This window comes from Hyaena hyaena, unplaced genomic scaffold, assembly GCF_003009895.1.
Source record: "Hyaena hyaena isolate Hyena2069 unplaced genomic scaffold, ASM300989v1 scaffold_375, whole genome shotgun sequence".
NCBI classification, from domain to species: domain Eukaryota; kingdom Metazoa; phylum Chordata; class Mammalia; order Carnivora; family Hyaenidae; genus Hyaena; species Hyaena hyaena.
Window position 1 is genome coordinate 1713202 of NW_024081006.1, and position 72089 is coordinate 1785290.

The window sequence follows — 72089 nt, forward strand, 5'->3', positions numbered from 1 at the left end:
TCCAAAACTCTTATCACCCTTGCGTACTATTCTGTACACAAGATCTCCAATCTAGCCAGACTGGTGAATTCTCTGTTCCTATACTCTACAGTTCCTACCTTCAGATTTTATGCTGGCTTTGCATTCTCAGGTCCTGTCTCTGAGTTCACTAGTTCTTCACCACTAGTGGAAGCCCACCTTCTCCAGCCTTCAGGATGGCTGTACTCCCAAACTCCTCCAGCATCTCTCAGGACTCTTCATGGCCCAATTCTAATCCCGTCTGGATTATTTGTCAGTTTTTGGTGTGCCTAGGCTCTGTTTCCTCAACTAAGACTGTCAAGTCCTAGAGGACAGGGTTATTTGCCTATAGCACAATGCTCTGTAGTTTAATCAGTTACTAGCAGCTTATATGAAGAGTGCTGTTAGTTACAAATAGATTTGATTGAAAGCAACCCCAGAGGTCTCACAGTTGAAAAAAAATTTTTTTTAATGTTTATTTACTTTTGAGACTGGGAGAGAGAGGGAGAGAGAGAGACAGCACAAGCAGGAGAGGGACAGAGAGAGGGAGACACAGAATCTGAGGCAGGCTCCAGGCTCTGAGCTGTCGGCACAGAGCTGAACGTGGGGCTTGAACCCATGAGCCATGAGATCATGACCTGAGCCGAAGTTGGACACTTAACCTACTGAGCCACCCAGGAGCCCCCAACGTTTCTAATAATACCAGCACTATGTATACTGGAAATTAATAAGTTGACATCTCAGTAGACTTTTCTCTCTAGCTGAGTGGTTCTCTACAGTCAGTGTGGTGCAGTGGAAAGATCTCTCCAGGGGGCATGGAGATACTAGAATCTCATCTCATCTCTGCTGCAGATGAGCCATGGTGTCTCTCATGAGTGACCCTGCTCCCCTGGGGCCCAGCTTCGTTAAGCTGTGAATGTCAGAGAATATCATAATCCAGTTTGATTATAAAGAAAGGGCAAGGCCAGGGCAGGGTGGCGCATTTCTGTAAATGTCCAACTTGAAACTTTTGCCTTTGTATTTCTTTGTTTTCTCTTGTTAGGATCACCTTCTCTTTTTCTCTCCCTTTTTTCCCTTTAAGCGTCAGTAAATCTGATAACGATCTCACTTTCCTTTTATTCCTTCCTTTGTTCTAACCACACTTCAGAGTGTTCTTCTAAGATAAACACTTCTCAGGCTTTGAGTGCTGAGTGGGGCACATGCAGGCTCCAGTTAACCTTGTTCCCAGAGTCTCTGTTAAAAAAAAAAAAAGAAACTCTTAGCCCAAGAATACATCTTTCTTGTAATTAAACATTGCATTTCCACTCAAGAGTGCCAAGTCTTTAAAAAGCATGACCTCATTCATCTCTCATCCTGTGTCAGCTCATAGGATGTCTAGAGAAGGGGGTAGAAGGGAAATGACCAATATGCCACCCCACTGTACAGAGTGAGAAATCAAGACCCAGAGTCCTCAGCGATTTGCCCTAGGAGTTCAGTGAGTCCTTGGCTGGTAGGAAAACAGAACACAAGGTTCCTGGTTTTGAGACACATCTACAGCCATAGGCATGGGGCAAGTTTGGGCAGAATCTTAAAGAGATTATGGTGAGCCAAGCAGGGGGGACGAGTGAGTGCAGTGATGTGCTCTGACTGGAGACTGGTGAAGAAAAAGAGGTTCATTCTCCTAGAGACTTTTCTAGAACAAAGAGAAGGAAAAGCTCTATTGATGCAAGACCAAAGGGAAGACGAAAAACTACAGCAACAAAAAGATCTGGGCCATCTTGGACTTTATTTATTGGTATTCAATCCTAACTACCAAGCTGTATGATATATTATCTGCTTCAAAGTTAGGAGGGAACTTTGCCTTGAGACCTGACCAGAGATGGAAATACCGGAAAACGAAGGAAGCTTAGGTTTTGGGCCTCTCACTGGCACAGACCCCCTTCCAACATTCAGGGAGGGCTGTAGCAATGGGTTCATGTGGCTCTAGCTTTCTGTAAAACCTGCAAAAGTAAGATAGTCTTTTTCTTAATGAGTCCCCCGCACCATACACGCTTTAGGACTCATAAAATCTGAATCTGTCCCTGGACCTGACCTCCGCTGACATAACATCCACAGCTTTTGTGCCCCAAGAGACCACTCCTCTTCCTAAGAGGAGCTGTGCTGTCTTAAACTGCCAAACCCTGTGTGTGCTCCTCAACATGCAATTGCAGTTCTGGGTCCCAAGGAAGGACCGGAGACTTCTTGTGGACCCAGTGCTTTCACAAATGCCACCCAAGTCCAAACTTTCTGCGTCTTACTTTTTCAAAGTGCGGGAACAGGTTCAGGGAGGTCTGGTAATGGGGTGAAGGTCACCTGGCTTAAAAGTGGCTCAGCCCCAGTGGCTCCCTGTGGCATAAGCAGGGATAGGTGGGCGGGGGGGGGGGGGGAAGAGGACTCTGGGATAATGGGAAAGTTCTTTCCTTTTTTGCTTGAGCCTCTTCTTTGTTTTTATTTTTCCTGTTCAATTTCTCTCTCCTTTCTGTGATTGCAATCTATGGGTGTTTATGGCATCTGTGGTCTCTTCAAGGCCTTGGGATACACACTGGAAGATGGGAAAGTCAGTTTCTGGGGTGCCTGGGTGGCTCAGCTGGTTAAGCGTCTGACTCTTGGTTTCAGCTCAAGTCATGATCTCACGGTTTGTGGGTTTGAGTCCTGCATCACGCTCTATCCTATCAGCATAGAGCCTGCTGGGGATTGTCTGTCTCCCTCTCTCTGCTCCTCCCCTTCTCATGTTCTCTCTCTCAAAAATAAATGAATAAACACTAAAAAAGAGTTATGTAAAAGAGGGAGCAAAATACACAAATCATTGGAACACTGGTCTGTTGAGAGATACATAGTCATAATGGGGGCACGCCGCAGGTGATATGAGCTCCAGATAATATTTCAGGAGGACGAAGCAGTTGGGGGAAAATGTAAATGGAGCCTGTGGCCAGAGCACAAAGGAAAGAAGAAAAAATACAAACAAGTAGTATTGTTCTTAAACCTAGGCAAGGGGGCTGGGTGGCACTGCCCTGGGCGCTGTACTTTATCAGAGCAGTGAGCCTCTCACTTTGGCATGCACCAGGAGCGAGGAGGGCTTGTTAAAACTCAGATTCCTGGACTCCCCCTCCTGAGTGTCTGACTCAGTAGTTCTGAGGTGGATACTGAGAGTCTGCATTTTTAAACAATCTCCCACGTGAGACCACTGCTATTGGTAGGGACACACTTGGTTTAGAGGGCCCCTTTTGGGACCCCCCCCCCCCCGGGCCCTGCCTCTTGCTACAGGGTAAAGGGTCTGCAAGGCTCACACCCCATGACCCACCTTCCAGACTACTCTTCATGTATTTGGATTTGGAGGTCTTATATTTTTTAGCCCAAACACACCTGAGCCCATTTCCAGGACCCAGTGGGCCTTTTCCTTAGGGTTCTTTCCCCAAAGATGGCCTGTCTCCCTGATTTGTGCACCCTTAGTCCTGAGGGGTGGCCACGGGCCAGCTATTTGCTTGCGATGTGGACGAAACTTGCACCTGCAGACTCGTGTATCCATACTTGTGCATGCTGGCCAAAGTGGAGATAAGTCCAGGGGTGGGAAGAAATGAGGATGCAGGCTTTGGGTCAGAATCCTGAAACCTGTTTCCTTCCCTCCTCCATGTTCTAACATAGAGCTCTGAGGATTTGGGGGATTCTGAATCCAAGCATAGCCTTCCAGGTCCTTATGAAGATGTATTTGTCAGACAAGAAGGTAAAACACATTTGACCTAATGGTTTGCTCATTTGATTTACAACTTTTAAATATTTGGACATTTGGTACATGGACTTTTATACATGGTACATTTATACTTTTATTCCAAGGTCTTCAAATGTTAGAGGTGGATCTGCAGATAAGATTCAAAAAGATGTGGTTTATCTATATCATGGAATACTACATGACAATGAGAAAGAATGAAATCTGGCCATGTGTAGCAACATGGATGGATCTTGAGGGTGTTATGCTGAGCGAAATAAGTCAGGCAGAGAAGGACAGATACCATATGTTTGCACGTATAGAGGAATTAGGAGGAACTTAATGGAGGACGGTGGGGGAGAAGAAGGGGGAATTCGGGGGGGAGAGGGAGGGAGGCAAATCATGAGAGACTCTTGAATGCTGAGAACAAACTGAGGACTGATGGGTACGGAGGAGAGGGGAAGGGGGGAGATGGGCATGGAGGAGGGCACTTTTGGGGATGAGCACTGAGTGTTGTATGGAAACCAACTTGACAATAAACTGTTAAAAAAAAAGAGTAAGCCGTACTTCATTCTAATTTTTCTAAAAGAGAAAAGGGACTATTAGGGTTTTTTGTTGTTGTTTTGTTGCTGTTGTTTTTGTTTTCTACCTTGTTACAAGCATAGTAATTCTTTCCTGCAGTTGTTGACTCCCAGAAATGGAGAGCTGCTCCCACTTGAAGTGACATAGCCCATGTGCCAATCCGTGAGTAAAATGAGCTACGTGGATTTTTGCCTTTGTCACCTCCCCCTTTTCTCTTGGTGTCCCTCTTCTCTCCCCCTTCCAAAGCCTGAGACTCTACACAAACTATTGATATCGGCTAAGAATGGTCCAATGCCCCTCTCAGGATTACCCCTTGGAGTGGACAAAGCCTTGAGTTCAACATTCTGAGTGCCCCGAGATATGGAATGCTATGGAAGGAAGTATTTGGGGCACACTTCAAACCATATCACAATAGGGGCCCCCAACATGCAGGTTTAAGCCTGTGCAGTGGAAAGGTTTCAAAGAGAAGATGAATTGGTAAACACTGGAAACACCGAGGAGTAACATGGGGCTAGGTGGTGACTGGCAAAAGACTGTTGTCAGGGATTGATTAGTGATTCTAAAATTTCAATGGGCACAAACTCACCTGAAGGCTGGCTACTTATGCAGATTCCTTGGGCCCCGCCATGGAGACCAGACCATAATTCAGCAAAGCTGGAGAAGGGACTAAAAAGTGACAGGTTTAACAACCACCTCAGCTCCTGCTGCAGGTTGCTCTTCCCCCCGCCCCATGGAGAGCTCACTGTCATGGTCAGGGGGAGGCTACTGCCTATATAGCCAAAGAACAGACAACTCTTCTTTGGAGGCAGGAGAGCCTAGTGGTTATGAACGTGAACTCTGGAGCCAGGCTACTCAGGTTCAAATCCCAGCTTCACTACTTGCTAGTTGTGGGAGCTTGGGCAAGTTATCCAGCCTCTCTACACCTAGTTTTCTCATCTGTGAGATGGGGATGGTGCTCAAATCCTCACAGTGTTGTTCTGAAGATCACATGAGTTAACTTAGGACAGTGCCTGGCACTGTTTGCTATTATTATTATTATCTGCTGCTATTATTCTTCTAGTAAGAGGGAATTTGGTAGCCATGGAGTCCTTTCAGGAATACTGATTTTAGTGGGTTTCTGAAGAAAACAGCGCTGAAGGAGTGAGTGAACATAAAATGTAGGAAGCTACTGAGGAAATGAAAGGCAGAGGTAGGGCGGTGTACTTTCTCCAGCTGCTTGTGGGCAAGTTCAGACCAAATCCCGCTGAACCACCAGAACGGTCCTTACCAGACCAGGGTTACCCGCACTAATTAGCCGCACACAATGCTTCCCTTCCGCTTCCAGGCAGAGAGGTCTCGTTAATGCTACAGAGGGAATCTTCTAGAAAATGCCACATTCAACATCGGCACACCTGCTTCATACACCCTGAGCTCCAAATGGAGAAAACAAGCAAAAAAATTGATTTAAATTATGCAGGTGGAGGGTAATTAAATATTGATATAATAATTATTAAATTATGCAGGTGTAAGATAGGTTTATGTGAAACTTCTGGAATCACTGCAGGAGGGGTATAGACAATGAAAAAGCCTGCATGGGGCTCTGAGCTGGAAGACAATGCTGTGAAGTTATGGTTGAACGGGGCAGCTGGTTAACTTCACATTCATCTGTAGGTAGATACCTCTCTGGATGAGTTCTTCCAAACCAAGGGCAAGTCTTCCCCCAAATGGCCTGAGCGCATACAAGAGAAAGCCACTCTGATCAGGCAGCACTAAGAATTAGAAGAAAAACTAGAAAAGGAAAATGACAGAGTCTCCTGAATAATTACATTTTCCTGTAAACCTGTAATCGGAAACAACCACCCCCGACAACCAGCTCTGAAGTTAATGGTGACGCTTTCGAAGCCAGAATGACAGAGCTCTGCAGTGACCAAACAGTTGAGCAAAGAGTGGGAGGCAAGGTTCGAGGGGCCATGAGGTGGAGTCGTCGTGGGTCTGGACCCGAAATGTGCGTGTGGCCGGTGGCTGGGACGGGCACACTTGCCACAGCTAGCTAGTTTGTTGGAGGAAAATTCTAGTTCCAAGGCAGTGAATTTTTATGTCTGACCATTTTGTCACTTGTGTCACTAAAAAAGAATGGGCCAGATGGTGGTCTCTAGTATGTTTTGCACAGTGTGGCGTCTGCAGAGGGGTTTACCCTGGCCGGCCATTACCAATCAGTCTGAACAGCTCAAACGAGAGTCCAATGTTGAAAGGCAAGAAAGCCAAATGCTGAAATGTTCTTTAATTTCAAATCTCGGATGAACTTGAATGTTCAGTTTTAAAAGCCACAGTGACAGTAAGAGCCAATGGATGAGATGACAACTTCAAGTATCTGTTTAAATAAGCTGTTACCCCCTTCTCTCTCTCCATAGCATACAAAAAATTATGCTTAAGCCAAAGAATTCTGATGTGGTGGCATTCAGTGTTTTTGACTTTGGTTTTGTGATTTTTGACATTTCAACATAAGTTTAGAGGTTCTCACACTTAAGCAGGTTTCAGAACCACGTGGGAGACTTGTTAAAACACAGATTGCTGGGCCCCAACACCCAGGATTTCTAATTTAGTAGAAATTTACATTTTGAAGAAATTCTCGGGCAGAAGGTCCCAACTCGACAGCGTGTTCTCTGCTGCTGGTGTGGGGACCACACACGTTGTAATCGCTGTTCTAAAACATCTTCTGGTTCGATTGAGATCCTACATTTTTTTTAAGCCCATAAATTCTTTTGAGAATCTGATGAAAGCCATGGACCCTTCCCTTATAGCTAAACATAGACACTTGTAATTTTAGAGAATTTATCCATGAGTGTCTGTATAAAAGCCCTTGTCCCGTTTAAAGCAGGGGTCGGCAAACTTTTTCTGTAAATGTCTAGATGGTAAATATTTTAGGCTTTATGGACCATGCAGTCTCTCAACTCTGCCGTTGTGGTGGGAAAGAAGCCATTGACAGTATGCAAGTGAATGGCTTGGCTATGCTCCAAAAAAATGAATGTATAGAATGTATAGAATGTATAGAAACAAGTGGTGGTGGGCAGTATTGGCCTCATGGGCTGTGGTTTGCCAGTGTCTGGTCCAGAGCACACATCTTAGAGTCAGAGTAGCTGCGCAACCTTGGGCTCAATTCTTAACCTATTTCAGCTTTGTTTTCCTCATCTGAAAAATAGAGTGTAATGATCCTCACTCTGAAGTCTTGGGTTGAGAATTAACTGAGATGAGCCACCCAAAGTTCTAACCAGTTCCCTTAAATGTTATTAGATTTCTTTTTAACATTAGTAATAATAGTAAGTAAGTAAAGGCTAGCATGAAAGCCCTAGATGAATTGTACAGGCCTCACACAATATTTGTTCTTGGTATCATTATCATTGTCAGGCAGAGAAGGTGCATGGGAATTACCCAAGTACAAAGAACTGGGAATGTGGCGTTTTGTTCTAGAATTGTGAAATAAGAGGGGTGAACGTCTAGTAAAGCCTTAGGTGTCCTTACCATCATCTTTCTCCCCACACTCCCCCTGCCCACAGTACTAAGGACAACCCTGCTTTTCTTCTGGATCCATGGGATCTTCAGATAAGTCCCCTCTTTCCTGGAATGTTCTTTCTCCTCGTTTCCCCATCCTTCAAGCCTCTAAGTGTTACTTCCTCAGAAGGGAGGTCAAACAAGACCTTGTTCTTTCCCTTGAGAATCATTAGACTTTATTCACTCATTTGTTTACTAGATTTTGAAAGTCTTCCTTGTTAGAACTGTGGGCTCCTTGACGTCTGGGCCATGTCTGTTCTGGTCGTCACTGTGTATCTGGAGTTAAGCACCAAGCCTGGTACTTCGGAGATGCTCAAGAAATATTTAATGAATGAGTGAGCTAATTTTATCCAAGATTGTTTTTGGCTCAAAGAAAAAATGAAAGTTTGCCTTTGGGGCCTTCTACCAAAGCTCCTGTCTCTAGGTACCAGTGGGGAAGGTGAGGGGGAAAAGGCCTCGCGCTGCCCTCCGTGGTCTTTCATGATCAAGCTCCCTCTCCATAAATTGAGCTCGTCAGTGTCCTCTCCCAACTTTCACATAAAACCAAACCTCAAACGAGTTCCGCTCAGTGGTGACAGACCTTCGTTTCCAGAAGCAGCTGGTTTTAACAGAGACCTCTGGAGACGCAAAGCCTTAAAGCCAGAGCAGAGCTCTTTTTTTTCTTTTAAAAAATTTTATGTTTACTTTTAAGAGAGAAAGAGAGAAAGATAGAGCAGAGCAGGGGAAGAGTAGAGAGAGGGGGAGACACAGAATCTGAAGCAGGCTCCAGCTGCCAGCTGTCAGCACAGAGCCTGTCGTGGGGCTCAAACTCAGAAACCATGAGATCATGACCTGAGCTGAAGTCAGATGTGTAACTGACTGAGCCACCGCCCAGGCACCCCTGGAGCAGAGCCCTTTAATGGTTGACCTCTAGGCTGAGGTGGATGGGTGGGTGAGATAAATTCTGGAAGAGGAGCCGTGCCTGGAATCCTTCAAATCACAGCCCAGTGTCAGCTGTCTGCTCTGAGGCAGCATCAGGCAGGGCAAATGCTTGAACATGAGAGAGGCCATTTGTTCTTCCTGCAGGTAAATCCCATTTAATTCCTCAAACATACTGATATAAAACACATTTTGTAGGTGACATTAATTTAGCAACTGCTGCTACTGCTGCGTGTCTTCCTTCCTCCCTCCATCTCTTTCTTCCTTTTCCTCCTTTCTTTCTCTCTCTCTCTAATGACTTAAGCTCTTTTTTTTTTAATGTTTATTTATTTTTGAGAGAGAGAGAGAGTGTGCGGGAGAGGGGCAGAGAGAGAGGGAAACTCAGAATCTGAAAAGGGCTTCAGGTTCCGACGCAGGGCTTCGACTCACAGACTGTGAGACCATAACCTGAGCAGAAGCCAATGCTTAACTGACTGAACCACCAGGCTCCTCTAATGACTTAAGCTCTGAATCTTAAGTATAGTAGAGAAAGATGCAAACAGTAATCATGGCTAACAATGGCCGCAAGTCTATTGATAAACTCTTGAGCTCCTCAAGCTGCCTGTTGATTGAGTAGGGCCAAACTCCTGTACAGAGAAATAAGCTTAACATTTAGTAACCATCAATGAGGGTGGAGGGGTGTAGCAGATCTTGGAGTGCTATGTCCTTTCTCCTAGACTCACCCCTTCTATCAGCAATAGTGTTGACAGATGGTGCTGTGCACTCGGACAGCATCCCCCTTGACAGGTTCCTTCAAAGCTCAGGGAGCCTATTCAGCCAGTAGATAGAAACAGCCCAGACTGAAAGAGGAGTTAACAGCCCAGTGGCAAACCTCCGCCCATGGGACACGGGGAGCTAGTGCCTTAAACCCCTTTGAACAGAGGATCCTGGGAGGCACACTGTGTCCTTCAGAGGCCCTGGGGGGAGTCACGCCCCTCTCCCTGCAGCAGTAACCTCAACAATCCGCCTTTATAGTCTTTCATGTTCTGAGTGTCACCCTTGTATCCCCTGTGTGTGTTTTTTTGGTTTGGTGATGGTGGGTATCTCTCATCACTACCTATTCCCAAGTCTTTTCTTAGGCTTAGCTTTTGGAGGAAACTAAACTAAGACAAGGGGTGATTTAGTAGTGCAGTGAACTTAAAATAGCTTTACATGAGAGGTGGTGACTTGCTGTTTTTTCTTTTTTCTCATTGAAGGAAATGGCTTTGAATGGAAACATATGGGATGAAGAAGGCATGGGCATCCATTTCCTGGAGAGAGGACTGGGAGCCAGCACTGTCCAATATGGGGGCCACTGGCCACATGTAGTTCTTGACTTCAATGTGGCTAGTGTGAGTGAGGAGCTGAATTTTTAACTTAATTTAATTTTAATTAACTGAAATAACTACATGTGCCTAGTGGCTGCTGTACTGGGCTGCACAGCTTGAGACATTATTAGAAAAAAAACCCTTCTGGATGTTTAAAAAAATAAATTATGTGACTTACTCTACTAGTTTCTTACCTAACATCTGTTCTTGCAGAATCCTAATTTTGCGTAGGATGTGGTTTTGCCCAGTTAAAAAGCACAAACAGGGGTGCCTGGGTGGCTCAGTTGGTTAAGCGTTGTGGACTCTTGATTTTGGCTCAGGTCATGATCTCACACTCCGTGGGATCCAACCCTGCACTGATGGCTTGGGGCCTGCTTGAGATTCTCTCTCTCTGCTCTCTTTCTGCCTCCCACCCCCGATCCTGCTTGTGCTTTCTCTTCTCTTTCTGCCTCCCACCCCCCATCCTGCTTGTGCTTTCTCTCCCTCTCTCTCTCATAATAAATAAATATTTAAAAAAACACACATACCTAAAAACAAAAAACCTAACCCACAAACAAAACATGACATCCCAGACTTTCTTGCAGCTGTGCATGGTCACAGGTATCTTCCTTCCCATCTAAAAGATGCCTGGAACAGAGAAGGAACATTGCCCTTCCTCTGTCCCTTTTCTTCCTGCCTGGTCATACATCATGCTTAGAGGTACAGAAGTCATCTTACTAACAGCAGGAAGACAGCTGCCTGTTAAGAATGGTGGAGCCATGAGATGGAAGAAGCCTGAGTCTTCTTCATTTTGCTGCACAGCCTGGCCTCCTTACTTCCATGTTGATTGAGACCAGTAAAACATTGAAACTTGCGGGGCGCCTGGGTGGCTTAGTCAGTCAAGCGTCCGACTTTCGATTAGGTCATGATCTCACGGATTGTGGGTTCGAGCCCCGCGTCGGGCTCTGTGCTGACTGCCAGCTCAGAGCCTGGAGCCTGTTTCGGAGTCTGTGTCTCCCTCTCTCTCGGACCCTCCCCTGCTCACACTGTCTCTCTCTCTCTCTCCTAGAAATAAATAAAAAAATATTAAAAAAAAATTGAAACTTGCAGCAGAATGCATCCTGACTGGCACAGATGACTTTAGCTGATTCTATCTGAAAGTAGGTGAATGCTGCTCTGTCCAGCTTTCATACTGGAGGTTGTGAAGTAGTGGAACAGATTGTAAACCTCTGCAAAGGTGTTGCTTGGAAAACCTGGAAGATGAGTATAGACTACAGCTATAAAGCGGAGAACATGATCCTCTCTGGGAATTTATTTGAACGAAATCAACTATTAGGGTATAGTGGCATGGCAGTGACTTGAAATAATACAGAGCCGTTCTTCCTCAGGCTTTCTTAGATGTGTCTAGATGACGGAAGCATTTAGTCTCAGAGAGTGAAAGATGGATTTGTGCCAGTGTGATTGGGGCCTCGGGGCAGGGCTGACACACTTATACATTATTGACACAGAACAGGGTCTAGGTCAGGAGAGAGCCAGTGCAGCACTTGCACTGAACAGATAACCCCACGCCCCTTTCACCTCCAATTACGATGGACAACGGGGCTGAAACGTGGCATAGCCCCTTTGTCATCCGTTTGCAAATATTTGGTGAATATTCGGGGACCAAGTCTATTTCTTCCTACCATGTTGATCATTAACTAACTACGATACATACACTTCTGCCACAGGAAAAAAGATATTTCATTCTCCCAGGCTTTCACTGAATAAAGAAATTTTTGAACGGAGCTCCTTAAAATATCAATGCTCCATATTACTCCCTAGATACAGATATAAATCTTTATAATGGCACACTTTACAAGCAGCACTCTGGAGTCTTTTCTGATTGGTAATCACAGTGTTTCCTTATTAATACTGTAAGAAATGTAAAAGGCATAAACATTTTGCAATCTATCTGTTCTTTCTGTGCGGGCATACATCAGGGGCTGCTTTAAGCATTCCTAATGGTTCACCCATCACATTTTTTATGAGTTTATATGGGAAGAAAATTGTACCAGAAAACTGAATTCAATGACTGCCATTCTATGAATAAATTCTGTTGTCTTTGATACTCTGGGTATAATAAAAACATACAAAAGTTAAATTTCAGCATCCTTGCAGACTTATGTCAATTGTTTTTAATGTCAATAAGACACTGCTGTTTCAACCCATGTCTTTTCCCTCCAAAAAATACTGCTTGATTTTCAGGTTATGTTTTCATTAAAACAACTTGTTTTTAACAGCGAGATGCTCTGCATGTCTACTAATTTATGTATACTACAAAGTCTGATCAAAATGAAAAGTTTTAATTTTAAGACACGGAGCTCAGTAAAAATCCATCTATACTTTGGATGAAAGATTAAAATAAAAGTCAGGTGTCCATAAAATGTGTTTTATATAAGTTAGATCAGAAAATGTCTGGAAAGAATAACTTTTATCAAGTGGATTCTTACATATATATTTGAATTTACACACATTCCCCTGTGATTAGATGGCACATTTTACATTGTATCCTGTGTAATAGCCTATATGTAAGCCTGTAAGTAAGATTTTGGCCTTTACAGTCATCTGGGAGATTTCTTTCTCCAGAAAATATAATGATCTAAAGACTTTGAAACAAAGAGTAGAGAAGTATTCAATTTCAATATTTGCAAAGTGATTTACTGTGCTCCCTTTACATGATACCAAACTCTAAGCAACTTCTTTATGTTATGGAAGCCTGAAGCTCAAACAGTTTCCTCAAGGTAGGGACCCAAAGGCTCTCACCTATCCAACCTAAGGCCTGTCATTTTCCTTTTGGGGAAGACTTTTGCCTCTAAAAGATTTAACTTATCGACGTGGCCATCTTCTGATTAATGGATTAATTGTCAAGATGTAGGGAAATGGAAATAAAAGTCTCGAAGATACTCAGAACTTTCAAAACCCTGAAAACCCTCTGCTGCTCACGTTCCATCACCTGGAAAATCCTAATGAGTCTGTGCATATAAGCTGCAAAGCAAAAAAGACATTGCAGGCGCTTGCTAAATGTGGACCCATCCCCTGGATTTTTGTGTCCCTCCAGACTTAGGGGCCTCAGGTTCCTACGTCCTCTTAAGCTTTGCCTCAGGGTGGTTTCTGCCTCACTCCCTGGCCTTAGGCTAACTCTTAGCCTTTCAGAAAGTAGGAAAAGGAGAAAAAGATTTGGACAAAAGTACATTTTAAGGTATGTAAAACACACTTTATTAGTAGGTCCAGTTGGTAGGAACAGAATTCCTTTTCTGGAAACAATCAGATAATTGAAATAAAAGTGCCTACTTGGCCTAAATATGTATCCAATGACCTCAATTCTCTATTTGTCTGTGGAAACAGCTTCCTATCTTGGCCACAAGCAGAGATTTCCCAGAAGTATAAGAGTCCCAGAAAGGCTTCAGGAACAAGCACGTTAGGAGGGCTGACGGGGTTTCACTAGAGCCCCTCTAACTTCGTTTAGTGCGTTCACAGGTTTATTTTCATGATTGGGCTAAAGCATCTTTTCCGGAGGTACCTAGCCAGGGGACTCCATCTGAGAAAATGAGTGTTTTGTTTTCTTTTAAAAGTGTACATGAAGATGCTTATTTGTGAAGCAGATTCCAGAGTTGGTATCCTTGGAGGTTAATCCTGATTAATAGGTGCTTGGTGATATAATTTTGGCTCTTACTTGAGGTTGAGATTCTGGCCTCCAGCCACCCTGCAATTATTACCACGTCTCAGGGCACACCTTGCGGGCACCCTGTATGGAAGAGATGGCTCGTTTACATGGCATAAACAACACCTTATAACCAGGAAACACTCATTAAGTATTTCATCTTCCAGAATTTCATGATCATCTCTCTTACTTTCCCATGTCCATTAGCGCCACGAACAGGTCTTTTGTTGTCTTTGCGTGACACTTAACCGAAGTTTTTACTTGCTCTGGGCTGGTTGTCAGCACTTACGAGAAACTGGAATGAGCAGTGCTTGAGTGTTCTCATCCTGGAGAAGCTAAGTTGACATGTCATGGAAGTGATCACACTTAGACCCACATTGGACCAACTGGGACAAGACTGTGGATAGCTAAGTTTTTCAGAGTTGTGTCATTATTACTTTAATGGGATAAACGGGCAACTTTATACATTGTCTCTATCAGCCTATGGAAAACGTCTCTACTGTACTATCTCTCTAGATAGAACAATCTGTGAGAGTTTGAGGTTGAAGTAAAGAACTTCAATGAGGGTGTTCAAGAGGGCAGCCCTGTTACTTCTTTCGAATTTCACTCGAAACCAGTGGTATAGAGATATGCACAGATGGAGGCTTCTTAGGTAGACCACAATTAAATAAATGTCCCAAGCAGTTTAAAGAGTCAGAGACATCTTGAACTTCTGGCTCCCGAGACCCTTCTGCTCTCTCTATGATTCACAAAACCACCTGCAAAGGACTTTGAAAATCTGGCTGCATTTTTTAACAAATCAGAGAAGTTAAGTATTTACCAAGCATTTTGTATGTGTAGAGTACAGAGCTAGATGCTGTGAGGATAAAGGAACTTTAGGATGTAGGTCTTATTGCTAAAGAAATTCATAATCTAGTTGGAGAGTTGGTGTCAGGTCTAACTTAGTGGGTTGACATCCAACATGTGATTGTGATTTGAGAGATGCCAAAAGGATTTCAAATATTTTACCTATACCAAGATTAAAGGCAACGTCAACTCCAACCTCAACCCAACCAAAAAGCAGTCGATCTCTCATGATAAGTACTTTGGACACGCTCCGCATTGTGATATATCCTTCCTATATGTGATGCTATTTAATTCTGAACTGTATTCGGCTTTGATCCTTTTTTATCTTTTTTGCCAGTTCATGTGCAAGTTCTAGGGAACCTCTTGCAGAGCCTTGAGTTGAGATAGACGGCCACTCAAGCCCCTGAACTGCAGCCCTGGCTGCGTAAGTCCACGTTGCTAAAGCCCACCAGAGAGCTTTACTACAAGGCTCCTGCATGCTTTGAATGTTTGATAATGTTGTGACCAGCAAGGAATCTGAAGTGAAATCCTAGGCTATGAGAATGCCCCATTCTCTAGGTCCCTAAAGGCCTCTTATTACCTTGATGAATTTTAAAGAATAAAAATTTCTCTAATAATAGTCTCAACATGTCTCTCGTATGTCTGCGGCTTATGTAGCAGATGGGCTTTAAGATCCCACCATCTTGAAGGTCTTTCGCATTGTAGACTCTGTGTGGTGAGAAAGAGACAGAATTCTCACGAGAGCTGGCTTGGATTTCCACTCACTTCTGGGTTTCTATCAGCACAGCTAGAAGGGCCATCAGAAAATCCCATGTCCCATCTCCGAAACATCAGCACACAGTCAGAGTGTTAACTCTTCAAACACCTTTAAGTCAAGGCCGCCGGCATGTTCATTTAATCTGGATTTTCCCAAACAACAGATTGCTTGAGGAATTGCATTTGTGAAATGTGATCAGAATTATTTTTTCACTGGAGGGTGAGGAGAAGCTACATAAATATGTGCCAGAGGAGATCATATAGCTACTTCTGAAAGTCTTCCTTTTGATTTTATTGTTTCTATTAAAATATAGGGAGTATTCATTGGTGTGACATGGAAAAGGCACCCAAGAAGTTGTACCTTTCAAAGTCGAAATATTGATTGACTGCTATATGCCATTTTTCATACTTTTTTCTTTCTTAAACACCCCAGAAATATCCATTTACATTAGCTGAGGCTCACATGAGTTAAATAACATGTCCAACTTCATATATCAACTCTGTCTTTCCACTAATGCTAAGACTTTGCCTTTTTTAAAGCTTTTTTTTTCCAGCAAATCTTAGGAATGTAAGAACATTACAATTATTTTAATTTTTTTCCAGGTTTATTGAGATATAACTTACATATAACATTGTATGAGTTTAAGGAATACAACTTGTTGATTTGATACACATATATTGCAATATGATTATCACTGTCACCACCGTAGGATCAGATAACATCTCTTTCATGTCACAAAATTACCATTTCTTTTTTGTGGTAAGAACATTTAAGATCTACTCTCTTAGCAACTTTCAAGTATATAACACAGTATTGTTAACTATTAAGATGTTATGCCTCAGATAAACAAAACTTACTCATCTTCTAACTGAAAGTTTGTACTCTTTGACCAACATCTTCCCATCACTACCAACCTCCTGCCCCTCACCGCTGGCCCTGGTAACCAACATTCTAGTCTCAGTTTCTCTTTCACAAATAAGTGAGAAATACAGTATTTGTCTTTCTCTGACTTAACTTAGCAAAATGCCCACAAATTTCATCCATGTTACTGCAAAAGGCAGACAGGATTTCCTTTTTTATGGGTTTATTTTGGATGGACATTTAAGTTGTTTCCATGTTTTGGCTTTATGAACAATGTTGCCAAAAAACATGGGAGTGCAGATATCTTTTTTGATATTCTGTTTTTGTTTTCTTTGGATACATACCCAGAAGTGGGATTGCTGGATCATATGGTAATTCTGTTTTTAATTTTTTTAAATTTTTCTTTTTTAATGTTTTATTTATTTCTGAGAGAGGGAAAGACAGCATGAGCAGGGGAGGGTCAGAGACAGAGGGAGTTACAGAATCTGAAACAGGCTCCAGGCTCTGAGCTAGCTGTCAGCACAGAGCCTGACGCGGGGCTTGCACCCACGAACCGTGAGATCATGACCTGAGCTGAAGTCGGATGCTTAACCGACTGAGCCACCTAGGGGCCCCTGTTTTTGATTTTTGAGGAAACCCTGTACTATTTTCCATAGTGGCTGCACTAATTTACATTCCTATCTAGTGTGCGCAGGGGTTCAAGAGAAAAATTATTATAGCCTTAAAGTAGGTGGCTCTTTTCTTCATTTCCCCTATGGAATCACGAGAGGAATTACATGGTGGAGCTAAGTATCGGTGTCAGAATCAGTCTTATCATTTGCAAAAAGTCAGTGATACATTGCAGCTAATCAGCGGTGTGCTCGTAAAGCTGGGGTGAAAGTAGCGTAGGGGTCCGGGAAGCCTAACTGGTGGCACTTGTCAATTCATCAAGCCTGATTTCAGGACACCGATGGTTTAACAATGGGCTCATGCAATTCCTGCAAATTTAACAATTAGCTTTCAGAAGCTAGTATGGTCTGGCTCCAGTACGTCACTACAGCTCCTCCCTGAGAACTGATAGCCCCTGCCTCTGGCAAGATATCCAACATGCCCTTCTTTCGTGTACCTGCCCAGGGTTTCTCAGGGGGACCTCATGATGGAGGTGATTCTGGTCTCATTTATCACATTTTACTATAAAATGGCTGGTGATTTTTTTTTTATTTTTTAAAATAGCTTTCTAGGTATATAAGTGACATATTTAAAGCTGCATATATTTAATAGCACAATTTGTTTAGTTTGAACATGTGCATAGATTTGTGAAACCACCATCACAGTCAAGGTAATACCATATTTATCACCTCCAAAAGCTTGCTTGCACCTAATTGTTGTTGTTGTGGCTCTAAGAGCAAGGAAAATCCCTTTCAAGGAAATCTCTCAAATAGAACTTTGTGTGAGGAAAATAAGACATTGAAAATGTTTATAAAAATCAAGATGCCAATTTATCAGAGATGGATTTAAAAAAGATAAGAAATAATGTTGAAACTCCTACAACTCAAAACAAAAACCAAATAACCCAATGAAAAGGGACGATAGGACCTGAACAGACATTTCTCCAAAAAAGACATACAAATGGCCAGCATCACTAATCATCATGGGAATACAAATCAAAACCACAGTGAGATATCCCTTAGCACTGGTTAGGATGGCTGGTATCAAAAAGACAAGGAATAATAAATGTTGGCAAGGATAAGGAGAAAAGGGAACCCCCGTGCACCGCGGGTGAGAATGCAAACTGGGACAGCCAATCTGGAAAACACTATGGAGTTTATCCAAGAAATTAAAAGTAGAACTACCCTATGATGCAGCAATTTGACTTTTGGGTATATACTCAAAGGAAATGAAAAGGGGATAGCAAAGAGATACCTGTAATCCCATGTTCACTACGTATTATTCACAATGGCCAACATACGCTAACAATGTAAGTGTCCAGTAATGAATGAATGCATGATAGAGATGTGGAATGTGTATACAATGGAATGTTATACAGCCATGAAAACGAGGGAAATCCCACAATTTGTGACAACATAAGTGAACCTGGAGGGTGTGATGTTAAACGAAGTAAGTCAGGTAAAGAAAGACAACTATTGCGTGGTGCCACTTATATGTGGAATCTAAAAATTTTTTAAAAAGAACGTTAAACTCATAGAAAGAGAGAGTAGATTAGTGGTTGCGAGGGGCTGAGGGATGAAAGGAATAGGGAGAGGTTGTTAAAGGGTACAAACTTTCAGTTATAAGATAAATACGGTCTAAGGATCTAACGTGTAACATGGAGACTGTAGCAGATAACACTGTATTGTGTACCTGAAATTTACTAGGAGTAGGAACTTAAATGTTCTCACCAAAACAAAACGAACAAAGCTTTATGTCAAAAAAAAAAAAAAAAAAAAAGAAAGAAAGAAACGATGTTCAAATAGCTTACAGTTTTAGTTTATTGATTGTACACTGGATGTGGTTAAATGATGTCTTATATCTTAGGATGAAACAATTAGGAGATTCCAAGTTGGGCATATTTCGGTCTGCAAACAGGAAGGTACTGCTGTGGAGGTAAGGGTGTGCTTTAATTCATCTTCAGTGGCCAGCACCCCTAGGACAGGAAAGGCTAGGGTCACATCAAGGTGTGTGTTTAGATATGGCCAGCAGGAGCTTTGGCTGTATTGCTGTGGTTATTTCTCCTTGCCATGGTGCTTTGGGATGCCTGGTTTAGGTACAGTGACTTTGTCTCCTGTGGTTGAGTTCACAGAATCAAAGTATCGTAATAACATTTGGGAAGGCATCTAGGTCAGTACATAAATATCTTTCTCAATTTCCCTGACACGTGATCATTTGCTTGGGCCCTAAGTCTTCCCCTAAAAGGGACACTCAACTTCCTGAGACCCCTGCTTACATCTTCAGGCAATTCTATTTGTTAGAAAATTCTTTAGACAGAATAGGATCTTTATTTCTGCAGCTACTTTTCGTTCTTCTATGGACACATAGGACCTAAGATGGACATGCAGCTTTAAAAGTTGTCAGATGCATTTCAAGTTCAGTTCTACAAACTTTTCCCAGGTGTTTGTCATGGCCACGATTCATAGATGCACTAGCATTCATTTCTGTCCTGGAGAAGCTCAAAGTCTGGCAACCTAGAAAGGTTCACAAAGAGAGAACTTAATTCCCTTCTAGCATTTTGTAACAGGGATTTCCCTTGTGCTAACAATTGTCTTTTCTTCCCTTCTACCACATGATGATGACAGGACCTTCTGTATTTTAACCTAAGCTCAGCATTCTGAGGAACACAATTGGTTGGTCTGGAGAAGGGTCGCTGACCAAACTGCACTCATCACAATGTTCTGCCCTCACTGGTGTTAAAAGAACAAAATTCAATTGAATACATTTTAAAGATCTTATTGACTTTATTCAATGACTCATGAAATGTGCAGCATCGCATCTAGCAGATAGAAAGGAACTTTAAAGAGCTATTCAAGATGCAAGACTTTTATAGGCAAAAGGAGTCAGGACAAGAAAGTTATACTAGCAAGGAGTTGACTATTTGCGGCAAGGTCACCTTCCTTGAACGCATGGCAGGGGTCTATCAGGCATATTACTTTGCTAGAACTGACTGGGTAATCCCAGATTTACTGGTTTGAGATTCCACTCCTGGAGGAAGCCGAAACTGTAATCAAGTTAGATAGTAAGTCTCAGTTTGGTGACATAGGGCTCAGCATAAGGGACTCCATTTTGAGCTTGATGTCTCTTTTTCAAACACCGACCAATGCTGATTAGTCCAGGAGTGAGCTCTTGACTCGAGCTGGCCACTCACAGCTTTTCCTTGGGATTTTAAAATTTGCTATCAGAAAGGATATAAGCCAGTCTCTCTCTAATGACTGCCTCCCTAATGACTGAAAAACCATACACCTGCTGTAGCCATCTTCCCTGCTGTTCTGCAGCAACAAAGAATGAGGCCGATGGGTGGAGAGAAGGAGAAATGAGAAATGGAGAGAAGGTCCTGACAGCATTCCATTCTATGCTTCCAGTGTCCCTTGAGACTCATCTCCACCTTGGCTTGTCACATGGTCAGCTCTTCCTTTGAATCACTGATTCAACACATTCTTCTATTAAGCTGATGTGAGTTTGGTTTCTGGGAAATTTTTGGAAGTCAGGTGGATAAGGATAAATAAAAGGATTAGAGAGCAGTGTTGATGTCCCCAACCCAGCCCCTTTGCTGGGGAAAAAGTTGTCTCAGGCACATACCTGAGAGACAGGCTGAGTATCAAAGAGGGAAAGGCTCATGTTTTCTTGGAAGCTATTTGGTTGGGGGTCAGTGAGAGGTAGAGAATGATAAGGTAGGAATGCTGTTGAGTGGAGACTGTTTTCTTGGTGAGATGTTTCTATTCACCACTGCTTCCTGGGGGCATCTTGTCTGTTTACTCTGGATCTGCTGCTAAAGCAGTCAACTTCTGGGTGGTTCTGTAAGCCTGAATAGGGAAGGAGCCCTGTCTTTGTCTGTTAATAGAGGGCTTACTGCATACCCAACACTTATAGACATTTACAAATAAATACATATTTATATATATTGCAGATGTACTTTCAATTGTATTTACATCTAAATCTCATAATATTATCGTAAAGTTGGGGATTATTACCCACACACGAGAATCAGAGATTGCAAAGTTCACTCTGTTGTCTGAGGCTCACACACTTATAGTGGCCATTGGGATGGGAGTCCAGCTTCTGACCCCAAACTATACCGTATGTCCCTTTCTTTCTAGAGAGAGAATCTGGCCTCTCAGGCTCCGCCTGCTTCGAGGCTTGCTGTGACAATAGTCCTCTAGTAGTGTGGCCCAGAGACTGAGTTCCCTGGGAAGGACTCTGCTCACCCCCACCCTCTCTGAGCCTCAGACTTTGTCCTCTGAGCAAGGGAGGCGTGAATGTTTCAGGGCAGGTCTTTGCTCTGGCAAAATCCCCAGACTCAGCAGGCTGAACGAGAGTCCTGTGGCCAGGTGCGTCCGGCCCGAGTCACTGCGCCGGGCCAGGTGAGGCTGTGAGGTGGCACCTGCCTGAGGTTGGCAAGGCTTCTGAGAGGGCTTCCTAATCCCGAATAATAATAATGACAACAGCAGTGGTGGTAATGGAGGGCTTTATGTGCGCAAAGTGTGCTTCCATCCCAAAAGGTCCAGGAACTCTACAAAAGGTCCTGATAAGTATTATTATCTCTTGGGAGGGCAACAGGTTTACCTTGTGGGCAAATTCTGTGTGGAGAGGCAAAGAGCCCAAGAGATAATGAGAGCAGCAATTAGCAAGTGCTAATGCCTGTACCCAGGAAAAAGGACAGGCATAAAAGCCATATCGGGGGAATCAGGGTTAGTTCAGGGAGAGTTTTCTTCCTTACTTCGCTTTGGACGTGAATTATCAGAAGCAAATGACAGTGCAAGTTCTGGTTCTAAGAAAAAACGATGAGCACACTGTACGGGAGGCCATTTGCTCTGCATGGGTGCCTGAAGGTCGTACACTCAGGGTTCTCGGGGGCTGGCAGGCAAAAGTAGCAAATGAAAAAGGTCAAGTTACACATCCCCAAAAGCAAGGGAATCGAGAGCAAAAATAAACTGTTGGGACCTCATCAAGATTAAAAGCTTCTGCACAGCAAAGGAAACAACCCAGAAAATTAATAGGCAACCAACGGAATGGGAAAAGATAGTTGCAAATGACATATCAGATAAAGGGTTAATATCCAGAATCTATAAGGAACTCACCAAACTCCACGCCCGAAAAACAAACAACCCAGTGAAGAAATGGGCAGAAGACATGAACAGACACTTCTCCAAAGAGGACATCCAGATGGCCAACAGACACATGAAACGATGCTCAGCATCCCTCCTCATCAGGGAAATACAAATCAAAACCACACTGAGATACCACCTCACGCCAGTCAGAGTGGCTAAAATGAGCAAATCAGAGAACTCTAGATGCTGGCGAGGATGTGGAGAAACGGGCACCCTCCTACACTGTTGGTGGGAATGTAAACTGGTACAGCCCCTCTGGAAAACAGTGTGGAGGTTCCTCAGGAAACTAACAATAGAACTCCCTTATGACCCAGCAATAGCACTGCTAGGAATTTACCCAAGGGATACAGAAATGCTGAGGCATAGGAGCACATGTACCCCAATGTTCATAGCAGCACTCTCCACAATAGCTAAAACATGGAAAGAGCCTAAGTGTCCATCAACAGATGAATGGATCAAGAAGATGTGGTTTATCTATACCATGGAATACTACATGGCAATGAGAAACAATGAAATCTGGCCATGTGTAGCAACATGGATGGACCTTGAGGGTGTTATGCTGAGCGAAATAAGTCAGGCAGAGAAGGACAAATACCATATGTTTGCACGTATAGGAGGATTAGGAGGAACTTGACGGAGGACCAAGGGGGAGAAGAAGGGCGGAAATGGTGGGGGAAAGGGAGAGAGGCAAACCATGAGAGACTCTTGAATGCTGACAAAAACTGAGGACTGATGGATGTGGGGGGGAGGGGGGGATGGGCATGAAGGAGGGCACTTTGGGGATGAGCACTGAGTGTTATGTAGAAACTAATTTGACAATAAACTATTTGTAAAAAAAAAAATAAAAAAATAAAAAAATAAAAGAAAAATAAAAATGAATAAAAAACAAAAAACAAACAAAAAAAAAAAAGGTCAAGTTAAAGGCAGATGTATTTCAAGTAAAATGAGATAAAGATAACAAATAACAATCTATGTTTGGCTTTAGTATTGGGGGATGATAAGGAGGGGTGCGGATTGTGGCAAACTAAAAAAAAAAGAACACAGGCCTTGCTGAAGGGGGCAGCTCCACTCAGATCCAACCAAAGCCGACCCCACGGTGTCAGGTCTTCCAGTTTTAGAAAGAAACTGGAAATCTAAATTGTTGTGGAAAACATCTTGCATTTGAATTATTGGTAATGGGGGTACCTGGGTGGCTCAGTTGGTTAAACATTCGGTTTTGAATTTGGCTCAGGTCATTATTTCATGGTCATGAGATGGAGCCCTGCATAGGGCTCTGCACTGGGTGTGGAACCTGCTTGGGTTCCTCACCTGCTCTCCCTCCCCCTCTGTCCCTCCCCTGCTCATGTTCTCTCTCTCTCTCTCTAAAAAAAAGAGAGAAAGGAAGAATGAAAGAAAAAAGGAAGGAAGGAAGGAAGGAAGGAAGGAAGGAAGGAAGGAAGGAAGGAAGAAAGGAAGAAAGGAAGAAAGGAAGAAAGGAAGAAAGGAAGAAAGGAAGAAAGGAAGGAAGGAAGGAAGGAAGGAAGGAAGGAAGAAAGAAAGAAAGAAAGAAAGAAAGAAAGAAAGAAAGAAAGAAAGAAAGAGAGAGAGAGAGACATAAAGAAAAGAAAAGTTGGTAACTAATTTCAACATTTTCAAATGCTATTGGCCGATGGCCTACCTGGTTGGATTATCTCTTAGAGGATAACCTTCCAATTATTCTAATTTTTAAGAAGTTCAGCTTCATAATACACATGGAGTTGGATGAGACCAAGTTGGCCCAGTATGTACCCCAGTCCCGATCTGCACCCCCAAGGTTATGAAGGAGGCCAGTGGCTGGAGGAGGGGATCTTCCAGGCTCTTGTGTCTGGACACTGCATGGACTCTGGGCTGGATAAGGCTGCCATGCCAGGGGTGCCCATGATTGTAGTCAGATGAGGAAAACAAACAAAAATCTTGGTAGAAGGAGATGCTGGTAAGGGTGGGATTCAGCAGGGCTACTGGAGATTAAGGGAAACTAGGACAAAATTTGCCCCTTTTAGCCTCCCCACCCTTTTCTTTCTCTTTGCTGCCCTTCCTTCCACCCCCTTCTCCCCTACCTTTCCCTGACTACCTGCCTCCCTTTCTTCCTTATTTCCTTCCTTCCAAAAATTCACTGCTCACCAACACCATGTCAGGAGCTTTACCAGGCTCTGAGCATACCATCTAGGCATAAAATTACATTTCTGACTTCTAAAAAACCATATCATGCGAAACAGCTATACAGACTTTTACCAAATTTGGAGGCAAATTTGACTAGATTGGACACTGTACAACCTGTGTAAACTTTTCTTTGAAGAGGTCATCACAGTGAGACAGTCAGCCACCAGCGCAGCAGAAAGTGAACACTGGAACGTGGCCTACTGTTGCCAGACACACAAGACCCACTGGACGCCTGAGGTGCTGTGTGTGAGCAGGGAGACCACAAACAGGAGATTCAAATCTGATGCCTGACCTGAAAGTCACCGAGGAAACATCTGTTACTGACAATGTCAACTCCATATAGGTGCTCCTGGCTCAGTAGCACGACAGGTGTTCATTTAATGACATTAATGGCTTTTTGTAGCAATATGGCAGAAGCTGCTAGTGATGCATAAGGGTCAGCTCTTACTCCAACACTCCGCTCAAGGTGTGCTCCCTGAGCAGCACTGTCAGCATCACCTGGGGGCATGTTAGAAATGTAGACTCTTTTTTTTCTTTTTTTACAAATAGTTTATTGTCAAGTTGTTTTCCATATAACACCCAGTGCTCATCCCAACAAGTGCCCTCCTCTATGCCCATCTCCCCCCTTCCCCCCACACCCATCAGTCCTCAGTTTGTTCTCAGCATTCAAGAGTCTCTCATGGTTTGCCTCTCTCCCTTTCCCCCACCATTTCCCCCCTTCTTCTCCCCCTTGTTCCTCCGTCAAGTTCCTCCTAATCCTCCTATACGTGCAAACATATGGTATTTGTCCTTCTCTGCCTGACTTAAGAAATGCAGACTCTTAGCTGTACCACAGACCTACTTGTTTGTAACAGCATCTCCACAGGTGCACATTCGACTCTGAGAAGAATCCGAAAGCCAGAATTATAAACCCTGCAATCATCCGGGAAGCTAAACACACTAATGCTCCCCTTTCCCCAGCTCCTCCCACCAAAAGGCTCTGATTCAGTCAGTCTAGGAGTAGAGTCTGGGCAGTAGAAATTTTGGAATCATCTTCCTGGGGTTCCTGATAGGCAGCCTGGTTTGAGAACCACTGCTTGTTAGAAATCCTAATTTGGGGCCCTACCTTAGACCTAGTTGATCACCTTGTAGGTGTAATTCTGCTGCTGTGTTTGAGAACCACTGTCCCAAAGGATCACAATCTATGGTGGAGACAGATTGGAAAAACCAGCCTTTTCTACGCAGTGGCATAGACCACAGGGACGAGACCACATTCTCTTGTGAGGGACATGCAGCCCCAGGGCAGAAGAGGACAGGATGGCCTTCTCTAGGAGGTGACAGACAGCTAGAGGGATGAGTGGAACCTAGCCCAGTACAGAGGTAGGAAATAAAAGAACATTCGAGCGAAAGGAAGAGCAGATGCAAAGTTCCTGAGATGGGACCACACAGCTCATCCAAATATGTGAAAATTGTTCAGTTTGGCTGGAAAGAGGGGCTGCTGAGGGTGAAACCAAAGCTAGAAATAAGAGAGAGGTAATAAAGGACTTTGTGTGTTGTATTCAGAATTTCAATTCTATCCCGGGTGGGGTTTTGGTGGGAGACTATTAGAAAGAGCACTTGCCTGTCATGTGGACAATGGATGGGGGGCAGCACGAGGGGAGGGAAGAGACGAGTTAGATGTCAGCAGTTCAGACATGGGATGCATATACTATCAACCAGTGAGTCTTTACTGAGAATTCACTACACTAATAATCGTATGTGACACAGTAGACAACTTTTGACCTCAAGGGTCTTTGTTGGGTTGTCAAGACAAATAGATAATTCCATCCAAGCAGTTAACTTGACTTAACTGAAAAATGTTCATAAAACCTGTACTACAGTGAGGGGATAGCCCCAGACACAGAGTCGTGCAGTAGTCAGTAAGGCATAGTTGCTGCCATCAGGGAGCTTATAGTCTTCTTGGCCAAGGCAGATATGATCAGATACCATATAGTGTACAACTACTGTTGTGGACAAGTAAATTAATTGGTAATGAGCACCAGGCCACTGATTTACCCAGCCTCATCCCCTAGGCTTGGCTTATTGGCCAACCACCATGTTGTGTAGCAGTGTTATCTTTACTCTCATTTCATAGCTGAGAAAACTGAGGTTCAGAGAGGTTATGCATTTGCTCAGAATCAGAGGACTGGTGAAGTAGCAGAGATGGGATTTTTATTCCAAGACTTCTAGTCTCATGTCTCATTTTCTGGTAATTACATTGTTTCCCAAACTTCATTCATCCTTTCTGATTTTTCCCATAATTATGCAAGCCTATACTATTATTTACTTTGTATTTTACATTAAACTGACTTACTTTTTCATGTTACATAATGTATTCTAAAACAAAGACCTTATGACTATAATGAATAGAGAATGAGCAGGTAATAACTGTAAAATTAAATACATCAGACACATAGGAATGTAAACTGGTGCAGCCCCTCTGGAAAACAGTGTGGAGGTTCCTCAGGAAAATAACAATAGAACTCCCCTATGACCCAGCAATAGCACTGCTAGGAATTTACCCAAGGGATACAGGAGTGCTGATGCATAGGAGCACATGTACCCCAATGTTCAAAGCAGCACTCTCCACAATAGCCAAATCATGGAAAGAGCCTAAGTGTCCATCAACAGACGAATGGATCAAGAAGATGTGGTTTATCTATACCATGNATCAAGAAGATGTGGTTTATCTATACCATGGAATACTACATGGCAATGAGAAACAATGAAATCTGGCCATGTGTAGCAACATGGATGGACCTTGAGGGTGTTATGTTGAGCGAAATAAGTCAGGCAGAGAAAGACAAACGCCATATGATTGCACATATAGAAGGATTAGGAGGAACTTAACAGAGGACCATGCGGGAGAAGAAGGGGGAAAATGGTGGAGGAAAGGGTGAGAGGCAAACCATGAGAGACTCTTGAATGTTGAGAACAAACTGAGGACTGATGGGTGTGTGGGGGGGGAGGGGGGAGATGTGCATGGAGGAAGGCACTTGTTGGGATGAGCACTGGGTGTTATATGGAAACCAAGTTGACAATTTGTAAAAAATTAAAAAAAAAATAAATACATCAGACACAGACCAATGGTATTGTAAATCCAGTTGCATACCATAGCCTGGCCAAGGCTCTAAGCCTGAGGTCTGCTTTCTCTTTGCTAAAAAAAGAAACTTGCAGGTGTTAAGAGGTGTTAAAGTCCTGGTAGCACCAACTTGACACTAAGCTTTGTCTCATCTAAAGATAATTGAGACTTTTGGAAATAACTTTCTCACTATGAGATTTAATCTTACTTAATGATATCCATCTATCACCTTACATCATTGCACATCACTCACAGGGCAGACACTGTGAAGTGTCCCATTCTCCCCTTTTTCCTTTTTTCAAGATGAATGTCCTCCCCTATTACAAACCCCCATGCCATGGGGTCACTAGGCTCATTCCTTCTCGGTGGACAAAGGACAGCAAACCTTTGGGACAAGATCATAAGGTGCAGAGATAGCTATTGGTGTCTCAGTCTTGGGGAAATACAATTGTGATCAATGGTGATGATCCTCATGTCATAACCTGTAAGGGGTAGATTTTGCTTTGCCCTCAGCACATGCTTTACTTTTTCTCTCTTTTGTGGGCCACTTCAGCCTCGATCTTATGCTTCTGTTTTTCATACTCATATTCATAAACCTCCCTTACTTTGTTAATCATGTTTAATGATATTTTTATGTTATTAGCCTATGACCACAGCATGGAAGCTGCCTGAGAGGAAAGGTTATCCTCTGGTTTGGCTGCTCACAGGGACCTCTAGATACTGGAGCACTGGCCATGTGACCAAAGGGTGACTCCAGGGAGCGGTCCTCAGGTAGGACTTGGAGCTGTGTGAAAAGTCGGAGTATAAACTCCACCTCCAATGAGTAGGGCCCAGGGAAGGTATCCACATTGCATTTAGATCTTCACGCATATTGGGCATCCTCCGCCCCTTGAGAATGGGCTTCTACCCTGACCATTCTCCCTGACTTGAGAATGTATAAGAGTGGAGACTTGTTGAGGTAGCTGGGTGGCTCAGTCAGTTAAGCATCCGACTTCGGCTGAGGTCATGATCTCACGGTTCAAGGGTTCAAGCCCCGCGTCGGGCTCTGTGCTGACAGCTAGCTCAGAGCCTGGAGCCTGTTTCAGGTTCTGTAACTCCCTCCCTCTCTGACCCCTGCCCCTGCTCACGCTGTCTCTCTCTCTCTCTCTCTCAGAAATAAATAAAACATATAAAAAATTTTTTAAAGAGTGGGGATTTGTCATAGAAATGCTACTCACCTGAGTGATGTATTTGTTGACCTAGCTATGTGTACACCTAATTTGTAGATCAACTGGGACATTGCTTTTACTTGAATCAAACAAGTTATATGTTAAATACCCTATTTTAATGATCATGATTATCATGACTTATCATATACTTTTTAGCATCCTGATAATAGAAACCCTTTCAAAATTCAGATTATCACTTGAGTCTGCTTTGCCCGTGATTTATTTCTGTCAATATACCAGTGAGAGGGGAATATTTTGTTTATGTAACTCACAATGGGGATTTACAAAGAGCAAAAGACCCTGTCAAAAATGACTGCAAGCAAAAACATATCTAAGCACATATACCTTCATAGGAAAGATTAAAAGAGAAGAAAATCAATTGTAAGACCAAGTGTGGAATTTTTCTGAATTTTAGTATAGGGGCTAAGATCCAATCTTCAAAATTTGGGTTTGAACAACAACAACAAAAAGTCATTTAGAAACTTTTTGAAAATAGCTTTTAAAACTTCATTTAAAATAAAAGACAAAAAGACCTGCTATCTTTCCAGAATGTCTTTCCAGAAAATGGACTTTTGCTCCAGGCAAGGTACTAGAGATATTGGGTATACAAAATTATAAGAAATAATCATTGGTCTCGGGAAACTTAACAATCCTCCAAGGGAAAAATAGACTAAAAACCCGATAAAGGCGAACTAGAGGAATTGAAATGTGACAGGTGAACAGAGGGGCTGGACAATTCATTTTTTACATCAGCTGGTAGAGGGACGGGCTATAGAGGAGATGAGTTTAGTCTTGATGGATGCATAGGATTTTGCCAGGAGCAGGGAAAGGAAGTTAGAGGCAGAGGGAACAGTGGGCCAAAGACAGACAAGAATGGGCATAACTACTTGACAGATGGAAATGATGATGCCTATTTGAGGGATAATGGCCAAGGATAAGGATGGAAAGTTGAGTAAGAGCCCGATTGCCAAGGTCTCTGAATGGTGTTTGGATTTTATTGGGATCCAGTGGGCAGCCATCATAGATTCTTAAGCAAGAGAGGGGCCATATGGAAAGTTTTGATTTAGACAGCTTGGGAAAGGAGATCAAGTAAGAGCATTTTTACATTGTCCCAGGTAAAATTATCCTCTGTATCTTTCATAATTTCATCTGATGCTGATTCCGTTCTCTCTCTATCTTTTTCTTCTAGTAAATATACTGCATAAAGAATCTTTATTTTGGAGAAATCAATGTGTTTGTCACACAAGCAACTCAGCTTGTCCCAGAGAATGAAGTCCTAAAACATAGCAGAAGGGATGCAAAAGGGCTGTCTTCACTTTGGATTTTTAGTTCTTATTTTTTCAGTATGTGGGATATTACCAGGATGGGAGCAGGGGAAAGAGAAAGAGGGAAAAAAGCTATACGTGTCATACTTTGTTCCTCTAAGAAGGCAGATTTTTTTTTTCTTTTTTGCGAGTCTCTTCAGATCAAATTAAGCAGTAAAAATATTCTAATTGAGCTGGGCTGGATAAAGATGGATCTTTATCTACATACAATTACATGGTGTAATCTATGTTTCCAATTATACCACTCTTTCTCACAAGAGGAAGAGACCGAGCTTGTAAATACATTCTCAGTCCCACTCAGAAAGAAGTATGGTCACTGTTAGGAAAGTAAGGAAAAGTGTGGTGTCATAAAGGTGTATGACGCCCACTGCCTTTAAAGACAGCTGCATTTCTGGAAGCAGAAGGAAGGCAGAGAGACTGGTCGAACTTTGATGGGGATGAGGGAAATTTAATTGTAAAATACAAGACAATGGTGATGGCCGCTCTTTTAATGTGAGCTTTCACTTTGGTCACTGAGCTGCAGGCATCTCATACTCTTCCCCCTGAATCAGAAATGTGAAACACAGGCTGTAGTTTTCAGTCTTGAACTTTTAATTTTCAGATCTGCTTTTGAACAAGTCATGAGAAAAACAAATTGTAAGTAAGACTTTTCCTTCTATCCTTTTTATTGTCCCTGTTGGTGTCAGATTCCCTCTAGAATCTTTTTATCTGAATTCCCTGGGGAGGCGCGATGACACTGTGGGAAGCACTCCATTTTCTCTTATATAGTAGGAGGATACTCAATTATCAGTTAAAAAAATAATGATCTGTAGCCCATTAAAGAACTGAAAGCCTTACACATTGAGTCTTTTAAGTGGGTAATTCCTTTAACCGGGTAATTCTTCTAAGCGGGTAATTCCTTTAAGCAGAACCCTTCATAGCCCTGTAAAACTGAAGACCATCTAGGAACTCTTGAACTGTTTCAAATTGTTTTCAAATGGGTCTGAATGCTGTTGAGAAATGCATAATTTACGACCTTAACACTTGATTAGGTGTTAAACGACTGTCAGGAGAGATGTCCTTGGTAATCCAGTTATCATCTAGACTCTAATTATCACTTCACAGGAGAGGTAGGGCTGGGTAATTGAGAACCAAAATTCTTAAAGGGCTTGAAGTGGCCATTTTCTTATGCAGTTAAGCAAATTATTTCTCTACCTAGAAGGTGTCTAATTGGTACCAATTGATGAGAAGGAAGAAACGGTGTTATCACTTTCAGGAGTGAGTTAGTCAGGGGGCTCCAGCCAATGAAACAGAAAGTTGCATTGAGTACTGAGAGGGCTCGCCCATTTAAAATGTTCACTTTATTTAAAATACGTATTAAAGGAGGGAGAAAAGAGAAAGCAGGAGACAGCCAAGAGAAGACAGAATGTAATTAAGAGCTGATGGCCTTACCTCTCCCCCGTCTGTCATTACTAAGGATTTTTCTCAGATGAGACCCAATTTCACCTTGTGTTAGTTCCCATTGATCACTATAAATTATTTAAGCCACAAATGCTATGTCATCCATTACACCAGGAACGGGGAATGGAGATAATGGGCCAAAATCTGCCTGCAAGAAGGGTCCCACTCTCACTGCTTCTGATAGGAAATAAGAATAAGAGGTAACAGGTGGAGAGATTCCATCCTGTATCTTTCCTTTTGACCAGCCCTCCTCCTCTCTCACACCCCCAGTCTTCTACACAGCACCTCTAAGTGTGTAAATTTCACAGTTAGTGCTATCGATACAAAAATGGGAATCTAAGACATGGCTCCTATTTTCGGCAGTGTCCATTCTAGACAGACAGTGATGGGTAGCGTTGGGATTTAAAGAAGGCTAATAACACCTCTTTATTCCCTTTCCAAATGTGAGACAAATTGATGGTTGCTGGAGAATGGGAAATCATATCGCCTTGATTACGAATAACATTGATTGGAGAACCTGGGTTAGACCGGTGGCCAGCGAGTTTGGCCAATCATCAGTGAAATCAGCACTTACCTCTGGTCACTGGCAGAGCTGCTCAGCTATGGGTATTCCCCATGATGAGGGAGTGGGAAGCCATCCCTATGGCAGAGAGATTAGAATGCATGTATCTTTTGGAAAAGCTGGCTCCAAAAGTGGCTCTTGGGAACCCTAATCAGATAATCACAGGCTACCATGAGAAGAGTGAGCCTGGATGGTCTCTCTAGCTCAAGTCCTTCTGCATAGAAACATGAAGCTCTTTCTTGAGAGACCTTGGAAAGGATGTTGAATGGAGACTAAACTTGTACGTGGTAAATTACATGCTTAATTCACTGCTTTTTCTGGGTTTGAGGCTAGAAGTGCAATTCTATGCAGTGTTCTGAGAAATAAAGCTGACCACATCCTGAAGAGCTCAGAGAGCTTTTTAAAAAGGCACAGAACCACTATCATCTGGAATCACTACACTATCATCTCAGGGATGCAGAAAGTGTGAGTCTGTCCCTAATTGTTAGATGTCAGTCTGATACAGCAAATGTATGGTGAGCAGAAAATGATGGCTAAATTTAAGCCTATATTTTCTAGGTTCTTCTGACCTTACTTATTTTTTTTTATAGCATTTTTAAAAATGAATACAAATGCAATGCATGTTTATCGTAGAATATTTAGAACATACTTAAAATATAAAGAAGACAATAAAGTCAACTTTATCTTATCATTCAAAGATATCATTGATACCATTTAGGCTTTTTCTTTAAATGTTTATTTATTTATTTTGAGAGACAGAGAGGCAGAGAAAGAATCCCAAGCAGGCTCAGCCCTATCAGCACAGGGCACAGAGCAGGGCTCGATCCCAGGAACCGTGAGACTGTGGCCTGAGCCAAAATCAAGAGCCTGATGCTTAATCGACTGAGCCACTCAGGTGCTGGTAGGTTTTGTTTTTCAAAAAAATATTCTATAAATAAAGTGATGGATGTTAGCTAAACTTATTGTGGTATTCATTTCACAATATATCTATATATCAAGTCATTATGTTATACACCTTAAACTTGTACGATGCTTTGTCAATTACACTTCAATAAAACTGGAAACAAATAAAATGAAATTCTATGTATGCACACATACAATTTTCACAGAAAGTTTCTCTTATACTACATATGGAGTTTTGTGTTCTGTTTTCCCCTTATTATATTCTGAATAATTTTTCATGTCATCAAGTAGACTTAAAAATATGATTTTGGTGGCTGCATAGCAATTTGTTTAACCTGCTCCTATTTGGATATTTAGATTATTTCCCACCTTCTCTCCCACGGACACCTTTCTTTTTTTCCTTTTTAATTTTTTTTTCCTTTTTAACTTTTTTTAAATGTTTATTTATTTTTGAGAGAGAGAGAAAGACAGAGCATGAGTGTGGGAGGGGCAGAGATGGGGGAGACACAGAATCCAAAGCAGGCTCCAGGCTCTGAGCTGTCAGCACAGAGCCCGACACGGGGCTTGAACTCATACACTGTGAGATCATGACCTGAGCAGAAGTTGGCTGTTTAACCGATTGAGCCACCCAGGCACCCCCAGACACCTTTCTTATATGTAAAAATTTATGTGTTTCTCTGAATATTTCTTAGAACAGAAGTGCTAGGCCTGAGGGTTTGAACATCTTACAGCAGTACTATGCTGCTAAGTGTCTAATAACAGGCTTGCAGGGAAAAAAAGGCTTGATTTGTAGCATTTGCCAATTTCTATGGTGTAAATACTCCCACTGAAACTGATTTCAAACTACCAATGGTTTAACACCTGCCTTGAAAAATTCATGAAAAATTAAGTTGGTCCTTGTAAGCCAGCATAACAATGCAAGGCTTTAAATGCATATTTTGCCTTTTCTCTCCAGAAAGGTGTGCTTAATCCTTTTCCTCCCACATTATATGGATGGCCTACTTAGATCCTGCTTAGGGTCTGGCCACCCCACTTGGGTCTGCAACTGAGGTGGAAGGGAAGCAAACCCAGAGTTCTTTTACTCTGAAGGACCCAGGGCCATCTGAGATGACATGTAGGAGAAATAACATTTATTTCTAAAGAACTGTTCCACACATACAAACGTTGTAAAAGGGGAAAAATTAAACTCAGGATTTGTTTTAGATTTTGTGTAAGACCAAGTCCAAATATTTGCTAACCAAAATAATCTCTCTGTGACTTTTCTATCCTTCATATTGATGTAATGCTATTAAATATGACATTTAATCATCCTGTATATGCTGAGAAATACGGTTTCATGGAATAGAAAGGGACCCTGTAATATTGCTGGAGCATGGTAACTCTCAAAGAGCTGTAGCCCTGGCTCAGCCACTAACTCTGTGACCTTAAGTAGATCCTCTGTCTTTTCAGTTGATTCTGTATTTGAAAACCAATGGGAGCCTTAAAGTTGCAGATCTGATTCTGCCACTCCTTCATTCAATACTTTGAATGAGTTCCCCATGTTGGCATTAGGATAAAATATCACATTCCTTACGTGGTTTCCAGTGTTATGTGGTATAACAGACAAACTCTAAAATAACCTCCAACACGTATCTGTCAGCAAAGCCTAGTAGCTCTGCCTTCAAAATATATCCAGAAGCTGAATATACCTCTATGGGTTGTTACCCTTCTGTCCCAGTCATCATCATTTCCACCTGTATCACTGGGATCACCTTGGAACAGATCTCCCTGACTCTACTCTTGTCCCTCCTTGCTCCACGACAGAGTAGCCAGGGCGATCCTCTTAAAATGTAACTGTTCCTGTCACATGTCTGCTCAAACCCCCAGTCAATGGCCCCATCAATCGCTCCTTTGTGTCATAAATGCAAGGGGACCCTTCGAGTCTAGCAAATTCATCTTGGATAATTACCTCACTGTCATTAATGCCATGAGATTTAGATATGAGTTTTGTTTTTTTTAACAACAGTTTTAACCACTTGTACCCACCATGGCCCATACTAGTATTCCATGTTCAAAGCACTTTTCTGGATACAGAGTATTTGTTGCAAAGTATAAGTATAAATGTTGCATGGACAGATGGATGGATATATTAGAAGATACAAGATTAATATAGAGCAGACTAAGTGTTTTGAACTGAATAATAGAACACAAGTTCTTTGGTCATATTATTTAGATAGGACTCTAAAAGTAATTTACTCAAACTATGATCTAAGTTTTTTTATAAACTCTGTTATGTAACACTTGTTGCAAATGCTCAACTTTAGGAGCTCGGCTAAACAGGACTGTAAAGGAGGAGAATTAATCCACACAACAAAGAGAGAGAAAGAAGTCAAAAGTTTTTGGCCTGTGCAACTCACAGGTTGGGGTTGTCATTTAGTGAGGTGGGGAAGGCTGCAATAGAAGAAGGCTTCTAGCACAGGGATTAAGAGTGTGGAATATTTCTAGTATGAATCATCAGCAGGATCTAACTGAATAAATAATATTAAGTTTAACACATATCTCAGAAATTTTACAAGCTGTTTTGAATGTTGGCTTCAATATGACTGTGGGTGGAGACAAAGAACATTCTATGCCTTTTACCCATCATCAGTATGTGCTAACTGAGGTAGGTGTGCTTCCATTCACCGAGATCGTCACCCAGTGTGGATTGGATTCTGGGCTGGCCCTTGGCTCAGGTTTATTCCTTGTCCTTCTGCTCTGCTCGGTATCACAGAAGAGCTGATCACTGCAGGCTGGGTTTCCTGGACTCCCTAAGTGGAGGGCTTCTGCCTATGCTGGTACCATACGCCCTCACCCGAGACTAGAGCCTGGGAGGAGGGCGAAGCCAAGGCATTCCTCTTCTTTCTGTCGGAGTCATGCAGCACCACTAGCAGGGACTAAACGCCCTCTGTGTCACCAAATCCCAATGGACAAGCCCTCTGTCCTTGTCCCTGGGCCCTGATAATACTACTTCCTCCCTTTGAACCTCCAGTGTCAGAAGTCTCTAGCTTTCTGTAGTTGCTGAGGTCTGGGTTGCCCTCCTGTCCCCATTTGGTTTCTCAGTTTAGTGTTTAGAGTGGTTTCCATTTTCCTGGTTGTCTCCCACAGATTCAGATTCCCAGAATGGAACAAAGAGCTGGGGTAATAATTCGGTGCATCAGTTATTTCAAGGGAATTTGAGCATTTGACTTGAGTTTATCCTCTATACTTGCCTTGTCTGTGAAGTTATTATCTATCTGGGTGAGGTGGGTTATAGGTTTGGTATTGATCTGGCCCTCGTGCATTTTTATCCACTACTTAGGACCAAAAGGGTTGATAGTAGTCTTACCACCACTCCTCTGATGTTTGATTTTTTTCTCTGCTGTCCCTGCCCTGTTTGGATATCTTCATGAGAAACTTGCTAATTTCTAAGGTGTACCATTTTATCTTTAGATTATTCTGTTACAAATTTTAATTTTTTAATGAGAACCTTTGTGTTTAAAAAAAAAAAACCCAACCCAAAATGGCTTTAAGTAGAAAATAGCATTTATTGGCTCATTGAATTGATTAATCTAGAGGGAATTTTTAGGTAAAGCTCTACTTTGGGCTCAAATGATGTGTCTTCGATCCAGTTTTCATTTTATTTTTCCTCTCTCTCCATTTCCTAGCACATCCTGAGGTAGGCTCACTTTATAGCCTAAAGATATCTCTCAGCAGCTCACAAAAGCTCAAAAAAAATCTGGGAATGGACTCTCCTGGCCCTAACTGATTCGTGTCCCACCCCTCATTGGTCTGCGTGGGTCATGTTTCTCTCCCTAATTGGCCTGCCTTGGATACCGCTCCCATGCTCCCATGCCTGCACCAATTCCTGTGGCTGGGGGAATGAGATACCTCGACAGGCCTAAGAAAACACACAGTAAATGGGATGCTCTGATTTTTGTTGTTGTTGTTGTTGTTGTTGTTGTTGTTGCTGATACACTGATTTGCTTAAACAAATACATAGCTGGCTGGTCCTGGATGTGTGGTCAATCCCACCCACACTACATGTCTCAAAAATTCAGAATAAAGTTAGAAAGAAAGCAGAAATGGATTTTAGGGATTCAACAAAACAAAACAAAGAAACCACCATGGAAGGCAAGGACAGAGAGTGATTTTGAACTTCTGTTATTATGTTACCTAGGTAGGTGAAGGAGTCTTTGAGGTTTACATTGGACACAAGAAGGCTTCCAGGGTGCATTAACAGTCACAGGGTGCCACAACTCCAAAATTTGGTAAGTAAAATGAAAGGTTCTATCTTAAGGAGGTGAACTCTGAATTTCCAAAACTACTTGTGCAGCAGTAAAACTATTCTGATTCAGTTATACATCAATAAACAATACATGTATAGGCACATATGTTTGGAAGGGAAAGACCAAGAGAAATAAAAAAGAAGCATTTTTTTTTTCAATCTCAGCTTTTGACATAGCAAAAATACACGGGAAATGAGCTGTTAGTCGTAAGACAAGGCACAATTAGAACGAAAAGTATCACAGCAAATGGAGAGGAAAAGGCTATCAATATAAAAAACATGTATTGGACCCCCATGAGAAATGCAGCCAAAATTTCATTCGATAATTTCATCGCTTCATTTTGCAAAATGGTAACTGTGGCAACTGAAATATGCTTTAAAGGTCTACACCTCCTCACACACCTCAATTTGTGGCAGGTTGTTTATTCGTTACTCTTTTTCATATAGGCCAATGAACAGTTAAATTGAACAAAGCTTCCCTCCTTCCTTCCCCCCACCCTTCCTATTTATTTATTTTTTTTTTTCTTTTGGTTTGGCAGGTGCCTAGATTTTTATCTTTGCACAGGACAAGGAAACAACCTGGTAAAAGTAACAACGAGAATAAAATCCCACAGACGACTGTAACTTCAGAAAAAAGAAGTGAACAGAGATTCACTCAATCCTATTCTTACTATTAAATCATAGTTAATTCTTTACAAATTAAGAAGAAAGTACTTAAGTCTTAGTAAATACGATTGATTGGTAGAGGAGGACATAGGACTACCCAGAATTTAATTTTATTATTATTTTTGAAATTTTATCTATTTTAGCACGTGGTTTTTTTTTCCTTTTTGTCAAAGTAAACTCTTAGGTTTTAAGCCTCTGGAGACTCTTGGAGGGACAAAGGGACTATTGTGACAGAGCTTACCTGTTGAGGTGGTTTTTTGTTAATCAGTTACACTAAATAATTCTGAGATGGCTTCTTTCCTGAAAATGACTTGAAAACCACTGTGACAATAACACTACAACAGAGATGCCCAAAGCTGTTGTGAGATTCCATTTCAACTGCTTCTCCAGCATAACCAAGAGTGGAGGAGCATCTCAGTTAGCTGCTATCGTGCAATAACCCCCCTCAAAATGTAGTAGCTAAAAATAACAAACATTTATTGTTCCTGACAAGTCAGTGTATGTGCTGGGTGGATTCGCCGATCCGTGCTGGACTCACCCCCTCTCCGGTCGGTGCGCGAGTGTCTCTGTGGTCAGCTGGAGCATCGGCGGGGGCTGGCTGGTGTGCGATGGCCGTAACTGGGACGAATGGAGCTCGGCTCCATTTGGTCTCTTACTCTTCCAGCAGGACAGCCCGGACTTGGTCAGATCGGCACTGACAGGGTTCCAGAGGAGACTGGAAGTCTGAGAAGTCTCTGGAGGCCTACGATCTGAATTGGATCATTACCACATTACATTCTTCTATTGGGAAAAGGAAGCCCAGATTCCAGAGGAGGGGCTATAAATAAGGCCTCTGGTGGGAGGAGTTACTCTGGTGGGAGGAGCTACAAATTCCCACTGGATGTCGAAAGGAAAGAATTAGAGCCATATTTTCATCCAGTCGCCGCAGAAAACTTGAGTATGCTTAGCTTACATGACAAACACCTTATTTTTAGGGGGGAGAGTAATATAAAAATACACATTATGTGTGAAAGAAGTTCCCAGACCCAATTTAGAAACAATCTGGCTTATTAAAATAGAAGCACCCTTCCCCCAAATCCATTTTTAGTTTTCTGGTTTCTACCATTTGTTGACTTTTCCACTCAGTGTAAAGAGAGAAACTTTCCTATTTAACTTACATTCTTTTTTGATTATAACTGAATTATAACTAGTGTGGAGTTTAGGTTTTTAATACTCTCATAGCATGTTTTATTCTTCTGAGTTTGCTTTTAGGTATTTTTAAAAATATTTATTTATTTATTTTGAGAGAGAGAGACAGTACATGATCAGGGAAGGGGCAGAGAGAGAGGGAGACAGAGAATCCCAAGCAGGTTCTGTACTGTCAGCGTAAAGCCCTATGCGAAGCTTGAACTCACCAATCGCCAAGTCATGACCTGAGCTGATAACAAGAGTTGGACCCTTAACCGACTGAGCCACCCAGGCGCCGCAGCTTTTAGGTATCTTGAAATGAATAGCTACCTATAGTAGAATACTTGAAATTATTATGTGTAAAGGAAAATATTCAATTATTCACCTTTTTGAGAAATACCCGCCGAGTGAGTCCCTCCTGGGCATTAGAGGCTGGGCTAGGTGCTAGAATACAGTGGAGAGCAAGACAAACAAAATCGCTACCCTCACAGAGCTTCTGTTTTACTGGAGTGACAGGAAGCAAGCAAAAAACGAAGCAGGCAAACCGTCACTGATGGGGTAAAGGCTAAGAAGCCTTTAGAGCAGGGCATCGCAGGCCTTCAACAGAGACAGTTCTCCACTTATAGGGGAGCAGCAGAGGTGAAAATGAAGTAGGGATTACCCTAAGGAAAAGAAAGCACCCATGCAGGGGGCCAGGGGGAAGAGCGATCCAGAACAGGATGACCTTGATGAGGCCTGAAGATGGCCCCGCGCAGTGTTTTAGGAGCAGAAGCTCAGTGTAGCAGGCGCCCTCATGACCTCGTCCATATCCATTCAGATTCATTGCGTGTGCTTTCTGTCCCAGCACCAGCACCTTCATCTCTTTGTTACACAGCTGCGTTCAGGCTGCAGAATGCACTTTCCCTGCAAGTCCCATGAGCTGGAATCTCTGGAAATGTGTACCCTGCAGGGCAGCCCTTCTCTGATGACTGGTGGGTGTAGGGGTATAAACTCCCCAGTTCTGTTGCCCCAGTAGGAGCACCTCTCCAGACCTCCCCTATAGAACTGACCTAAGTTGTCTTCATTGGGGTTTTGCTTGAATTCCTACCCCCACTTGGTTTCCTTTCTTACCTGGACTTACCTTTCTTCCTTATTCTATTGGTTTTTCCTGGAATGCTTTCTAATATATGATCTCACATGAATTCTTGTCTGGAGATGATTTTGAGGTACCTGACCCCAGGCAGCCGGTAACACTGCAGCCCAGTGAAGGAAGAAGGAGGCAGGAGATGAGATGCCAGAGACAGACAGACCAGGCAAGGTGTTGCAGCCACAGTACAAGCCTGGCAATGACATAACCTAACTTCCTCTTTTTTTTTTTTTTTAAGGTTTATTTATTTATTCATAGAGAGAGAGAAAACATGAGAGCACAAGCAGGGGAGCGGCTGTGAGAGGGGGAGAGAGAGAATCCCAAGCAGGCTCTGCACTCTTAGCACAGAGCCCGAGGCAAGGCTCTGTCTCATGACTATGAGATCATGACCTTAGCCTAAATCAAGAGTCAGACGCTTAACTGCCTGAGCCACCCAGGTGCCCCAACCTAACTTACTTTTTTAAAAGATCACTCTGTTCGCTGGTGTGACAATGGCTGGACAGAGAATTGGTTGGAGGAGGGCAGAGGAAAACTTCAAATCAAATCTAGGGTCCATTATCTTCCCCTGTGCGATTTCTACCATTATCTTTTCAACTCGGATAAAATGATGTACCCTTTGACTGTGCCTCGAAGACGGTATGAGGGTGAAAAGATGATTTGCATAAACTTCTGAGAGCTCTGGAAAATAAGTACCCAATAAAAATTACTATTATTATTGATAAAAGTAAAAATAGCAATGCAAGCTCATAACCAGTCTCTGGAGAATTTTCATATATGAATGGGAAAATTAAGTGTTACATTAAAGACTAACGCAACTTGTTTAGGTTTTAGAAAACCAACCTTTTCTAGGTTCCTTTTTTGTTCCTACTGTTATTGTTGCTCTTTTGAGTGTGTGTGGAAGCAAAAGAGCTGATGGAAATATTTGTGCCCCATGCTGGTTCACCCTGGAGTACAGATGAGGGGTCTTCTGACAAATGGCACTAATGAAAGAAACATTCCAGGTTTTTTTCCTTTGGGGGGAAGGGATAGATTACTTTGAAATTCAAAAAGAAACACAACTGATAGATAAATAGGGGTAAAACTGTCATTGGAAGATACTGGCTTATGTTCTAGATAAATACACACACACACACACACACACAATCTCCACACAGGGCCAGTGAGGAAGTGGATGCGTGTGTGTGGGTGTGTGATGTGTACACGCATGCATGCTTGGTAGACTTGCTCTGCCCACTGAATGTTTTTTCCAACCCAATGTACGGAAACTGACAGATGGATCAACAGTGGCTGAGAAGCAGTTACACATATCTGGCCAGCATGGTTTTGATTGTATGTTGTGTTCTCAGCCAGCCACACGCCAGAACGATTATTTTCAGAGGCTGGAAGAGAATTATCCAACATCAATGGGAAGAGAACGAGATCAGGGAATGAAATAGATACTGTGTACATGTGTGTGTGGTGGGGGGGGCAGGGGGGAGATAACGAACGATGGAGACAAGGTGGGAGGTGCTGTACCAGTTCTACTTAAGAAGTTCCCCAGTTCCTTCGGACCTCTTGTTCTTCTCCATGGAAAGACCATCTTTCCGTCTTTTGTAAAAATGCTTTCAAGAAGACATCAGTGTAGTTTAAGCTGTATCCAACTCCCTGAATTCACAGAAGAACTCACCAAAAGCAATGCATTCTGGTATTCGGTTTCAATGGTTATTGTATCCGAGTTCTCATAATAAAAATCTCACAGCTGAAATAAATATGTGATACACAGTGGTCTTAGGATTGCCTATCTTCAAATAACCTGTAAATATTTCTCATCTCAGTGCTTTTCTGAACCACACTGCAGGTATAACCTCAAATGCATTAGAAAATGGCTGACATACTTGAATGTCAGAAGAACAAATATTTAGGCTCAGCACCTGAAAAGATTACATACCTCAGTAAGGCCAAAGCGTCAAAAAAAAAAAAAAATTTTTGCAGGAAAAGCATGCAAATGTTTGCTTTTCTACTTCTCCATCAGCACCATTCTGGTACTTTGCTGTATGTGCTTTAAAATACAATGTGCTTGACAAAAGATGTCAACATCAGCCCAAACAAGCTAGTGCCGTCTAGACTCTACCATGATGAGGATGCTTTAAGCCCTTTTTTTCCTTTTTCCAGATTGAAGAAACTGACTACTCAAATAGCTTTCTCTCAGCCCCCCACCCCCCCATTAGAAGAAAGGGACATTGTGGGCCTATGTTATTAAACTAGATCTTTGCCATGTCTTAACATTTTATCCATTGGCCTATTGAGAAAGTTGGGAGATGGTTATAAGAGTTGGTTTTGAAAAATGGTAGAACGAAACACAGAGTTTCATGCAACAAGGTTGGCAGTCGCTACCCATGTAGCTTTCCGTACCTCAGAGACCCAGTTCCCAGCTGCCTGTGCCTCATTCTCTCTGGCCCTCATCCTTCCCAGGGCCTCTCCAATGCTGTAGCTCACTCCAACTGCCTGTAAGCATGCTTACACTAACTTTTAAGGGTGGCCTTTTCTTTTAGAATTTTAGTTTTTTTTTCGTAATTATACAATATAACATTTGCGCTGCAGAAAACCACGGCTTAGAACATAGTAAGGGCTTAATAAATATGCACTGAATGAGGCACCAGGGTGGGGTTGGTGGCGGGGGGCTCAGTCAGTTGGGCGTCCAACTTCGGCTCAGGTCATGCAGCTTGTGCGTTCAAACCCCACCTTGGGCTCTGTACCGACAGCTCAGAGCCTGAAGCCTGCTTTGGATTCTGTGTCTCCTTCTCTCTCTGCCCTGCCCCACCCCCCACCTCCCGCTCATGCTCTGTCTCTCTCTCCTTCATAAATAAACATTAAAAACATTTAAAAAATGAATATGCACTGAATGAATGAAAGAATTAAAAATAATTAGAAGATATAATACAGAGGAAGAAAAAATTAAGAACCAATCATAAACCCACCCTACAGAGATGAACTATACCACCACATCCTGATTATATGCTCCTAGAGATTAGCTGCAGTTCTAAAAAAAAAACTTTGATCATTTGTCTTTATTGTTTTGTCACATGCTTGCCTCTCCCCTCAAGATGAACATCCTGCCTTGACAATACATAGTATTTTGCTTTATACTTTAAATGGTTACATTATAATCCATTGTATAGGGTGTTACTATGAATTGTTTAACTAAGTTTCTATTGTTTGACATTTAGATTGCTTCTAATTTTTTGGCTTTTATAAACAATACTGTAATAAACATCCTTGATGTTGTTCTTCAATTTTTGCATGCAATTTTAATTATTTCCTTAGGATACATTCTCAGAAATGAAGTATCCAGGCTAAGAACCTGTGCATTTTAATTCCTATTGACAAATCATCCAGGAAAGCATCTCTGTGTCTGAGTCCCAAGACAGATCCATTTCCAAATGGAACTCTGAATTATAACCTTCTTCAGAGTCTATGTCCTGCAGGATCTGTCACTTACATAGCAGGTGATCAATATGTATTTATTAGACCAAGTAATTGGAGTATCCTTTTCCCATGTCCTTGATTCTAGCTCCCTCAAGAAATGAATTCCCTTGTAGAGATATAAAACAAATAAGTGAGAGTCAGAGAAGAACCCCATGTTATCTCTGAAAACTTAACTCCAGCTCAATGAATTAATCTAAGCCGGAGGTTAGCAAACTGTAGCCCACAGGTCACATCCATCCTGTTTTCGTGTGGCTCAGAAATAAGGATTGCTCCTCCATTTGTAAATGTTTGAAAAAAAGGAAGAATATTTTTGATGTGAAAATTATATGAAATTTAACTTGTGTCCATAGATAAAGTTTTATGGGACTACAGGTAGACTGATTATGACTTGTTGATGGTTGCATTAGTGCTAAAAGGGCAGGCCTAAGTAATTTCCCCAGCGGCCAGAGTCCCACAAAGCCTATAGTAATTATTATTTGGCCATTTACAGAAAAAGTTTACTAAACCCTGATCTTCCTGTTTGCTAGCCAATCTAAACGTAATGACCTGAGCCCTAGAAAAATGAAATCTGCAATGATGTCATCACTAAGTCAGCACTCTCCGAGAGCTGCAATTATTGACACTTCCGGCGTGTCCGGGTGAGATCTCCCCGTCTTTCTACTGTCTCAGCGTTGACCCCAGCATTTCAGAGGGGAGAGACCCAGCACCTTAAACCCTGGCTCCACAGAGTGCTCATACGAGGGTTTTCCATTGTGAGCAGTGACAATCTCCCAAGTTCACAGTTTCAGCCTCACTGATCCCAAGTCCTGAGGGCATGCTTTGGCTAGTACGGCTGACGGGATGAAGTACGGCTCCCTTATTAACTTGTCAAAGTGCGGTGCAGCTGCGTATTTGCTCACCCATTTGCTTCACTTAAATAAAGGTTGGTGGTTAGGCTTCTGTTGCATTGTGCTCTCCTGCTAATTATCAGTGTATTTGTTTTAGAGACAATTAGCCACCTGGTTCATTCTCCCATTGAAGTCAGGTCATCATGAGTTACATCTGCTTTCAGGCCTCCTCAAGTCCAAGACATAATAAAAAGATGATGGCTATGATTATAAAAAGCGTGCGGGGTTGGGCATCAATGGTACAGCATATTGAATTCCCAAGGAGGACTGAGTTGCATCATTGTACTCACAGAAGCTCCTCTCTGCCAGTCACGAAAGAAGAATGTGAATTGAGAAGTCTTGTGCGGACCCAGAAGTCCTTTGGCAAGTGGGGACAGCATTTGCAAAGGTAGACGCTAAGAACAGCAAATCAACGTGAGCCCCAATTCCTCCCCAGGCACTGTGCTGATACCACAAAAAAGTGACAAGTAAGCACGTCTTAGTGCTTGTAGAATCTGCATAAGACTGAACTTGTTCAGACCTGTGGGTGTTGCCTTCTTAAAAAATGTGCCCGATAATGTGACATAATATTATGCAGAATACACATTTGCTTTTATAATCCCATATGCTCTGGCAAAACTTAGCATTTTGGAGCTAAGACTTTATTATGCTAGGTCCTTGCTGAATCACACTGGCGATGGAGACACTGCAGCTTTCTGAATTTGGGGAGTGGGGAGTCTGTGGCACTGAGGCAGCTTGGTCGCATGCAATGTTCTGTTTGGAGGATGTCACTGGACTCTAGAGAGGGACAGACCCAGGAGACTTAGTGTCATTAATCAAGTCTGTGTCCTAGCACCAGAGGGCCTGGACCTGGATTCAATAGAGACAGTATGAAAGCAGTTCACATTGGCTGCTTAAATACTAGTCAAGCAGATACGTGAGGTTCTGCTTGGGGGAAAATTAAGCATTTGTAAAAGTTACAGGTAACAGATTGACAGGACCCACTGAAAACCTTTCACTCTGTGTGCCAAGGAAGAGTGTAACAGAATGCATGCTTCAATCCCCAAATTAGCAAATTGCTTATGGGCGAAAAGAAATTCCAATTTACATAAAAACTCACACCATCCACAAAACTCCAGATTATGGTGCTCTATACAAAGCCACGGTGGATTGTTGACAACATATTATCCAACGTAAATTAGTAAAGGTGATGTAGGCAGAAGGCCAACTTGGTGCCCTAACACTGGGTGTCCCCAAAGTGCATCATGACCGAGCCCCGGTTCCCTGGAATGTTATGCTGAAAATGAGATTCTGTGGCCTCGTAATTCGGGGAAACAGGGGGCTCAGCTCAACTATCTCAACTAACTTAAAAGTTTAGGTAGGACCTCAGGGAGTCCTTTTAGGTGTTAAAATGCTAATGAACTTTGTGAAATGTGCATTTCCCAAACTTACTAGACTGTAGAACCCTTTTTTCCTGAGCATCTGGCAAGAATAGTGTTTTGATACAGGCTTGTTGAAACACGTTGCCCCAAAGTTTTTGCTCTAACCCAGGCCTCATTAAAAACCCAAGACCTCTTGCATCCAAAATCTATAAAGAACTCACCAAACTCAACACCCTAAAAGCAAATAATCCAGGGAAGAAATGGGCAGAAGGCATGAATAGATACTTTTCCAAAGAGGACATCCAGATGGCCAACAGACACATGAAACGATGCTCAGCATCCCTCCTCATCAGGGAAATACAAATCAAAACCACTCTGAGATACCACCTCACACCGGTCAGAGTGGCTAAAATGAACAACTCAGGAAACAGTAGATGCTGGCGAGGACGTGGAAAAATGGGAACCCTTTTGTACTGTTGGTGGGAATGCAAACTGGTGCAGCCGCTCTGGAAAACAGTGTGGAGGTTACTCAAAAAATTAAAAAGAGAATAATCCTATGACCCAGCAATAGCACTGCTAGGAATCTATCCAAAGGAAACAGGAGTAACAGGAGTGCTGATTCACAGGGGCAAATGCACTTGAATGTTTATAACAGCGCTTTCAACAATAGCCAAATTATGGAAAGAGCCTAAATGTCCATCAACTGACGAATGGATAAAGAAGACGTGGTTTGTATATACAATGGAATACTACTTGGCAATGAGAAAGAATGAAATCTGGCCATTTGTAGTAACGTGGATGTATCTGGAGGGAATTATGCTAAGTGAAATAAGTCAGGCAGAGAAAGACAGATATTGTTATGTTTTCACTCATATGTGGATCTCGAGAACCTGAACAGAAGACCATGGGGGAGGGAAGGGGAAAAAAATAGTTACAAACAGGGAGGGAGGGAGGCAAACCATAAGAGACTCTTAAATACAGAAAACAAACTGAGGGTTGGTGGGGGAGAATGGGGGTGGAGGAGAGGGGAAAATGGGTGATGGGCATTGAGCAGGGCACTTGTTGGCATAAGTGCTGGGTGTTGTATATAAGCAATGAACCACGGGAATCTACCGCAAAAACCAAAAGCACACTTTACACACTGTATGTTAGCCAATTTGACAATAAATTGTATTTTAAAAAACCCTGAATGTTAAGTACATAGTTGGGGATGGAGGCCTTACAGAACTGAACGGGCAGGCTGACAGCGGCTCCAATTCACCTGAATATTCGTCCTTTTCTTCTTTGGATCTTATCAGGGCTTGGGCTTTTCTTACTACAGGTCTGATGTCTGAACGTGAAAGTCTCACTTCTAAGTTTTTAAAAATTGCTGCCTTGTGGAGCCTGAGGCTATGATTTGAAATGGTAAGGAATAGTTTAGCTAATTGAATTGAGAAGAAAGCCCACAACTCTTAATCACCTGCATAAAATCCATTAGTCTGAAGATAAATTGTGTAGTACAAAGGGTGTACAAATGAATGGGACAGGGTGGGATCGCCCTAATTTCCTAATGGAGGAGAAAGTAATTCAGCTTGATTATACATCACCGTTGGTAGCATGAGAGTCTTACTATTTGGAAATGTTAGCCAGTTACATAACGGAGTGTGGAATATAAATAATACGGATCAAGTGAGGATGTGGGACTTGAAGCTTCCTCATCTACACACACTGATTCATAATACCAGCATTTTAGAGAAGGACATCTTGGGACAGCAGCTCCGTACAAATGCAGTTTGGTTGTCTACGTCTGCTTTTGAGTTGTGCTTTCCTGCAGACTTTCGCGAGGCTGTTGTAAACTTAATCCTGCTTAGCAATTATGATTTACTTCAATCGGCTCCATTCATTAAGCCGTTTAAACTTAGATTTAAGGAATAATATCCACTTTGTTCCTTCTCACAACTTTGGTGTGTGTATTGGGGGGTTGGAATAAAACATTTAAAATGGGATTCTTGGCAGGGAACAATCGACATAAGACACTAAAGCTTACTGTACCTTTAATACATGTATTTTTCTTCTTTAAAAAGGATTTTGAGTCAGAACAACAAAGCCCAGATTGGTTTTCAGAGAGAGGAAGAACGACTCCTGATAAATGCCAGTTACAAACAGAATATATGCCATTTATTTGGACTTGAGAAAATGTATATCTTGAAAAAAATGTTTATATAACCATGTATCAGCCACCTCAGGGTTTTGAACATGTTAAAAGCAGTTAAACAAAGACCAAAAGCATGTGACTTGTGGAATTTGGATACTGCATGAAGCCAAGAGACAAGCAGTAGGTTTATCTCCTCTCATGGTATGTGATTGAAGCTCATTTACTCGGAGACGGTGCTTCTTGGATTCCTAAGTTGGGGTAGCTTAGGATTCAGGGTCTATGTGAGGACATGGCTCCGGGCAAGATGCTGTCTTTGAACTCTTATTTTTCAAGGCTATCACCTTCTATCCTGCTGGCTTCATCTCCTCAGGACATAATTAAATAACTTTGCACATGTTGGTAGTGGCCATAAGAGGTATTTAGAAATGGCTTGAAGGAAGCATCATACATTTGTGAATTTCTCAGGTGTATGTTTTAATCAAAATCAGAAGGTCTCAGCATGTTGAACTCAATAGACTACTGGATACTGGGTAAGATGTCCAAGATGATATTTGAGTTTGCATGTTAAAAAATAAGGGTAACCCCTTCAAAGCCTCTAATGTGTTTGTATTATGTGTTTTCTTAGGGTGACACAGGGCAAATTGGGGACATTTTAATGAAAAACAAGGCAGAAAGAATTTTTTTTCCTGTGGCAGGTGATATCCTCAAATTCTGAACTTTATAACTGATTACAAGTTCTTCTGTTTGTGTTTTTGCTTTAGTGGCTGAGAGATTTACCCTAAACCTGCTTTCATTGAAATTTTGGGGATGTTGATTGCCGTCTTTCTTATATATGATTCTTAGCTTTTTATTTGTATTTCACACTCCTATTGCATGGTGCTTTTAAAAAAATTAACAGACCTTACAAGTATTTTACTTGTTTCAGTGTAGCTGGTACAGACAATTAGCATTTAAAATCTATCCACGGGCCAAAAAATATGATTAAACTTGAAAGATAGAGGTGTTCTGTTACAGATGTTTCTGTACGACCTCCTTTCTTTATTGTCCTTAAAACTCTTAAACTGCATTATCTCTCCAATAGAGGCACCTTTGGAGTTGACTTATCTTCCCCATTTCCAAACTAATTTTTCTGCTTTTGATGTAGACCATTATGTTTTAAGGATATGTTCAAATTAAGGTAACTAACATCTTTTCTTCCCCCATTTTAGTCCTCTGAAAGCTCCCATCTCCCACTGCCATGGTCAGAATGTGTCCCCCCAGATTTCTTGTGTTAAGATCCTAACCCCTAAGGTGATGGTGTTGGAGGTGGGCCCCTGGGAGATGATAAGGCCATGAGGGTGGAACCCTCAGGAATGTGGCTGATGCCCTTATGCAAGAAGCCCCAGAAAGGTCCCTCTCCTCTTCCATCATGTGAAGACACAGGAGCCCTACAAGTGGAAAGAGAGATCTCACCTGCCCATGCTGACATCCTATCTCACTCAGAATTCCGGTCTCCTGGGCTACGTAACATAAATGTTTGTTGGCCACACAGTCTGTCGTACTTTGTCATAGCAGCTGGACCAGACTCAGACACCTACAGGAGCTCCAGCAGTGAAGTTGTCATGGGTGAGAACTTCAGATCCCATGGGGAAGTCACCGGAAGCACTCTCATCCATCAGTCTAATTGCAGACCAGCCTGAAAAGACTCACTGCTAGGAAAGTGGCCTTATCCCCCCTGTATTCACATAAACTTTATAAAAAGGAGAGGGCAATGTGAAGGAGGCTCCAGTTGAATCACAAGAGCTCAGCAAAAAGAAGACCAATGAAAATGAATAAAGACTGAGATTCAAAGACCAGATATTAAAAAAATTTTTTTAATGTTGATTTGTTTTTTGAAAGAGTGGGGAGGGACAGAGAGAGAGGGAGACACAGAATCCGAAGCAGGAGTCAGCTTAGAGCCCAGCACGGAGTTCGAACCCACAAATTGTGAGATCGTGACCTGAGCCGAAGTTGGATGCTTAACTGACTGAGCCACCCAGGCACCCCAAATATACCAGATATTTTAAAGGGAGACTCTCAGGGAGTGGGGACCTTCTTCAAGTCAGAACTTACATCACATTACAAAAGAATTCTTTATAAAAATAAGAAGGGATTTAGGAATAGGAAAAAAAAACATTAAAACAATGTCCAATCTGTTGAATGGCTTGCCGCTGTTACTGATAAAAATCAATCACTTCTCCTTCCTCTACTCTCAGTGCTTTGCAGCTGCATTATCAGAAATGCACTGACCTTAGAGGAGAAATCTAAGTCTGTTCCTTGGAACCTCTAATGTGGGTAGTATTTGTCCTTGCTACCTTGCTGCTGTCCTGTGCAATGACTTTGTGCTTAAGGTATTTCTCCTTCTAACCCCCCAATTGTTCAGATGAAAGTTCACCTCCTGGTCAGGAGTCGTGGCTGTGGCTTGTCCTCACCGAGTCCTGGTAGTAGCCACCCCCAGAAGACAGAGTCCTGCACTGGAGTTACACACCCTCTCTGTTCCCACTATGATACCCCTGACATGGTGTCTTTTCTTGTAGAGAGTCTTGGGTCTTTTTAAGAAGTAGCTGGGGACAGGAATTAAAAATAAAGCAGAGATTTGTGTTCAGACAGCATGGCTTAGAGGCTAGGTTGGACACTCAGAAAGTGCAGACTCTAGGTTTGAATTCCAGATTTGCCATTTGCAAACAGTGTGGCCTCACGTCCATCAAGTCACCTCTACAAGACTTAGTTTCATCATCTGCCAAATGGGGGTAAAAAGGCTGACTTCTTCACAAAACTGTGGAGATGAGTAATGAATTAAAGTGCATAAAATGCAATATGTGCTTTGCACATGATAAAAGCTAAATATATTCTTGCTGCAGTTGTGATCATTGACCCTAGGGAATAAGAGAGGAATATAAGACCGGGTTGTTGTCCTGTCCGTGCTGTCCTGTCCGTCAGTCACACACATCCAGGCAGCGATTAGAGAGCATTATAGAGCAATGTGCTAGAAGGGAGAGCTATGGAAGATAATGTGACTTATTTAAAAAGATGTTAATGCAAAGGGCACACACAGAGGAAACTTAGTTGCAAAACTGGAATGTGAGTGGGGGCCTAGATAAGAAGGTAAGTTTGATAGATGGACAGAGGAGAGAAAAGAGTGTTCTGGTATTACGCATGAGGGAATGAGCATAAAATAGGTAGGGGACCCAAGAAAGATGTCCAAAAGAACCAGATGGCTTGCACTGGGGACTGTATCATGACTAATACATGGTAGGTGCTTCAGATAGTGGAGGAAAGAAGATGTTTCTGGATGCATAGGAGCAGATCAGGTGATGGAAGGATTTGGGTATAAGATGAGATGTTTGAGCCCAATGAACAGCAAAAGGGAAGCTAAGAAAACACACTGTCAAAATATTATCAGAAAGAGGCCACCATGATAAACTGTATCATGATGAAAATAGTTCTCTCCCCAATCACTTTCTATCCCTGTGTTCTGTCTTATTGCTTTTGAAACACTTTTCCACAATCTGCAGGTCCTTTGTTGACGTATGTGTTTACTTGTTTATTGTCTACCTCCTCCCTGAGAATGTAAGTCAGCCCTGGAGAACGGAGAACTTACTGCTCCTAGAACATGGCCTGCTGGGTAATTGTGCTGGAGGGAGACAGGGGAGGAAGCCCTCTTAAAGCTGAAGGTAGTCAAAGGGCTGCAGTGTGGGCCACAGAAGCAGAGAAGTCAGGACAAGCAGCTATGAGAAGAAATGAAGACATTCCATGCGTCTACACATCCTTTCAACCATAATGCTCATTGAGCTTATGTGGAAGTCATGCAGGCCAGTTGTTAAGGCCCAGACTGTGATACCGGGTGGCTTGCCTTTCAGTCTCAGGCTCCACCACTTTTCACTTGTGAAGGGACTTAGGGCAAGTTATTCTCTGAGTCTCAATTTCCTCACCTCTGTAGAGGTTAAAAGTTAAACCCATCTCACTCACAGCCTGGATGTGAAAACTAACTGAGATGTATATATGGTGAGCTCCTAGGATGGTGCTTGGTATTAATAAGGACCCCATAATAGTAGCTCTGATTATTACCATGTGCCAGGCATTGTGCCACTGAGTGAGATGGCAGCGAGGCGCGGCAATGGAAATAATCTAGAAGCCGTCAGATATACGGGCTTGATGTTTAAATGAGACATGAGAGCAAATTTGCTTTGATTTCATTCCCTGTTGACTTGGGTTGCTACTGCTGGCTATGTAACAGTGAAAGGAAGCTGTCTCCAAAGCTATTTCAGATCTATTTTCTGCCGGGGACTCACCATAACAAAGGAAATTACTATCAAGAAATGAGACCTGGTGTATAGTTCTTCCAGAAGGAATAATGAAATGAAGGAAACTGCTTTTCTTTCTTCTTTTATTTTTTTGTAACTCAAAATAATGCTACCAAATAGACGGTAAGATAATTTCAAAGTCAAGTGCTTATTAATGTTTTCTTATTTATAGAGATTGGAGTAGTTAAATTTCTATAAATTTCAGGTACTGTTTGTCATGCAGGTACAATGCTAAGTGTAGCTGTGCCTGACAGCAGGCAAAGCTACCTAACAAAGCTCCTGGTATCTGGTAGAACAACCAAAGCAAAGAGCACTAATAGTGGCCCAGGATACTTCTCTGCTATGAAGAAGCTCTTTAAAAGTATTTCTGGTATCAAAGAAATAAAGGGAGTTTCACTGCCTGTAACATTGCTTATTCAATGTCTTCCTCAGGGTTGTTTGATTTTATTTTTTACTGATGGTTTATCTTTAAAGAGTAAACTTTAGTGAGCAGGGAACAGATTAACTGGAACAGTAACAATGGAATGTTGAGACTGGAAAAAAAAGTTGGGGATAATTTTAATTCTGTTGTTCTGCAGATAACGAAACCCAGAGACGGAAAGGGAGCTTCTCAGGGCCACACAGAGCCTGGATGGCAGATCTTGGTCTAGAACCCAGGTCTCCTGATTCCTAACCTAGATCCCTTTCCCTTGCATCAAGATGGCGGCCTATGGTAAAGGGGCAAATGTCCAATGAAGGGAGACACTAAAAGGATAGGGCAAGTGACTGTCAAAATTCCATGATGATTTTTGTGATCTGCATTTACCCAATGTAACCTTGTTCATCCAAAGCCCCGGGTAGCTACTGATATATCCCAGGGACTCTGGACTCAACATGGACAGTGTATCTTGGCAAATGGCACCACCATCTACCCTCTTGGCCAAGCAGGAACCTGAGGATCATCTGATTTTTCTCTCTCCTCCCAGAACCATCTTTTCAGTGAATGTCATTGTCCTTCCCTCCGCAGTATTCCTTGAGTCCCTCTTCCCCTCTCCATCTCCATTCCCTCCACCCCCGAGAAAGCCACCATCATTTCTCACCTGCAACACTGCTACAGCCCCTAACATGTTTCCCCTCTCCTCTCCTCCTCTCCCCCCACCTCTTGCACAATCTAGTCTTCACAGGTGACAAAAGCGATCATTCTAAAATCAAATCTGGTTATTTCATGGTCCTTTTTATTATTCATCAATTGTTCCCATCACCTTCAAGGTAAAATCCAAGCTCTCCTCTCATGTGAAATACAAAAGCTGCAAAAACGAGCCCCTGATTATCTTTCAAGGCTCATTTGTTCTTTTATTATCTCACCCAAAGCCTCTTCTCCATGCAGCGTCTGTGCTCTAGCCATATTGAAGTTCGAGTTTTTCAAATGTACCAAACTCTCAACATCTGGGCTTTTCTTGTGCCGTTCTCTCTGCCTTGAACACCTTCTCCTTATAGCTTTGCCTGATTGATTTCTAATCATCCTTTAGGTCTATCTATATAGATATCATGGAGGTATTACCTCTTCCAGACAATCCTCCCTGACCAACCAGCCTCTCCTCCACCTATCTGGGGAGACTTCCTCTACGCTAAGAGTAAGCTGAATGCCCCCTTACAGCACTGATCATACCTGATGGTAAGCATGTATCTTTTGTTCTCCTTCATTACCATTTTAGCTCCAGGTGGGATGAAAGTCATGTCCAACTCCTATATGGAATCTTCACTCCCTATTGCATTTCCTGGCCCATAGCCATAAATAGACAGTGAATGAATTTATGACAAAAAGAGCTGCTTTTCATTTTCTAAGTTTCCTCATGAGATTAAGGGAGTTTGAGTTGAGTGTGAGGAAGGGTGAAGAATGGTTCAGAAAGAAACATCCCAGGTTGGAGCTGGAGAGGAGTCAGGGAATCATTTGCTCCTCTCCCTCTTAGAATTCTAGTAAAGAATAGGGTTAGGGACAAAAGAGAATGAGATGCTGTGTTAAGCATTAACTTGCAGTTCTATCGAGTAAGACTCTGAAATCAATGGGGGTTTCTGTTAAAGACTTCTACTACACTAATGGTCTCTGTTTGGTTTGTGTATATTTAAATTTTTCTGTAATATTTAAAAACACTAAGAAAAAACCTACTATTTTCTTAGAAATCCAGGAAATTGGAGAGGCAATCATTTGGTCAAAGTGAAATGGTTTTCGTTTTTGTTTTTAAATATAATTTATTGTCAAGTTGGTTAACATACAGTGTATACAGTGTGCTCTTGGTTTTGGTGGTAGATTCTCGTGATTCATTGCTTACATACAACACCCAGTGCTCACCCCAAGTGCCCTCCTCAATGCCTGGCACAAGGGGAAATGGTTTAATCAGTATATGGGTGCTGGTGGGTGTGGGCATTAGAGGAGAGAAACATGTTTATCAGATGACTTTAGGTAGAACGTGGTATCCTGAGTGCTTGATGGTTGAGGAACTTCTATTGAGAGGAAGAACTTAACATTAGTTTAAATAATAATCATTTGTTGATTAAGAAAAGGAATAATAATCTTTGTTAGATGATAATTTTTAGAACTTATCTGTGTGTATTTTAATGAAATTAAAGCAAAATTAGTATATGGTGATATATATTTTTAACCATGTGAGTTTGTTTTATAACAATTATTTTCAAACTTCTGAATGTAAGCCAGGAACATATTTAAATTTAAGTTTATTATTTTTTATCTTAGAGAGAGCAGGGAAGAGGGGCAGAGGGAAAGAGAGAGAATATATTTTTTTTTTTGAGAGAGAGAGAGAGAGAGAGAGAGAGAGAGAGAGAGAGAATCCCAAGCAGACTCCATACTGTCAGCAAAGAGCCTGAAGTGGGGCTCGAATTCACAAACCCATCAGTCTCTGAGTCGAAATCAAGAGTCAGTCTCTGAACTGACTGAGCCCAAGCCAGAAACACTTTTAAGTGGGTTATTGCTACATAAAGTGGGTTATTGCTACATAAAAATCACATCATTGTCTCAGTTCCCCCAATAATTTTACTAAGCTATTTTCTGAATGCAAACCAGGGCCTTAAGAGTTTTTAGCTGGTAAAGTGGGAGTTATTTGGACATTTGAATGTGTTATTACAGAAACAAGTTAATCAAATTTATACGTAAGGCCGTAGGCTGGTAGCCAGATAGCTACCATGGTATTTTTGAATGTTCTAAGCTTTCACAATTTTTCTTTAGCTGCATGTATAAAATTGTTTCAACCAGCACAGTTTTTCTGAGTTCAGTGTATCACCAGCCTCTCACTCTCTACATGTTCCAGCCAAACCACGTTTGTGCAGAGGAAGTTTCTCTTTCAAGACAGGAAATGAAATCCAGCTCCAGTGGTTTCCCATGAAGCTAATAAAGTTTCTCCTGCCATTTTGGTTGGAGCCCAACTATATTTGACTCAAAGTTTGGTCTCTCATTCTGGTGATTTTTCTCATTTTTCATAATTTACCTACTGCTGTCAAGAACAATCATTGTCTTCCCCGAGAGACTGGTAAATACTCTTTTAAGCCAATGGGTTTATAAGAAGTGCAATCCAATGATTCAATTCATTTGAGCAGGTTTATCAAATGCTTCATAAATACAAGACATAGTAGAAGATGTTTTCAGGGATGCAAAGAGCATAGTCCTTGACCTGAAGGAATTTGAAGTGAAATTATGGGCAAACAGGAAAAATATGCACGGAGAAAATTATTTTTCCCTGCTCCTAAGTGGATATAGTCTATAAGAGACAAATTCCTTTTACTAAACTCTTGTTGAAGGAACACATGATTGCTCCAAAACCAACTTTGAGATGGTTTCTATAGAATAATTAGAAATGAGTGTTTTTGCTACCATCCATTAGAAAAGAGACACTGCTATAGATAGACATTGTTTTAAATAACTTGTTCCAGAGAAAGCAAGGTTGCTGTGTCAACTTCACACATCTATTTGCTTTAGAAATTGGTACATTCTGGACTAAGAAACTTTCCAGCTAATTAGGCCACTGGAGTTTAGCCAACCCAGGATTCTGGAAGAAAAGTATACAAGTACTGGGGCATTTTAACTTGGGATTGTTATATAAAGCCTCAAATGGACAGAAAAAGTTGAAATTGCTGCTCTGTCTCAGGGACACTGAAAATTTGTTTGTTTGTTTGTTTGTTTGTTTATGCAATGTCACAGGAGGTCTTTGAAGCTCTTACTAAATTCACCCAGCAAGTCTTAAATAATAGCTGGTAAAACTTGTCCTTAGGACTCTGAAGTGACTCATGAGAAAAGCTGTCCTCCAGAATCGGATGGCCTTGGACATGATTACTGTCTTGCAAAGAGGTTGGTACCTGTGCTTTCATACAAACAGAATGTGTGTTCACATCGATGAATATGCTAAGGTATTATCTTAATTGAATCATAGCGAGGACACAAATAGATGCCCCGAGTGATCTGACCCCTGGCCTAGGCAACTTAATGAATTAGTGATTCAGATGGGGGTCTTGGTGGGGAAAACAATGTTACTCATTTTCGGAGTTACTTTGTTATTCCGTGTTGTCTCTTTCATGTACCTGCAGGGTTGCTGTGGCCTCTGCCTCCAGTGTAGCCACACAGCCACAGAATGAGCCACCCACGCTAATAAAAGCCGGTGCTGATCGCTCCGGACGCACAGTGGAGGAGGGGTGTGTATAAGACTGGAAAAGCTGCCTGAGGGGTGGAGTTGGAGAGAAGGTCGTGGAGAGGACATGACCTTCCACTGACCTGCAAGCGGAAGGCGGCAGTTGGAGGCTCCTCACTCCTTCCCTTGTCCTTGGAATGTTCTGCCCACTGTTCCTGGAGTGGGAGCTGCTTCCAAGGACACAGCCTTGAGAGAGCAATGTGCTGCGGGGAGCGTCTGGACGGTGCGTGTGACTGAACCCAATAACTTAAGGCCTCGGTATAAACTTTGAAGATTATGACAGAGGTGGGTGCAAAGATCTCACCTTGCAGTCGCTTAAGACAAACCTCGAAAGTCAGTTCCCTGACTTTTAAAAATTGTCACCTACCTATCTGGATTGGTCTCTTTCTTTAGTTTCTTCCTGATTGCCTTGTACCGGGGCCAGTTTTTGAACCAACAGGCAAAATGCAATGTCAATATTAGCATTTCTTTTCATTTCTTTTCATCTTGTCTTGTTTAAAATTTATCTTCTTTGGAATAATATGCTACCTTTAAGAGCTTAATGCGGTGGGGGCTATAGCCCAGTTGACTTCCAACTAAGCTATTTAGAAAAAAAAGCAGATAGTAAAAGAGTTATATAGCTAAATCTAAATGTAATTCTAAACTTAATTGACATCTGCATATGTATACATAAATTGCATATCCATGTATTCATATCTGGTATAAAACTCATAACCATGGAAATTTTTTACCATAGATTGCCCTTTGTATGCAGATTTCCAATGAAATACCAACTTTTTTTGGAAAAACACATGCACTTTGGATTCTTAATTTTTAAATATAACAATGATATGTGAAATATGGAAGAAAGCAAAAACCCTTCCACCGGCTATTTAAGGATGGCAATAACATCCACTAAGGGCAATGTGGAAGACTGATTTATTGCCACGGTCTCATTGTGGCAAAGTACGATCCCCTGCCCCTGGACTTTGGACTTGACGATGTCGGTTGTTTTAGCCAAAGGGGTGTTAGTACCTATGATACAAGCACAGGCTTTGGATGTGCTTGTGTAATAGTCAGCCGTTTTGCATTTTGGCGATGCTCAGGGACGACCAGACCTCATGTAGCCACTCCTGCTGTAGCCTGAGTCCTAAAATGAGACGTAATGAGCTGACCATAGGACCCTGGCAACTGCTGATCTGAGGAGGATTAGGAGACATGTGGAATAGTTCCGAACTTAACCTGAAGCCTGTACCCCATCGTCCAAGCTATAGGCGGCCAACCTGTCGCTGCTGCGTGTGAGAATATGCTGGTGTTTCAAGTTCATGAGTTTCAGGGTGGTGTGTGATTCAGCATTCTCGTGTCAATAATGGACTACACAGATGATTTCCAGAGATGTGTTTCTAACTCCATGCAGACATATATGACTGAAAATTTCTACAGAATTCCATTCCTTTCCATGTGCGTCTTCAACAGTATTTTGCAATGGAACTTGGCTATTTAGTGGGCTTTAACTACAAATGCCTTTTCTCTGCTTTGGAAGGACTGAATCAGTTAAAAACTAGAATCCCGTTGTGAGTGACATCTAGATGCAATAGGTATTCGTTTCTGTCTTTAAAAAGTATAAGCACTGACCACAAATTGTACAGTTGGAATTCGGGAATCTGATAGGTATAGGCGTTCTGAGATGTCGTAACAAGTGAATTATGTGCCCAGCTCGGGGTTGTCACAAACACCCTGCTGCCTTCACATTTCTTTCTCTTGTTTGAGGAAACTTTTCACTCCTGAGCTTTCTAATTTTCCAAGCAGGAAAAAAAAATCCTATCGCAAAGAATGCAAGCGTGAGGAGCAGTTACTTCCAAACTGCCTGCTGCTTTTCAGCTAGGATTGTGTGCAGTTTATGTCAAAACACTTCAGCAAAGAAATACAAATACAGACTAATGTTTGACTTCTTTTGTTGTGTTGAACTGGAGCCAGCAAAAGTATTTATATATAAATCCACTTGTGAAATGCATAACCCTCTCAATGTGACTTATATGTTTAAGGCTTAAAGAGAATTCAGGTTGATTGACAGAAGCTACTGCTCTGACAATGTCAAAATGTTTGACTCTGCTTAGGCGGAAACTTTTAAATTCGTTCTTTTCTCGAGGGATGTTTACCTTCTAATTAAGTGAGACTGCATTAGCAAGCAACATTTTGTTTCCTGCCCTACTGTGTGTATTGTAAAGCTTGAGCCTCAACTCGCCCATCCTCATTCTTCTCCTTAAAAACTTGAGGGAAACGAATCCCCTCAAGCCCAAGTGTTTGCCGAAAATAGCTACTTAGACGTTGCCTGAGGGCAAAATAGATGGCTTTGCCATTTTAAACACTTGAACATAATGTAGGTATAAAAGAAAGCCCTGTCATATGGAGTCAGACATTTTCCTCCCCTCACTAACAGGAATACGCTACAAAACCCTGTTTTCTTCTCCTTAATTCGCTGGGGAATCAAGGCCTGCTTCCTGGACCTACGATTTAGATGAGCTTCTGAGGATGGAACTAATATAGAGAAACACGGGCACCTCAAGTGCCGGAGACACTGTGTCGGGATGTCGTGTCTCCATTTTTCAAAAGCTGCATCCTTCTATTTTGTTGAACTGTAGTACCTTGTTTAAATTTTTATTGCATTCCCACATAGTGCTACGCATAAGTATATAAGAAATGCCACAACGGATTAGGCCAATGGTCCATCTTGCCTGCCTCTGAGGGACGTTTCGTGGGGAGCTAAGGTTGCCTTTCTTGACAGTACTCTGAAAACATTAGGGATCCGCTGTCCACGTTCCTCATGCCCTTTAATATTCCATTATAGAACCAGCATCTGAGAATTTTCCTGAACCTTTTAAAACTTACTTATAGTTTCACCCTTTGTTATTCACGTGGAACAAAAAAGATCACTGCATAATTTGTATTTTAAAAAAAATCTCCCCCTTCAAGTTTCAAGAGGTGGTTCCTGAGGCCTTAGCATTTTGGGATCTGAGTGTAAGTCTCTGTTTAAAAAACTCGCATCTTCACCATTTCCTAAAATTTGGTTACCTGGTAGGTTGCTTCTGAAGTGATTCCCAATGATCTCCACATCCCAGTATTCACACCTTTGTGCAAACCCCCCCCTTCTATCTGGGCTGGACCTAGGAAGTAGCTTCTAATGAATAGAATATGGCAAATGTGATGAAATAGAGATTTCAAGGTTAGGTTATAATAGACCGGGACCTCCGTCTTGCTCATACTCTCTCTGCTCATACTCTTTCTGACTCCTTTCCTGTGCTTTCTCTGAAGAAGGAAACAGCCACGTTGTGCGCTGCCCTGTGGGGGCGTCCCCAGGCAAGGACTGGAGGGCAGCCTCTGGCCAACTGATGACCTGAGTTCAACAGCCCGTGAGGAACTGGATCCTGCCAACAGTCATGCAGTGGCCTTAGAAGTTGTTTCTTCCCTCACTGAGCTTTCAGATAAGGCAGCAGACCCAGCCAACACCTTGGCTACAGCCTTGTAGGACACCTTCTAGAGAAGTTGGGGATCACTGGGAACCATTTTATTTACATGCCTTTTTAATGTTTATTTATTTTGAAAGAAAGAAAGAGAAAGCATAAGTGGGGGAGGTGCAGAGACAGAAGGAGGCGCAGAATCCAAAGTAGACTCCAGGCCCTGAGCTGTCAGCGCAGAGCCTAATGTAGGGCTCAAACTCATGAACTGTGAGATCGCGGCCTGAACTGAAGTCAGACGTTCAACTGACAGGGCCATGCAGGTGCCCCCGACTGGGGACCATTTCACAAGCAGCCTACCACATAACTAAACTGGGCCTGTGAAAGTCCTTGTTTCAATTTGTTTCGATTATATTTTTTGATATTGTCCTGCTAAAAGATCCTAATAGTTTGCCATATTGGTCCTGCAAAAGTGTTTTTATCTTGGCAGTTCTAAGATGCATGCATTTATATGACTTATAAAATGTAAGCTTGTTTCTAGAAGATTTTGATATGGTGGGTATATCAGTTAGTTCTGTGTAATGGACCATCTTAAACCATAGTGGCTGAAAACAAGAATTATTTCTCTAGTTCCTGACTCTGTGGGTTGGCAGTGTAGATTGGGCTCAGCTGGGCTCCTTCCACATCTGCCGTCAACTGCAGGTTATCTAGCAGGCTTTGCTGATCTTGGATAGACTCTCTCACATCTCTGAGACCTCAGATGGGATTATCCAACCGCCTCAGTTGTGTTCCATGTGACAATGATCCAGCAGGCTACCCCAGGCTTATTCACATGGCAGTCCCAAGAAAGTAAACAGAAGCAAGGCCTCTTGAGTCCTCGGCTTACAACGGAAACATCTGTCCCTCCCGCATTCTATTGGCCAAAGCCAGTCACAAGGCCAGCCCAGACTCATGGGGTGGGAAACACGTTCTCTTCCTGCTGGGAGGAAATGGAAAGTCAGTTGCAGAGAACATGAATACAGAGGGAATGAATAGCTGTGGCCATTTGTGTAGTCCACCCCAGTGGGCGTGATTTAACATAAAGTCTCCTCCTTCTACAACACACAGTGTTGTTACAGTAAGTGGTACCAGTGGTTACCAATGTTACACTCCCAGTGTTGGCTTCTCATTCCAATTTTGCAGCTCTCTGTCTGTGTGACTTTGTGACAGTTTACTTATCTGTACAGGGAGGCTGTTAATAGGTGCTAACTCAGGGCTACTGTGAAGGTTTAATGAATTAATGCACATGATGATTTTGGGCCTCAAAAAGTGCTCAAAAACTGTTAGCTATTATTATCAAGATGACCTTACTTTGTAACAGGTATTTGCTTTCATGTTTATTTCTCTGCTAGACCTAGACTCATTGAGGAGGGACCTTGGTGCATTTAGTCTTCCTTCAAAAATGACTGAGCATGAGCTATATGCCAGGAGCTAGCAGCTGGGGAATAACTGAACCCCAGGGGGACATAAAGTGGCAACTATGTTACTGTTAGCAGCACCGATGTTCATTTCTGTGTCTTACTTCCCTGCTCCTATCTTGTTCTTTTCCTTGTTGTTTATTTATCTAAGACTTGTTGGTGTTGTTTTTACCGTTTAAATCTCTGGAATATTTTCTAGCATGTTTGGTGAGCTCAATTATCATCCCTAAGTTACCCTGCGTTTAATTCTTGTTACTCTAGGCCTCAGTAGTTTTAGTAGACAAGTAAGGCTTTGACTTTCATTTCTGTATTTTCCAAGGATTCTTGTTTAATTCTTTTTGTTTCTGAGTGTGTTGTGGAAATTGAGAATATTTAGAGGGAGCTTAAGTTCATTTAGCCAAACGGTAGTGCCATTCATCTGTATGCTCCCCTGGCACATGGGGTGCTGAGTACACTGAGTTGTTAGATGGATTATGTCAGTGATTTTCGTCGGGCAGAGCTACCCAGAGCTTTGGTTTTCTCATTTGCCAATTGGGAATAATGCTAACCATCCCCACGTGACTTATAGAGTCGTGTGAAGAGCGTATTATAGAATAGAAACAAAAGAATTTAAGCAATGTTTTCATAATATCTGTAATGGGAATGATGTTACATTTATTAAGGAGCAAGAGACACCACCGGTGGAGGTCAGAAATTGGTAAAGATCCAATCAGTTGTAGGCACCAAAGGGAACTTTCATGGTCTAAAGATTTTTGAAAAGTAAGGATCAAATTTTACTTAATAGAATGGCTCCTTTCTTTTTTCATCTTTCCGAACTTTGTGTGTGTGTGTGTGTGTGTGTGTGTGTGTGTGTGTGTGTACTTCTTGAATCTAAATCAAGGCTGAGCACAAAAGCCTCTGTATGATGTAGAATCACTGTTGTAGTAACTATAAAATGTTGCATGTACTTTATTTCCGTAAGTACAATGTGTTCTGCTTCACTTTTATTTTACTCTATTAGGTATGCAGCCTATTTGCCAGGGTGAGTTATCTCCTCTTAGAGTTTGGTTATATACCTAGTCAATTTTGTAAACAGAATTTCCATTAAAAATGAATTACTTTTCCTTAGAGCTTATTGATGGGGCTGACACATCGCTAAATTTCTCTTCTGAGCCAAGATTTGTCACCTTGATCAAAAGTTGGCAAAATGCAGTTTGTGATCATTCAAAAGGTACGGGGGGTGGGAGGGGTGTGTGTGCCCTGCAAAACATTTTTTTAGTGGCACACTTGCCCTTGATTTTTGTCTTTAAAGCAATTAACCCAGCAGGAACAAAGAAATAGCAACCCGCACTGTGATTCCTCATATAGTCTTGGCATTCACCAGAAACACTTTTCTTCATTTAGAAAGAAGTGTTCTTCTGACAGACAGTCTGGAACAAAGTGTGCGTACACATATACAATGAGTCAAGAGTTGGATTGCAAAAACATGAGACCCCCCAAACAGTAATCTAAAAATGTGATATCGGAGGCTTGGCAGAAAGATTATATTGTGAGCCTTCCGAAACCTAGCCCATGACACAATCCGGCTCGGCTGCTATTAGCAATCCGTCCCCGATACCTCCGGCAAAGGAGGGAAGAGAAAACCATTGGTTTGATGAGATCATCTGTCTACTTCTTTCAGTTTTACTGATAAAAAGTTGTGAAAAAGGTCGCCCCCCCCACCCCGATTACAAAAGTAATACATGCTCATGGAAAAAAAGAAAGAAAAAGACAAATCAGAAAATTAGTTGTGAGTAGAACTGGGAAGAATTTAGGATGATGTCCCTTCCAGCCATCATTCGTTGGTTGTTTTTCTGTCTGAGTTGGGATGCAAATTGTGGTTCCAAGTATTTAATTATTTGAGGCTTCTAAGGGTCATCAATGGGGGAGTAAGAAGGTAATTTCTGTGACCTTTGAGAAAAACAAAGGAATTTCTTGGTTGAGCATTTGCCCCTTTGTTCTGCACTAATTAGCATTTACAGTCTCCTAAGCTTCATTTTTCATGGCAATTCCCACACAAACATGCCTCCCCTCAGTTTCCCAAAATGAAGTAACATTAGGGAGAGGAAGTCATATGGAATAGGTATAGAAAAAACCAAATGTTCTGAGATAAGATTGGAAGGTTTGTTTTCCCAGAAACAAGGGAGGTCAAGATCAGTAAGGCTTGGGCTGAACATTTTGATTTGTGGAAGAAAAAACTTTTTTTTAATGTTGAAAATCAGTAAATGATGAGTAGTTTTCTGGAACAGAGTAAAGCTGGGCTAAGTTGAGAGAAGGTCTATAAAATAAAGAGCCCATGGGAAACAAGGAAAGAAAACCATCTTCCTAACGGTGTTCCTCATAAAAAGAGAAGTGAATAAACAATAATGATTATTCGCTGATGGTTGAGAGATGATAATAGCTGAATCCACCATTATATGCTCAGCTAGAGCACGTCCCGGGCCAGGGGAAGGATAAGGGGGGGCGGGCAGTGATAATTAGCAAGAAAAACACTCAGCACAGCTCACAGGCTGTCCGTCACCCCCAAAGGGTGAGGATTTGGAAGGGGCAAGGCCAGAGACATCCCTGCTTTAACAGCTTAGACAGGGGTAGGAGCCAAAGATCCTAGAAATAAACGTTCACTTTCTGCTCGAGCCCCTTTCAGGGTTCCAGAGAAAGTGGTTTTATAGTTCCATCCACACACATTTTTCTCTGTGCATTACAAAGTTCCACAAAGTGTTTTGATCCCTGCTGGCTGTGTCAGCGTCAATGAAGGGTTTGTTCATAGAGCAACAGTACTAATAGTAGCAGTAATAGTAGCAGCATTAAGTAATAGCTGACATTAGAGAGAAATCACCCTGCGCCAGACATTCTTATGTTTTACACAGATTACATAATGTAATCCCAACACATGCTGTGAGGTAGGTACTATTGTTTCATTCAACTGAAGCTTTGGAGAGGTCCTCTGACTTCCCAATGTTGTTGGAAATGTCATTGGAAGTAGGTGGCAAAGCCGTGGACGTGAAGCTCGGCCACTTGAATCCAGGCCCTGCATTGCGCTGCTTACCTGGGAAATAAATAAAGAACATTTACTGTGTGCTTCCCACAGCCCGGGATAGTACTAAGTATTCCTTGTGGCTCATGTCATTGACTGATACAAAGCTGATCAAGGCAGGAACAAACCCCACGCGTGTCCTGCAGATGAGGGATGGAGGCTTATACAGTGTCAGTAACTCACCCCTGTCAGCTGAGCAAGTCAGGGTACCTCGCTGCTTGACTGAGGTCGGATGAAACCCCAAATCAGCATCCTCAGTCTTTGCTCTTCACTGCCCATCTTCTACTCTTGTTATTCACATATTGAAGAGTCTTTTGCAAGGATACACTTTTCCTTTCTGTTAATTTTTCTTCTTAAAAAAAAAAAAAAAAACACAGCCCACAGCCGTATCTTGTAATCTGTTTTCTCTTTAAAAACGGTACCTTTTTTTGGCTACCCAAGGAAAGACCTCACTCTTGAGGAGACGGGAACCCCTGAATGCTCTCACGCCTCCCTTGTGAGCACAAACTGAAAGCATACTAAATTTTGCTATTTGGTACTTGACAGTGACCACCACTTAATGCTTTTTAGGCATGTTAGAACCCCCGCAGTGCCTCTAAATTGTGCAGGAGTACTCCTTGGGGAGAAATGTCTTTCTGACCCCAGCTTGCAATCAATTAACACCATGAAGCATGGGAATTTATAGCCCTTACTTTTTATTTTCTCAGCGAGGGAGAATCTGGAAGACACCAACGCTGTGATGGAGGAAAGGAATGCAATTTGACCCCTTGCTCCCCTGTTTCTCCTTGACCTGTGTTGGAAGGTCATCAGCAAGTGACACTGTTTTAGCAATCCTCCAAGTGAACGCAGTGTGACTTTTTTGTTGTTGTTGTGTTGTTGTTTTTTTTAAAACAAACTTCCAGTGTCTAACTTTTTAATTCTTGCCATAACACCAGCTGGCTCGTAATTAACCGCTGGCATCATCAATATCTCGTCAAAGTTAATGAGTTTTTAACATAATTTTTAACTGCTCTGAAGAGGTTACAGAATTAAAAGAACAAGAATAATGTATATATTTATTCACAGACAAACAGAGAGATGAAAGATATGGATCTAGCTCTAGGACCTCTGGGCAAGGAATTTGAGACAACTACCCGCGCCTTCCTAGTCAATCCAGTGGTCAGGGTTGAAGGGATTTACGGGCCCGGGTGGATCACTTGTACCTGCTAAGGGCTAACATTTACCTTTTTTTTGAAAATTGCTTGGGTTGAACAACAATTCAGATACAAAGCAATACATGCTTAGGATATTGGTGTATTTTCTTTCTCTTTCTTTGGCCCTCAGACTCAGAGAATTCACTTAATCACATTTCCTGGCATGCATTATTGTTGGTAGAGCAAGTTCTGTTCCTTTCTTCATTATGACCCCCCTGCCCTCCTCTCTACTGCCTTACCCTCTCTCCCTCCCTCCCTTTTTATCTACATTCCCCACTCTGTTTTCTTCACCCACAGTCAACCATTTTTGAATGGGTATCCTTTTATTTATATATATTCTCACAGAGTGTGTGTTGCTTTTGAACATGGGTTTTTGATTTACATGAATGTTATTGTGTTCTGTAGATCTTATTCTCTTTTTCTTTTTATATTCAACACTGGTTTTGATCTTTCTTTGTGCTTTTGTGCATACCTGCCTGTTGATTCTAACTGTTGTATATTATTCCACATTGAACTTGTGCGTCTCCTTGTGTGGAATACCAGGATTGCTTCCAATGTCCCACCACCAGAAGCAAGGGTATCAAGAATATTATCATGCATACTCTTATCGACTTGTGTGGGAATGTCTCTGAAACACTCCCGGGAGCTAGAATGCGGGGTCATAGGTTATGACGAGACTTAACTTGATTACACAGCTCTATGGCTCTCCGATAGGTTAGGTATGCACATTCTGTATGAGCTCTGCATGAGAATTCCTTGAGCCATACATTGTCAGCATTCAGCATTATCTTGGTATCTAATTTTTACAAATCTGATGGTAGAAAATGACATCTCAAAGTTATAATTTGCCCTCTGTAATTATTAGTTTGATCTCTTTCCCTGAGTTTATCAGGCTCTGTGTTTTCTTTTTTTTTTTTTTTTACAAATAGTTTATTGTCAAATTAGTTTCTACATAACACTCAGTGCTCATCCCCAAAGTGCCCTCCTTCATGCCCATCCCCCCTCCCCCCCACATCCATCAGTCCTCAGTTTTTGTCAGCATTCAAGAGTCTTTCATGGTTTGCCTCTCTCCCTTTCCCCCACCATTTCCGCCCTTCTTCTCCCCCTTGGTCCTCCGTCAAGTTCCTCCTAATCCTCCTATACGTGCAAACATATGGTATTTGTCCTTCTCTGCCTGACTTATTTCGCTCAGCAGAACACCCTCAAGGTCCATCCATGTTGCTACACATGGCCAGATTTCATTATTTCTCATTGCCATGTAGTATTCCATGGTATAGATAAACCACATCTTCTTGATCCATTCATCTGTTGATGGACACTTAGGCTCTTTCCATGTTTTAGCTATTGTGGAGAGTGCTGCTATGAACATTGGGGTCCATGTGCTCCTATGCATCAGCATTTCTGTATCCCTTGGGTAAATTCCTAGCAGTGCTATTGCTGGGTCATAAGGGAGTTCTATTGTTAGTTTCCTGAGGAACCTCCACACTGTTTTCCAGAGGGGCTGTACCAGTTTACATTCCCACCAACAGTGCAGGAGGGTGCCCGTTTCTCCACATCCTCGCCAGCATCTCGAGTTCTCTGATTTGCTCATTTTAGCCACTCTGACTGGCGTGAGGTGGTATCTCAGTGTGGTTTTGATTTGTATTTCCCTGATGAGGAGGGATGCTGAGCATCGTTTCATGTGTCTGTTGGCCATCTGGATGTCCTCTTTGGAGAAGTGTCTGTTCATGTCTTCTGCCCATTTCTTCACTGGGTTGTTTGTTTTTCGGGCGTGGAGTTTGGTGAGTTCCTTATAGATTCTGGATATTAACCCTTTATCTGATATGTCATTTGCAACTATCTTTTCCCATTCCGTTGGTTGCCTATTAATTTTCTGGGTTGTTTCCTTAGCTGTGCAGAAGCTTTTAATCTTGATGAGGTCCCAACAGTTTATTTTTGCTCTTGATTCCCTTGCTTTTGGGGATGTGTCAAGTAAGAAGTTGCTGCGGTGGAGGTCAAGGAGGTTGTTTCCTGCTTTCTCCTCTAGGGTGTTGATAGTTTCCTGTCTCACGTTCAGGTCCTTTATCCATTTTGAGTTGATTTTTGTGCATGGTGTGAGAAAATGATCTAGTTTCATTCTTCTGCATGTTGCTGTCCAGTTCTCCCAACACCATCTGTTAAAAAGGCTGTCTTTTTTCCATTGGATATTCTTTCCTGCTTTGTCAAAGATCAGTTGGCTGTATACTTTTGGGTCCACTTCTGAGTTCTCAATTCTGTTCCATTGGTCTATGGGTCTGTTTTTGTGCCAATACCATACTGTCTTGAGGATGACAGCTTTGTAGTAGAGGCTGAAGTCTGGGATGGTGATCCCTCCCGTTTTGGCTTTATTTTTCAGTATTACTTTCGCTATTCGGGGTCCATACAAATTTTTGGATAGTTTGTTCTAGTTTTGAGAAGTATGCTGGTGCAATTTTGATTGGAATTGCATTGAATGTGTAGAGTGCTTTAGGTAGTAATGACATCTTAACTATATTTATTCTTCCTATCCATGAGCATGGAATGTTTTTCCATTTCTTTGTGTCTTCTTCAATTTCCTTCATAAGTTTTCTATAGTTTTCATCATACAGATCTCTTGTATCCTTGGTTAGGTTTATTCCGAGGTATTTTATGGTTTTTTGTGCAATTGTGAATGGGATCAGTTTCTTGTCTGTGTTTTCTTTTTAAATAATTGCCTTTTATAACTTTGGCCCATTTTTTCTATTGAGCTTTGTGAAATTTTCTTATTGATTTGTAAGAGTTTTAACTTCAAAAACTTCTTTTCCTACTTCTCCTCCTCGTGTTCTACATATTAGTATCTTGACAGTTTTAGACATGGCAAGTATCTTCTTTCAGAATGTCATGCATTTTGAGGTAGATTTCCTACTTTTCGCTGGTATTCTCAATTTTGATGGGATTAAATTAATTAAATTTGGCTTGATAGTTTGTGCTTCTGGGATTTTGTTTCAGAGGTCCTTCATCACCATTAGATCCTAAAGATAGTCTTTGACATTATTAAATCTACTGCCTTTACCTTTACCGTGTAGGACTTTAATCCACTTGGTGTCTACCTTGCATGAAGTGCTAGGTAGGGATCCAGTAGTAGTTTTCTGCATATAGTGAACCAATTTCCCAACTTCATATATTATATAAGCTATTTTTCTCATGGAAAAGATAACGACCAATACCTTTCCATTTACATATGGGTCTAACTATGACCTATTTTAAAAAAATGTTTTTAAATGTTTACTTTATTTTTGAGAGAGAGAAAGAGAAACAGAATATGACCTGAGGAGAGGCAGAGGGAGAGGGAGACACAAAATCTGAAGCATGCTCCAGGCTCTGAGCTGTCAGCACAGAGTCCAGCATGGGGTTTGAACTCACAAACTATGAGACCATGACCTAAGCCGAAGTCAGATGCTTAACCAACTGAGCCACCCAGGATCCCCTTTCTGTTTTCTTTCCTAGGCTTCTCTGTCTGTTCTTGCACCAGCACCATGTTACTTTCAATTACTGTGTTTTTATTATATGCCCTGTATTTGGTAGGAACAGTCCCCTCCTCATATTTTCTCTTCAACTGCAAAGTTGACTTAGCTATTCATGAGCATTTTAATATAAATTTTAGAATACTAATTGGAATTGCATGTGGGGACAATTGGTGTCCTTAGAAAGTAAATCATCTTATCTAAGAGTATGAACTTATGTTTTTACTTTGATCTTTTATGAACTTCAGTATATATTTTCATCTATAAGGGTCTCATGTATTAATTTTTATTTTTTTAAATGTTTATTTATTTTTGAGAGAGAGAGAGAGAACAAGTGGGGGGAGAGCAGAGAGATAGGGGACAGAGGATCCCAAGTGGGCTCTGTGCTGACATCAGAGAGCCTGATGGCTGGCTTGAACCCACACACTGAGATCGTGGCCTGAACCAAAGTCAGACACTTAACTGACTGAGCCATCCAGGCACCCTCATGTATTAATTTTTAACTTAATTTTTTAAAATGTTTTATTTATTTCTGAGAGAGAGAGAGAGAGAGAGAGCATGAGCAGGGGAGGGTCAGAGAGGGAGATACAGAATCTGAAACAGGCTCCAGGCTCTGAGTCAGCACAGAGCCTGATGTGGGGCTCGAACCTATGAACTGTGAGATCATGACCTGAGCCGAAGTCGGATGCTTAACCGACAGAGCCACCCAGGCACCTCTTTAACTGAATTTCTGACTTTTGTTTTTCCTGTGAACTATCAATGCTTTTTGCAACAGTACAAGGTCAATCCATTGGAATGAGGACATGCCTTGTGGTCCTGTTTGATCTAGTTGCTCCCCAAAACAGTTTCCAGTCTGGTGTTGAATAGTCTGTAATAGAGTAGTCTGGGTGTTTGTTAAGAACAAACATGATTAGCCTCTCAGAGATTTTTATTTGGTTATTTGGAGTTGATTTAGGAATGTAAATTTTTGATAGTTCTCAGATGATTCTGATGGGCTATCATGTTTAGGAACCACTACTCACTGCACTAAAAGGTAATTTTGAGTTTTTTACGATTCTTTCCTTTCCTTCTCCATTGGAAACAATTTCTTGAGAAAAGATAATTCTGATAAAAGAAGAAATGCTGAACCAATATTGTTAATTAAGGATATCGCTCATTGTAAATTTATTGTACATATTTTTATTTAAAATATTAAAGAATTAAAATGCCTTAGGTCAAAAATATGCAAGATACCCTCTGAATACCATTTGAAAGCAAATTTATTAAAGTAATTCAAGACAATTCCATAAGGTGCAATTTATTCTTTTTTTCCAAGCCCAGTAAATAAAATAGGGCAATTATAATTGCAAAAAATGGCTTCTAGATGGCTAGCCTATTGAGGTCTTTATCCGTTAGGAGGTGAAAATCTATACTCTCAACCAGAAAGGTGCAATGCATAACATTTTAAACTGGTTGGATGAAGCTTACTGAAACGAATTTCATCAGTGACAAATCATCAATGAGACTGTTGTATCTTTCTGGAGCAAATGGGCAACAGGGAAAGATGGATGATTGTATGAAAGTGTATAATTATCTATTCTAGCTATCCTAGAACTTTAATAAATAAGCCCTTAAATATCATTCAGAGAAAAAATGATCAATTGCTTGGCTACTTGTTCACCTGATCTATCATATTTCACAGGGGCATATTAAAGACTTTGTTGATGCAACAAAATTGTATTTCATGATGGAATTTAAGGCAGTTAGTCTTCAAGGGACTGAAAGAGTAAACTGGGTATTTCGGTCTCATGTCATGATGGATGGTGGTTATGCCAAAATGCCTTCTAGTTGCTTTAAATGAATGTATGAATTTGCCTTCAAATGCCATTGGAGGAGTGTTTGTCTTTCATGCACACAATTTAAGCTCTGAAAGTTAAAAAATGAGATAAGGATTTTATGAACACCCTGTATTCATTGAAAGTCTAAAATGTGTTTAGTCCTCTCATGGTTATGTCATGGTGATGGCTTCATGTGCATTGCTTTAACACAGAACTTTCTTTACAGTTATATGGCCTCCTCATGGTTATTCCTCAGCCTGGTGACATCACTCTGTGTGAATGAACTTCATAGTTGATGGGCCTCATGGAAAGAGAAAGTGTCCACAGAGGAAAATGTTAAACTAAGTTTTTGATAGGAGCTCTTAAGACAAAACGAGGCAGGCTACTAATTCTAGTAGACAGATCAAGCATCTTTTCAAGAATCTTTATAAACCCTTTGTTCAGCTCCTCCCTGTCCAAGGAAATTGTGAAGGGTGATATATAAATCAGCCATACCTGAGGCTTCTGTAGTGTTTATTAGTTACAAACTTTGAGCCACTTGTGACTCACCATCAGCAATACCTGATATTTCTCTAATGTTTATGAACTACAAAGCATGTGTTAAAAAATGATTTTCACATTTGAGTCTCCTTATAACTCTGTGAAGCATGTATTATGAATTCCACTTAACAGATGGGAAAACTTGGCCAAGGAAACAATGAATATATCTTTAACTCAGGTTTCCTGACTCCAAATTTCCCTGACACCATTAACCTGTCTGATAAAATATTTTCCTTTCATGGATACTTCTGTATTTCTTAT

At 41.8% G+C, this 72089-nt stretch overlaps 1 long non-coding RNA gene across 2 annotated transcripts; it reads right to left on the reverse strand.

Annotated features, from left to right (window-relative positions):
- Positions 1 to 18679: 18679 nt before the first annotated feature.
- Positions 18680 to 38494, reverse strand: LOC120244197. 2 transcript variants are annotated; one of them, XR_005531493.1, is made up of 3 exons: positions 38239 to 38494; positions 24326 to 24503; positions 18680 to 19396 (listed from the first exon to the last, which is right to left on the reverse strand). It is a non-coding gene; the product is annotated as an uncharacterized LOC120244197 (long non-coding RNA). The 2 variants fall into 2 exon arrangements; XR_005531494.1 differs by lacking the exon at positions 24326 to 24503.
- Positions 38495 to 72089: the final 33595 nt, after the last annotated feature.